The sequence below is a fragment of the Triticum urartu genome, chromosome 2 (genome assembly GCF_003073215.2).
Source record: "Triticum urartu cultivar G1812 chromosome 2, Tu2.1, whole genome shotgun sequence".
Classification (NCBI taxonomy): Eukaryota; Viridiplantae; Streptophyta; class Magnoliopsida; order Poales; family Poaceae; genus Triticum; species Triticum urartu.
Genome location: NC_053023.1, coordinates 649,500,120 through 649,565,611, shown reverse-complemented (window position 1 = coordinate 649,565,611; position 65,492 = coordinate 649,500,120). Strand labels below are relative to the sequence as shown.

The 65,492-nt window shown below is 45.4% G+C and overlaps 3 protein-coding genes and 1 long non-coding RNA gene across 11 annotated transcripts; 1 reads left to right on the top strand and 3 right to left on the bottom strand.

The window, feature by feature from the left end:
• Window positions 1-6,279: 6,279 nt before the first annotated feature.
• Window positions 6,280-7,151, bottom strand: LOC125533886 (oleosin 16 kDa-like). The gene has a single exon (XM_048697215.1). It carries the CDS (start codon window positions 7,077-7,079, stop codon window positions 6,594-6,596), a length of 486 nt encoding a protein of 161 aa, XP_048553172.1. The 5' UTR covers window positions 7,080-7,151; the 3' UTR covers window positions 6,280-6,593.
• A 1,571-nt stretch (window positions 7,152-8,722) lies between these two features.
• LOC125539437 lies at window positions 8,723-16,314 on the top strand. 8 transcript variants are annotated; one of them, XR_007296866.1, is made up of 9 exons: window positions 8,723-9,179; window positions 9,590-9,732; window positions 9,822-9,895; window positions 10,489-10,614; window positions 10,941-11,040; window positions 11,209-11,272; window positions 11,369-11,557; window positions 12,187-12,295; window positions 15,908-16,314. It is a non-coding gene; the product is annotated as an uncharacterized LOC125539437 (long non-coding RNA). The 8 variants fall into 8 exon arrangements; XR_007296864.1 differs by lacking the exon at window positions 10,941-11,040 and adding exons at window positions 12,697-13,006; window positions 13,113-15,803 and having other exon boundaries at window positions 9,822-10,614; XR_007296862.1 differs by lacking the exon at window positions 10,941-11,040.
• A 12,832-nt stretch (window positions 16,315-29,146) lies between these two features.
• Window positions 29,147-30,647, bottom strand: LOC125533885. The gene has a single exon (XM_048697214.1). The coding sequence runs from the start codon at window positions 30,487-30,489 to the stop codon at window positions 29,233-29,235; it is 1,257 nt and encodes a 418-aa protein (XP_048553171.1). The 5' UTR covers window positions 30,490-30,647; the 3' UTR covers window positions 29,147-29,232.
• An 18,451-nt stretch (window positions 30,648-49,098) lies between these two features.
• On the bottom strand, window positions 49,099-50,658 carry LOC125539436 (ethylene-responsive transcription factor 2-like). The gene has a single exon (XM_048702889.1). The coding sequence runs from the start codon at window positions 50,439-50,441 to the stop codon at window positions 49,545-49,547; it is 897 nt and encodes a 298-aa protein (XP_048558846.1). The 5' UTR covers window positions 50,442-50,658; the 3' UTR covers window positions 49,099-49,544.
• Window positions 50,659-65,492: the final 14,834 nt, after the last annotated feature.

Below are 65,492 nucleotides of genomic sequence, written 5' to 3'. Positions count from 1 at the left end.
GATGTCGCCAAATTGCAATGATGAAGCACCTCAACATGCCGGTTCAGAGTGGCTCTGAGAAGAGCATCACCCCGGAGGAGCGTTGGATATCTACCCATAGCACCTGGACTGATGATGAAGCCCCTCCCCAGCCATCCTCCTCGTTTGCAGCAGCTGACAATGCCATGGAAGAATCTGATCACGACGACGATGACGACTCTGATGATGAGGATCCAGATGCGACCGAGGAGTCAGAGGAGGACGCCTGAGCTTTGGGACGCTAGCTTCGCTCTTTTCCTTTTTGGTGTCTTGATGCCAAAGGGGGAGAGGGTTCTATAGGTCTCGGGGATGGGTTTTTCTTTTTCTCGTTTTCTCATGTTGGTCTTTGTTCGTGGACTTGTTTCGTTCCTTGATGTTTGTGAGACTTGTTACTCCTGTTACCTTTCCGTTCATCGGTCATTATCGTTATTATTGCACTCTAAGAATTATATTGTCAGAGTGGTTAGTCTACAAAATCTAGGGGGAGTCTAGTCTTGAAAGTGTGCCCATGCTTTCTAACAGCTAGTTCCTATTGGGGCACATATCCAGGGGGAGTTCCGTGTAGATTTCATTGACTTATCTCTTGCAAATCGTGTTGTTGTCATCATCCACCAAAAAAGGGGAGATTGAAAGGGCATTTCCCTACTTTATGTTTTGGATAATGATGACAACCCTTTGTTGGTCTAATCGTGTGTTATATGTTTGAGGTTCTCGATGCTTAGGCTTACATCGGATTGCTATTGCCTCTCGTAGGAAAAGATCGAAGATGTGTCCTCTACGCTTTTATTCTCTTTGGTCGTAGGGAACCCGTACTATCAAGAGGGAATCCTCATTAGAAAGCACTGGGGGAATCTTTTCACGTACACGTTCATCACCCCTCCTTTGTCTTCCTCAGGTGTGAGAGAGTTTTTCCTTGTCTCTTCCCCTATCCTTCCTGCTCACTGTTTCTGCCCAGCGGTTGTACTGCTCTCTGGAGTGGTTGTACCGCTGGGTCTTGTCGCTCACCAGCTTTGCTCGAGCGGTTGTACCACTGCCTCCGGGCGGTGGTACCGCCACCATGCTCAGCAAATGCTGGGGCAGTGGTTCCGTCCATGCACCGCTCAAGTACCGCTCACGCTTCTGTTTTGATGCGGTTCTTGGGCGGTAGTGGCCCGGTTGGTCCGGTCGTTCCATGATGACCGGTACCACCGGTGGTCCGAGCGGTTCTTCCGCTTAGAACTTAGCCGCCCAAGAGATCAAGGCCATGCAGTTGTTCCGGCCAGGCACCGCCCAAGTACCGGTCAAGCTCCTGTTTTGATGCGGTGGTTGTGCGGTGGCCAGGCGGTTAGTCCGGTTATTTTTCTTAGCCGGTACTACCGCCCGCCTGTCTAGTTGTACCGCTTGGTAGGGATCTGCAGATACACCGTGAGTCTCGGTTGTACCGGGACGAGGACCGGTTGTACCGCTGCAGTGCAAAAAACGCAGTAACGGTTGGAATTGAGGGTTACTATATAAATGAGCTTCTCCCACCTACCACTCTCACCTTTGACCTCTCTCACTCCACCATTGATGCACTTCAAGCTCTCTTGCCCGATCTCTCTCTCTATCCACTCAAACTTATTGATTTGCTAGGGATTGAAGGAGGAGACCTAGATCTACACTGATATTTGCTTCCCCCATACTTTCTTGTGTGGATTTTGTTACTCTTGGGTGTTTGAGCACCCTAGACGGTTGAGGTCACCTCGGAGCCATATTCCATTGTGGTGAAGCTTCGTGGTTTCGTTGGGAGCCTCCAATTAAGTTATGGAGAGAGCCCCAACCTTGTTTGTAAAGGTTCGGTCGCCGCCTTCAAGGGCACCAATAGTGGAATCACGACATCTCGCATTGTGTGAGGGCGTGAGGAGAATACGGTGGCCCTAGTGGCTTCTTGGGGAGCATTGTGCCTCCACACCGCTCCAATGGAGACGTACTTCCTCTCAAAGGGAAGGAATTTCGGCAACACATCCTCGTCTCCACCGTCTCCACTCTTGGTTATCTCGTGCCTTTACTTGAGCAAGCTTATTTGTTTCATATCACTTGCTTGCTTGTGTTCCTATCCTTGTTGCATCATATAGGTTGCTCACCTAGTTGCATATCTAGACAACCTACTTTGATGCAAAGTTTAAATTGTTAAAGAAAAGCTAAAAATTGCTAGTTGCCTATTCACCCCCCTCTAGTCAACCATATCAATCCATTCACCTGCGTTTACAAGAAAGTGAGTGGGAGCTCGGTAGCATCTCTCATATTGTATGTGGATGACATACTATTGATGGGAAATGATATAGAATTCTTGGAAAGCATAAAGGCCTAATTGAACAAGTGTTTTTCATTGAAGGACCTTGGAGAAGCTGCTTATATATTAGGCATCAAGGTCTATAGAGATAGATCGAGACGCTTCATTGGTCTTTCACAAAGTACATACCTTGACAAGATATTGAAGAAGTTCAATATGGATCAGTCCAAGAAGGGGTTCTTGCCTGTATTACAAGGTATGAGATTGAGCACAGCTCAATGCCCGACCACGGCAGAAGATAGAGAAAAGATGAGTGTCGTCCCCTATGCCTCGGCCATAGGGTCTATCATGTATGCCATGCTGTGTACCAGGCCTGATGTAAACCTTGCTGTAAGTTTGGTAGGAAGGTACAAAGTAATCCTGGCATGGAACACTGAACAGCGGTCAAGAATATCCTGAAGTACCTGAAAAGGACTAAGGATATGTTTCTCGTCTATGGAGGTGACGAAGAGCTCATCGTAAAGGGTTACGTCGATGCTAGCTTCGACACAGATCTGGATGACTCTAAGTCACAAACCGGATACGTGTATATTTTGAATGGTGGGGCAGTCAGCTGGTGCAGTTGCAAGCAAAGCGTCGTGGCGGGATCTACATGTGAAGCGGAGTACATGGCAGCCTCGGAGGCAGCACAAGAAGCAATCTGAGTGAAGGAGTTCATTACCGACCTAGGAGTTATTCCCAATGCGTCGGGCCCGATGACTCTCTTCTGTGACACACTGGAGTTATTGCCCTTGCCAAGGAGCCCAGGTTTCACAGGAAGACCAGGCATATCAAGCGTTCTTCAACTCCATTCGTGAAAATGTTCAAAATGGAGACATAGATATTTGTAAAGTGCATACGGACCTGAATGTCGCAGATCCGTTGACTAAGCCTCTTCCTCGAGCAAAACATGATCAACACCAGAACTCTATGTGTGTTCGATTCATCACAATGTAACTAGATTATTGACTCTAGTGCAAGTGGGAGACTGTTGGAAATATGCCCTAGAGGCAATAATAAAATGGTTATTATTATATTTCCTTGTTCATGATAATTGTCTATTGTTCATGCTATAATTGTGTTATCCAGAAATCGTAATACATGTGTGAATATATAGACCACAACATGTCCCTAGTAAGCCTCTAGTTGACTAGCTCGTTGATCAACATATAGTCATGATTTCCTGACTATGGACATTAGATGTCATTGATAACGGGATCACATCATTAGAAGAATGATGTGATGGACAAGACCAATCTTAAGCATAGCACAAGATCGTGTAGTTCGTCTGCTAGAGCTTTTCTAATGTCAAGTATCTTTTCCTTACACCATGAGATTGTGCAACTCCCAGATACTGTAGGAATACTTTGGGTGTGCCAAATGTCACAACGTAACTGGGTGACTATAAAGGTGCACTATGGGTATATCCGAAAGTGTCTGTTGGGTTGGCACGAATCGAGACTGGGATTTGTCACTCCGCATGACGGAGAGGTATCTCTGGGGCCACTCGGTAAAACATCATCGTAATGAGCTCAATGTGACTAAGGGTTGGTCACGGGATGATGTGTTACGGAACGAGTAAAGTGACTTGCCGGTAATGAGATTGAACGAGGTATTGGAATACCGACGATCGAATCTCAGGCAAGTAACGTACCGATTGACAAAGGGAATTGAATACGAGATTGATTGAATCCTCGACATCGTGGTTCATCCGATGAGATCATCATGGAATATGTGGGAGCCAACATGGGTATCCAGATCCCGCTGTTGGCTATTGGCCGGATAGTCGTCTCGGTCATGTCTGCATGGTTCCCGAACCCGTAGGGTCTACACACTTAAGGTTCGGTGACGCTAGGGTTGTAGAGATATTAGTATGCGGTAACACGAAAGTTGTTCGGAGTCCCGGATGAGATCCTGGGCGTCACGAGGAGTTCTGGAATGGTCAGGAGGTAAAGATTTGTATATAGGAAGTCCAGTTTCGGCCACCAGGAAAGTTTCGGGGGTCACCGATATTGTAGCGGGACCACCGGAAGGACCCCGGGGGTCCACCGAGTGGGGCCACCTATCTCAGAGGGCCCCATGGGCTGAAGTGGGAAGGGAATCAGCCCCTGGTGGGCTGGTGCGCCCCCCATGGGCCTCCTCCTGCGCCTAGAAACCCTAGGGGTGGGGGACGCCTCCACCTGGCTTGGGGGCCAAGCCACCCCCTTAGCCGCCGCCCCCCATCTAGATGGGATCTAGAGGGGCCGGCGCCCCGCCCTGGCCCCTATATATAGTGGAGGGGAGGGAGGGCAGTCGCAACCAAGTCCCTGGCGCCTCCCTCTTCCCCCCGTGACATCTCTCCCTCTTGTTGGTGCTTGGCGAAGCCCTGCCGAGATCCCGCTACTTCCACCACCACGCCGTCGTGCTGCTGGATCTCCATCAACCTCTCCTCTCTCCTTGCTGGATCAAGAAGAAGGAGACGTCTCTCCCAACCGTACGTGTGTTGAACGCGGAGGTGCCGTTCGTTCGTTGCTCGGTCATCGGTGATTTGGATCACGACGAGTACGACTCCATCAACCCCGTTCTCTTGAACGCTTCCGCTCGCGATCTACAAGGGTATGTAGATGCACTCTCCTCGCCCTCGTTGCTAGACGACTCAATAGATTGATCTTGGTGACGCGTAGAAAATTTTAAAATTCTGCTACGTTTCCCAACATCCCAAGCCACTACTGCGACTACAAAGGAGAGCCCACACCCACTACCGAGCGCCGAACCGTTGACACAAGTAGAGCTGCAATAAAAGCTCAAGGTTCGTGAGCCACTTGGAATTGACTTGTTTTTTGGCTTGAGCGGCGCAAGATCGACTCATATTTTGGCTTGACCGAGACCGACTTTGAAAAAAAGAGTCGAGTATGAACACTTTAAGTAGCTTGATGGAGAAATGAGTTGATCTTGATTCAACCGACTCATATTTTGGCTTGACCGAGACCGACTCTGAAAAAAGAGCCGAGTATGAACACTTTAATTAGCTTGATGGAGAAATGAGTTGATCTTGATTCAACCGCTCGCTTGATTTTAGCTCGATATCATATAATTATATCAAATAATCTTGATATGTATTAAAAAGATAAGATACTTTATTGCCATGTATGTCGTGTACAATTTTTTCTCTATTTTACCAACTAGAAAACACGAGAGCTTAATTAGAGATAATTAAGCCTCAATCTTATAGAGCCTTGAACTAGAAAGAGAAGAAAAATAAGGTGCATTTGCTCTCGAACTTTGGCCCATCTTTTGCTCTGTGCCACAGGCTCCTTGCTATTTGTGTCACAGGCTCCACCTTCGTCTTTCTTTTCTGAAGATCTTTGAGCAATCTCCTTGACAAGAGATCTCTTTGAACAATCTCCCCATCCACAAAGCGCTCGTGTGTAAATCACAACAAACCCCACTCGTGTTTTACGTATATCACTACAGAACAGAGCAGCAGTATTCGTAAATCACAACAAACCGCTCGTGTGGTATATCGCATCAGAACAGGGCAGCAGAGTATTCAGTCGTCGCCTGAAACACCTTTGTTTTCCTTTCTAGAGACGGATCTTTGAACAATCTCCCCATCTACAAACCGCTCGTCCGTAAATCACAACAGAGCATTCAGTCACTCCGAATGCGATACAAGTACTAGAAACATCGACAAGCATTTCCTTCATGGAAAAAAAGAAGGAAAAGCATTGCTCTGTGTGTTCACTTCAAACGTTTCATAAACACTATGTTGCACTACATTATTGTTCATCTCTACGAGATCAGATCTCTTGTTAAACAAATTAACCGTATGCTTGCACAGGGAATTAATGCTAGTACCATACCCACTTGGTAAGTTGGTATTAAGTTGATTTTAGAGTCATGTAGAAACAAACAGAAGGACCTTGTCTCTTCTGCACATCCTTTTTTTTTGTGAAAAGAGATAAGAGGCATCCACAAGCACAGTTGCACACTTGCCCAAACTCGGCAATTTATTCATCATAAACTCGGACATCCACAAGCACACACCATAGTACACCCAGCATCCAGACCCTCTCCAAACTTCGACCACGGAAACATACTGCTAGAGCACTACTAGGACAACTAGTTCGCAACAGAAGTCTAAACACGCACTCGGTCGGATAGCACAAACAGGTGGTAAACGTCGTCGACTTGCTCGCGCGGCGGGCGCGGCGGCGATCAAACGCGCGCACGGATCAGCAACCGTGCGCTATGTCGTTTATCATCATCCACGCATCGGCCGCGCGCCGGAGCACGAACCTCCTCCTCAAGCCCCCTGCGCCTGGTCGATGCGGGTCTGCGCGGCGTCCTTGATGTCGCGGGCCTTGGACGCGAGCCGCGCCTTGGCGTGGTCCAGCTGGTCGGCGCCCGGCGGGTGCTTGCCGGTGAGGTACTTGTACATCCACGAGAACACGGACAGCGCCGCCACGCCCAGCCCGCCGGACGTCACGAACCCCGCGGACATGAGCGCCAGCGCGATGGCCGCCGGCACCAGCACCGGGCTGAAGATGACCAGCACGGGCGTCGCCACGGTGAGCGCGATGACGGTGCCGGCCAGGATCAGCCCGGACAGCACCAGCAGTGACCCGGCTGCCGTGGCCGCCGTCGCGGCCTTCAGAGCGCACATCATCGCGGGCTGCTTCTGCTGCTGCTGCTCGTGGTGGTCGCCGCCGTAGCCGCCGTGGCCACTGCGGTCGCCGAAGGCGCCGCCGCCGCCTAGGACGCCCCTGTCTCTGTGGTGGTCAGCCGCCATGGGAACGAAGGTGCGTGTGGAGGGAGGGGAAGTACCGGAGCACGCTCGCTGTGAGTGAAGGGAGCGAGGGGAAGGGGAGTGAGGTTATAGAGGAGCGCGGTGCATGGGTTTACGTGGAGGAGGCCGGAGCTGGAGCGGCCGCGTGGGACGCATGCGAGCACTCGTGTCGGGCGCGCCGCGACACCTGTGCTGGTGCGGCGGGCGCGGTGTCGCCGTCCCCGGCTGGCGATATGTACGAGGTCCTGGCCGTGGTTCGATTTGCCGCTGGTTGAAAGGTCCCGTGGGCTCGGTGCACCGGGCTAAGTCCGTCCATGCGTTGATTGAAATGTGCGGGCCTAATACTTCATTTCTTAGCTCAGATAAATGGAAATATTTTCTAATAAAAAAGATAAACAGATAATCTTCTAGAGGTTCCAGCCAGCCTTTTCCGCATTTGGGAACCTTCTAGGAGGTTCCTGAACCGTTTTTTTTCTGTTTCTGTTTCTTATTTGATTTTATAATTCCCTGTTTCTTTTTTTGCTTTTCTCTCCTTTCTTATCTTTTAATGTTTTTTATTTTAAATTATGTTTTATTTTTTATATTTTTTCCAATTGTTTGTCTATGTGGTCATGTTTTTCAAAAAATGTTCATGATTCCAAAAATCATTCATGTTTTCAAATGTATTTGGGAGTTTCAAAAAATTCATGTTTGCAAAAATTATTCTAGTTTCAAAAATTGTTTGCCAGTTTCAAAAAATGTTTGCGTCTTCAATTTTTATTCAAGGCAGTTTAAAAAAATGTGTGTGTTTCCTAAAATTGCTCACGTTTTTTAAATTATGTTAATAATTTCAAACAATGTTCTAGTTTTTTTTGAAATATTTAAGTTTATTAAAAATTTGTTCACAAAATTAGAAAAGTGTATGTGTTGCGTTAAACATTCTTTTTTTGGAAAATAATCTGGATTTTTATAAGCATGAATAAAAAATGTTCGTATTTCCCAAAAAAAAATCGCATGCTCGAATTTGTTTGGGAGATTTAAAAAACGTTCATGTTTGCAAAAAAGTTTCACATTTTTGAAAATTTGTTCACAAATTCAAACAATGTTCGGAATTTTCAAAAACATTCCTGTTAAAATTTATGCATAAATGTCCAAAATGTTCATGTTTTGAAATTATTTTTGCAAATTCGAAAAATTTGTTCACAAATTTATAAATTTGTTCACAAATTTACAAATTTGTTCGTATTTTAAAATTTTCTTTATGAGTTTAAAAAACTTTCCTTTTTTAAAAACAATGTTAGTGTTTTCAAAAAATGTTCACGTTTTCAAATTTTTGTTCAGAATTTCAACCTTGCTCACAGATTGAAAACAGTTCACTGTTTTCAGAAAATATGAGTTTACTAAAAATAATTCACGAATTTCAAAAGTGGTTGAGTTTTTAAAATATTGCCATTTTGAAAAACTATTCTAGTTCGCAATTTAAAATGTTTCTGATTTGCCGCTACCTTTTAGTTCTTATAGTTTCGTGCTGATATCTTATCTCTACTCCTAATGAAGCAGTTGGTGAATAGTCTGCGCAGTTTATTTTCGCTGGTTTTTTTTCATCATTCTTCCACCTTCGGTTTTTTTTCATCATCCTCCCACCTCCGTTAACTCGCACCCTCCCGCGAAAAAAAACCCCACCAGAGGAAAACCCGCTCCTCTCGATTCCTATCCCCATGACGTACGACATCCTTCGCCGCAGCCCCATCTCCGATCTCCCTTCGCCGCCGCCCTCGCACTCGCATCAAGTCGCCGCCGATCCCTGCGCTACCTCCGCCCTGCGCCACCACTCCTATGACGCCGCCTCCCGCCAGTCTCCACCAGCACCGCGACGTGCGTGGCCTCCACACGCGCCGTCACTGCCCCTCGAGGTCCGGCCGTCGTCGAGGGCGTATCCATCCAGCAGTGCGCCGTCACCTCCCTTCCAGATCCGGCCGTCGTCAAGGTCGTATCCATCCAGCAGCACGCTGGCATCCCAATCATCACCTTCCGCGGTGTCATCGCCCAGGCCCAGTATGGGGCCGGCAAGACGTCCATGATCTCCCTCTTCGTCTGCCAGGTTATCGAGACCAACGTCCACAAGTAAGATGCCCGGCCCTCCCCTCCTTCTACCATCGCTGGATTTGTCAAATTGATTGTTTGGGCAAAGAATTTGATTTTAGGGTTAACTTGTTCATCTTGGATTGCCATCACCCGCTAGAACATGTCTCATTCGCGGAGATTCATTCATGTGTCGGACCGCATGTGCTCAGCATATATTTTGTGGCTGGATGTGTGATTTCAGCATACACACTTGACAGTATACGTTGGACGCTGTTTCACCATCATTTAACAATGTAATGCATCAGCTTTCTATGATGCATATGCACTTGATTCAAAATAAATTTGTGGAACCTGTTAAAACAATACACTAGCTTTGATAATGTATACATAGCACTTGCTCTGAAAGAGTGAAGCTGAAGTTAATATCGGGTACACCGTTGATTATGTAGGGTGCAGGCATTAGCGACGACATGGACAGGGGCTTCACTGACAGGAAGAACTTGCTCATGGACCGCAGGACCATGGCTCCCAAGATCGACGACCTCAGGTCTCAGCCGTGCCTTTAGGGTTCCTCTCAAGAATTACACACAAGGTCCTGTTCCCAGTTCTGTTAACCTGACTGACGGCTGATTCTGCATGATTCCCTTGATTTGTGCATGACACATCTTCGTTCATTTGCAGTTTCTTACTCGAGGTACCGACCCTGAGGTCCTTCTTGGTGCCACATGTGGTTGGTGGGCTGCATTTTTAAGTTGGTATGATGAACTGGACTTTGTAAATGAGCACATATATACACTGAATCCTGGTAAATGGCAGCTGAATTTCAAGTACAGGGGACTCTTCTGCCCGATCACAGTTTTCACACATTAATAACTATATGGCTCCATCAGCGTGAACGCAAAGATGTGAACGTCCATATCGGTCTTGTTTGATATTCTTTGAGTTGGTTTAGATAGAGAGAAGTGACCTCTTTCATGTCAAGTGCATGTGCCATTTACTACAGCCAAAGTGTAGACTGATGTACGCTCATAACTTGTTCTTTTGCTTTTTCTTGGCTGCATGCTTGCATCCAATTCAGATTTTCCATGTGCACTTCAGAACTAATCATGCTTGTACAGATGAGGAATTGAGCATGTTTTTTAGTCTTTGATGGAAACTGAACAAGTTTCTCATGAGTTTTTTTATATACTTCAAGCCTACTGCTCATCCAGCTCTATGTGCAGTTTGGAGATATGCTTTATTGATCATGCAACCTCCTTCTTTTCTCATCCCTTTTATGTTTTTATTTCAAATACTCTGTGTTAGCAAAATCCTGTTGCATGACTAGACCAACTATCTGGTGATTCAGGCACTACATTAGTGATTGGGGCAATGGTCAGACCTGCTTGCATGAAAAAAAGGGCAATTTTGATGTGCTTGCAGGAGCTCAGAACTCACCTATTGATGACTCACCTTGGAAACTGGTTTTTTAAAGGTTGGTGACTCTGACTGGACACTTGATTCTGCACTTGGTCGTGATAGATTTTTTTACATGTGACACTATACTTGTAGTAAAATTAGATCTGCACTTGGTCGTGATAGATTTTTTTACATGTCACACTATACTTGTAGTAAAATTAGATTTGAAATGAAGACTGCAACTTAAACCTATATATATATATATATATTAATTAGACAACATGTATGATACTTGGAAAGGTATGTTATGTTGTTCAATGTTCACATATTTCCTCCCAGCGTAAACAACTATTTTTAACCCTATGCGAGTGTCCTACATCTTCTTTTTTTCTGTTGCCATAGGTCTTGGAGATCACCTTTGGTAACAAACACTCAGGACTGCTCTAACTTATTATTGAAATAATGTTCGGCCATAGTATATTTTTTCTACACTTGATGTTAGGTAACTCTGAACCATGAAGCCCAAATTGTGTTGATATTTTTATGGAATTTTATGATCAAATACTAATTTATAGTTTTTACTTAGTTTCTGCTTTTGCCATTTATAAAAAGCAAACATTCATGGCGTTCTTCAATTGCTTCATCACTAATTTATTGTCTCTTTTTCCAGGCTGACAAGGCGACATATGCGGGGCCTTCTTCAGTTTCAAGTCACACATGCCATCGTCGTCCAGGTCAGTGGTGCCCCGTGCCCATCGACGACCTCATGCAGCTGTTCGCCAACGCCTGAATGAATCACTTCAAGACATTATTCCTTGACCATAATGTAGTGCCGCCCTGGACTAGCAGCTTGTCGCCTACACCTCAATACAATACCCAGAAGTGCATCCGCGCCGGCAGCAAGCACAACGACCTTGACGCCATGGGAAACAATACTCCTTGATGGGAACTAGACCTTCAGGTATGATGGGAGCTTCGAAGAGGAAGCCAGCGGATATTCATGGGAGCTCCTCGTCAAAGTATGATTCTTCCCTTCATTCGCCTTCTCGATCACTTGCCTTTTAGTTTACCCAAAAAATGAGTTTACGTATAATACTGTGTATTGTACGAATCAAATGTATGGTGCTTTGCTCTTTTCCAAATAGATGGTTGGCTGTTATTCCTTTGATCATTAGATTGTTATTACTTAAATGTTCTAATATACTGTACAAAGCTTTCATTTATGTCTTCATAAAAATCACTCTGAAAGTTCATCCAAAAAAGCACTCTGAATATATATTTTTATTTGAAATCCATATACATATATTTCTGTGCAAGCTGAGCTCGTCAATACAAATGTTATTTTGTACAACAATTTTGGTCCCATTGGTGTTGATCCCTTTGATCTCTGGCCATATGACTTCCCATTCAAGATATGATGGGGCATGGATGTGATACACCCACATACAGAGATGTTTAGATGTGAAGTTGGCAAGAGCAGGCTTGTTTGTAGATGAAGTTTTTATACATATGACTGACTACTCTAGCCTTGCCACCATTAGTGTAGTGTTCTTATCTTCCTTCCCATGTTTTGTTGAAAGATCTTCTAGATTCATGACCCGCCTTAAATTTTTCTGTATAATGCAACTACAACCATTTATCATTACAGGTGAGGGATTTAGTATAGAAAGCTACTTTACAAGTAGTCTCAAGCTGGAGGATAACAGATTGGTCGCGACGTTAAGGATCCCCATCAATGTTATACTATTTGTCTCCAGGTATATACTCACTCCAAATTCTAGATATTCTAGCGAGTAGATGAGGTGAAAGCATGTGCAACATAGTTCTTTTTTTGTTTTGCTCTAATTTCTGCGGGAGTGTTGTTAAATCCCATGTAGCACGATGGTGGAATTAAAGGCACATGTTGATTAAAAGAATGGGTATAAGTAAGGAGTGGCTGGTGACTAATATTGTCGAGTAATTTCTTGATGAAAAAAGTCCATTTTACTCCCCTGAACAAAGTGGGTGGTTCACTTTACCCCCTGATCTATATTTTGGTTCCTTCTACACCCCAAACAAAACCAAACCGGACGAAACCCCCCGGCTGGTTTGTCTTCATTGGATGCTGATGTGGCATAGTCAATGGGTGGTTTTGACCACGGTGGGGCCTACTCGTCAGGTTGGACTGTTACACGCTGCTGTTCCCCGTTGCGTTCTGGATCAGAAAGAGATCGAAATCCCTTTCTTCTTCTCCCCCATGTCGCCGTCGATGGCTCCCTTGGGGCAGCGCTGAACTCCGACCAGCAACGGTGGTCAGAGTCTTGGTGGTGGTGGCGGCGGCGGCGGTGCAACCCGTCAATCTTCCCCGACCTGTTCCTTCTCCCACGGCCGCTCTCTCCCCCGTCCTCAAACCCTAGGTCGACGGCTCTGTCGATGCGGCGGCGGCTGCTGCGGTCTGTCTGATTTCGCGGCGGCGCAGACGAACTGAGGTGAGTCCCATCCCTCCAATCCCCTTCCCTTGGTGTACTTACTCTGCTCTAGTTAGCTGCTGTATGTAGGTTCTAATTGAAGATTGAACGTTGTTTTAATCTGTAGGTTAAGCAATGGATCAACTAGATTGGTTAGGCATCCGTTTCTTTTACAATGGCCAATTTGAGAATTCAAACAAGCAATTGTCATATGTTGGTGGTAATATACAACTCACATCTGTTGAGAGGTACAATATATCCTTAGCTACTGTCAGGGAGCAGTTAGCAGATATAAAGATGGCCTACCATGGTGAAGAGATAACAGAGAAGCATAGGCTTTACTGGTTGTTTCTTGGAAAAAAATGTTAGAGATGGGTTGAGACGACTGGACACTGATAGAAATGTGTTCTTCATGGATAGGTGTATTACAGATTGTGGGGTTGTGGATGTGTATGTGAATTATGAAGATGATGTTGATGAAGATGGACAGAACAGTGTGTCTGATATTGGAGAGAAAGAGGAAGAGGAAACTAATGCTGCAATTGAAGAAGACAAGACAGAAGAGAAGAGTGGCAGTGATTGGGAAGATGAGCATGACAATTGCTCTGCTGAGGATGACCTGGAGCACAGTTCAGAGGAAGATGTGGATGAGCCTGACAAGACTGAGTATGCTGTACAAGATGAATTGCAACCTGAAACTGGAAATGTTCCTGAAGTAGATGTTGCACCTGATGAAATAAGGGATGAATATGCAGATCTTGATTGGTGCCCTAAAGATGAAGACAGTTCAGGTGAAGATGATGAGGCAGAGGAGCTCAGAAAGCATGCTAAGGAAGTGCTCAGAAAGATCGGAATGGGGTTGCCACTTGATGAAGAGAAGGAAGTGAAAGAAAGTACAACACAATTAATTCCTTTTGATGAAATGGACGAAGGAAATGACACTCCATACATGGATTCCAGTGAGGAATACAGTTATGATGAGGATGAGCATGGGAATTCATTTAGGATGAAATCAAGATTTCCAAGATTTGATAGCAAGGCTGCAATTCCAATATTCAGTTTGGGCATGACATTTAGAGGAAGAAGTCGTTCAAGAGGGCACTCGTGAAGTATGGCCTGGCTATGAAGAGGCATATTTGCTTTGTAAAAGATGAGGCTGGTAGGATTAGGGCAAAATGTTCTTGGCCTAAGTGTCCTTGGTTGATTTATGGTGCAAAGAGGAGCTCAAATGATTGGTTTCAAGTCATAACACTTGTTGACAACCACATATGCCCAAAGAGGAGAGACAACAGATTGGTTACTGCACCTAGAATTGCAGACAAGTATGAGAGAATTATGAAGGCAAATCCAGGATGGAAAGTGAAATCTATTAAGGCCACTGTCATATTAGAGATGTTTGCAGATGTGCATGTTTCCAAAATAAAGAAAGCAAAAGCAATAGTCAGAAAGAGAGTTAGAGAAGCAATGCATGAAGAATATGCCAGGGTGTTTGATTATCAGCTAGAAATATTGAGGAGCAATCCAGGAAGCACTGTGGCAGTTGTGCTTAATCCAAAAGAAACTGCACCAGTTTTTCAGAGATTGTATGTGTGCTTTCAGGCTTGCAAGAGAGGTTTCATAGAAGGGTGCAGGAAAGTAGTGGGTTTGGATGGCTGCTTCTTTAAGGGGGCTCAAAGTGGAGAGCTACTATGTGCTCTTGGAAGAGATGCAAATGGGCAAATGTATCCCATTGCTTGGGCGGCAGTTGAGGTGGAAAATAAGGACTCCTGGTTTTGGTTTATGGCATTGTTAAATAAAGACTTGGAGATTTCAAATCAAGGTGAAGGCTGGGTGTTTATATCAGATTAGCAGAAAGGTCTAATCAATGCAATTTCAAAGGTTGTACCGAGAGCTGAACACAGAAATTGTGCTAGGCACATTTATGCTAACTGGAAGAAAAAACATAGGGACCAGAAATACCAGAAGAGATTTTGGGCTTGTGCAAAGTCTTCTAACAGAGTTCAGTTTAATTTGAACAGGGCAAAGCTTGCTCAGCTCACACCAGAAGGAGCAAGAGACATGATGCAGGCTGGGCCTGAACATTGGTGTAGAGCATGGTTCAAAGAAGGATCATTCTGTGATTCAGTCGACAACAATATGTGTGAAAGTTTTAACAATTGGATAGTGGAATATAGAGGTCTTCCTATAATCAGTATGTTTGAAGCAATCAGAGTAAAGGTGACAGTTAGGATTCAAGTTAATAGAGCTATGCCAGCCAATTGGAATGGAACAATTTGTCCCAAAATCCTCAAAAAGGTGAACAAGTTTATACAACTTACTGAGAAGTGTGAGACAATATGGAATGGAAAAGATGGATATGAGGTGAAGTTAGGATAGCATGGATTCAAAGTTGACTTGCAAGCAGGAACATGTTCTTGTAGATACTGGCAATTGTCAGGAATTCCATGTGTTCATGCTCTAGCAGTTTCACAGTGTGGCCCTAATGACATAGATTCACTTATTGCACCTTGCTACAGAATTGAAGCTTACAACAAGACATATGAACATGTCATGATGCCAATGGAGGGCATGCCTAGCTGGCCAATATCTGACAGACCTAGACCATTAGTTCCAAGCTATGTGCAAATGCCTGGGAGGCCCAGGACAGAGAGAATAAGAGGTGGAGATGAGCCTCCTAAGCATGCACACAAACTCTCCAAGATTGGAACTAAGATCAAGTGTAGTTTACGATGGAAATCCTGGGCACAACATGAGGAAATGCAATACTAACCCCAACAAGGGAAAGTACAAGAATAGGAAGAGGAAAAAAGAAACAAAAGTGTGTAATGATTTTTACATATGTTTAATTTCTATATGTTTTGTACTTGTGAAATTGCAGCAATGTGAAACCCCTAACAACTGTTACTTTTCTGTGTTGTGTAGGAAAATCCTCCAAGGACATCTCAAAGAGTAGCATATGAAACTGCTACAGCCCAGTCTTCACAGCATGCAGCTCAAACATCACATCAAGCTGCAGGAGGAAGAGCCCAGTCTTCACAGCAAGCTACAGGAGGGAGAGGCCAGTCTTCACAGCAAGCTACAGGAGGGACAGCACAGCCTAGAAGGGGAAGGCCTCCAAAGCAAGCAAACAGAACAGCTGGTGCTAGTTCTAGTCAGAGAAGGAGGAAATCTACCAGGGTTAGCATGTTTGATGAACTGAGAGGTTAAACAGGAAAAATTTCTGTTGTTTAGAGCCTTCAAATTGTGTTTGTTGTTGTTTGATGAACTTGTGTTTGTTGCTGTTAAACTGCACAATTTCTTTTTAAGGAACTAGTGTTTGTTACTGCTAAGCTACAGAATTTGTGTTTAGTTGAATGCTACTGTTTACTATGTTCTCTTTTGAAAGAAATTTCCTTTCGATAGAAGCTCGGCAAAATATGTTCACTTTTGGCACAAACAAATAAGCTCACAATTGTACCATTTCACAAGACAACATAGTACCAGCACATTACACAAATATTTGGGACAATTTTGGCAGTACAGTTGCTTCACCACAACAACGAGCATAAAATAGAACTGAACACACAGTACAACACTACAGATTGTTAACACAGTACAACAAACCAAGTGGAAAGCCAAAGTGCCAAATATAACAGGACACAAACTCAAACTCCTTCATCACCGTCAGTGCCGTCGATCTTGCCCAGCACAGTCTTGAAGATATGCTTGCGAGTCAGGTCCTCGCCTTCTCCTGGCAGCCACTCATCAGGCAGTCCTTCAGCAAGCAGAGGACCACGATCAACAACCTCCTTCATGTGGCAAATGACAGGATACAGTAAGCTGTTCTTCTTCCTCGGCGACGACGGTCCGTATTCACCCAATTCGAATTGCATTGCTTCATACTCATCCATGGACTCGGGTGGCTTGTTTGTCAGCTTCGGCTCAGGTATCTCCACTGTCACCACCTTGCCAACAAAGGAAGGGTCACGAAGCCACGCCATGACCTCAAGCTCGCGGCGACAGGATCTCGATCAGCTCGCCACCCAGCTGCTTGAGAACATCTTTCACGGACGCCGTCGTCCAGGCCTGGTTTGGGAGGCCTTCAAAGCCGAGCTTGCTCTTGTACTTCAGAGCACCTGGCTGAGATCGAACCATTCTGCACCAACGCGAAAACTGAATCCAACGCCGGCAACACTTGATCTTCATTGATGAAAGGAGCACCTCACAGCACTTCTCCTCTGTCGAGAAGGTCAGCCACAGGTCGTGTGGTGGGCACGCGAACTCGACGACACTGCTGCAAGATCGCCAGCATGGCTGCCGGCGTCACTGTCTGCTCGCCGTCTCCGACTGCAGTTGCCAGAAGCACGTGCCGCCCGAAGCGCAGCTCCAGCGCATCCATGGTCGGAGTGCGGGAGATCAGGACATGGCTCGCCTCTCGACGGAGCTCCGGCTCTCCCCGCCGCCACACCTCCTGCGGGAACCGGCGTTCCAGCAAGCTACGGCTCGCCTGGGCTACTGCGACGACCGGGGCCGCGCCTCCATCGCCGGCGGCGCTCACGGCGTCCGGCGACACGGTGGTGGAGCTCACGCTGCCGCCGCCCATGGAGAATAGGGTTAGGGATTTGGACTGGGAAGGGGGGATTTCAGATCCAGATCGCAACAGGGAACGACAGCTCTATAACAGTCAAACCTGACAAGTAGGCCCCACCGCGGTCAAAACCGCCCTTTGACTGTGCCACATCAGCATCCAATGGAGACAAACCAGCCGGGGTTTTTTTTCGTCCGGTTTGGTTTTGTTTGGGGCGTAGAAGGAACCAAAATATAGATCAGGGGGTAAAGTGAACCACCCACTTTGTTCAGGGAAGTAAAATGGACTTTTTTCTTTCTTGATATGCTCATGATTAATTAGTACCCCAATTTGTTTTCTCAAAAAGGTACAATATTGTTATGGTAAAAGTTACATTTTGTGGCCTCAAATAGCATTCAGATTTATAGATTGATTTCTCTTAGAAAAAATATAGATTTATTCGTGATTCTGTGAGCTCACTAATTATGAAGCTAACACAAGTCTAATTACCTAATACTTACCTCCACCTCATCGTTGACATCGTGCAATACCATGGGAGAAGTTTCTTTTGTGCATGGATTTCCAAGCGCTCCGGCCGTCATTGGCAGAAGCGTGGGTTTTAATTGGCCAACATTCATTTTTTAGGCGCTGTGTTTATGTAGAGAATTTTACTTAACAGGCCTGGATGGCATCTTTTGTCAAAACAAAATCACGTTTGTTTTTATATATTTTCTGCCTGACGCGTAAAGTGTTCCATTATTGTTTTCTTTTGGGGAAATAATTATGCTTTAGGATGAACTGGTTTAGTTCCTTTTTATGTTGCTAAAACACCATAGCTTGCTTTTATGTAGAAGTCCCTGGATGAACTTACTACAATCTTTATTGTCAGGCCACATTGGTACTGAGCTTTCTTGCAAAGGTGCTATGTTCTAACTGTGGTGTATATAGTTGTATAGTTTATAGTGAAAGTTGCGTTCTAGTCAGGCCACAGTAGTTGTATAGTTTAGATTATACCTTGAGTTAATTTTGTGCTTGTGGAAGTGCAGCGGCGATTGCAAGACGGCTGGGTTCAGCTTTATTAATATAGCACCATCTTTACAATACTGTACATTATATTCTTAGAATATTTTTTGCACTCTAATAGTTGGCCTTTGAAGTAAAATACGCTTAGTAGTTTTAAATTTCAAGTGGCATGGCTTACAATATGTAAGTCGGTTTTCCACACTTGTAACATGAGAGAATCTGCATAGATCTCAAGGTTGTCATTCGTGGCTGAGACAATGTTTCTAAATCAAGGGACCCGCACTTCGTCATTATCTAAATTGCGCTTGATTATTTTCCTAAAGGGACCTGCACTTCGTCATTACCTAAGCGCATCAGTTAGAAGAGAAGTTAGAGCTGACGGGAGTGGTGCCAACAGTTTCCACAATAATCGTCTGACAGATAAATATATATCTTCTCATTTTTTAGATTTTGTTGTTCAATTCAGTTAAATCTATTAGCTTACTGGTTGTGGTATAACTATTTCTAGATTTTACAATGTGGTTTCCGTGCCTATTGATTTAACTTGATGAGAGAAAACTGACTTCTTGGGTTCACTGTTCACTCTACATTCTGAGTGGTTGTAACTTTTTTGCTTCTGAAGTGTCAAAGGATACAAAAATCAGGATGATATATTAGGCTGAGACAATGTTTCTAAATCAAGAGACCTGCACTTCGTCATTATCTAAATTGCGCTTGATTATTCCCCCCAGCAATATCAAGATGAGGATACAAGCAGATCAAGTGTACAAGACGTGTAGTCTCCTCGTGAAGGTGGTTGAGCTATGAATTTGCTCTTGGTATATTTACCTATGCTGGATATGGGGTCAGATCTTTGGTATGTAGGTGAATGTATATGGAACAATGATTGCACATATGTAAGCTATATTCTCTTCACATTTATGCATATTCTTGTTGGGACAAAAAAAGTGGTTATAATAAGCAGATTCTTGTTGGGACCAAAAAAGTGGTTATAATAAGCAGATATATTTCTTCCCATTTATGCATATTCTTACTGGGAGAGAAAAACAAAGCAGTGATAATATGCAGTTTTACATAAGCTTATGTCTTGCAAACTAGCTAGAACCGTAAACTAATGATTATTGCTTGTTTTCTGACTTCTGTTGTAGAATGTGAAAGCTTATTACCCACATAAAACAAGTAGGTGTTACGAAGTCCTTGTATGCCTAATTATTGTTGTTGTAGTTGTCATACACGCGTAACAACCTGTGACATACACACGCATACCCGTGATCTCTTTCCTACAAATACCCTTGACTAATTCCTCAGAAGTATATGTAAAAACAGAAACAAATGCTTCATGCCCGCTCACTTGGAAACAAATGCTTCGATGGCCAATGCGCAACTAATTGCATGCACACTTACAAAATATTTCTAACAACCAATCAGGACATTTCACTTACGAGGATCAATCAAAAAGTTAGCACGTACCAGAAAGAGACCCGACCGTGATTTGTGTACTATAGAGGAACGGAGGGAGGGAGTAATTTCTTTATTTGGTAGTGAAATAAAGCAAATAAGTCAGGAAAAAATAGGTGATGTGAGAAAACTAGATAGAGAATAGATTTGTGTGGAAAATTAATCTGCAACAATTATTATGGTCATCCCAAACAAATTGAGAGAAGATTTTTCCCTTTAATAATTATTGTGCGACCACCTTCCTAACCAAGCTTCGATTGTCCTGTTGGTACATACATGAAGAACATTGTCTATAGAGCGATACTGATATCATAGGTGAGAAATTTGGCACTTAGGTGGTGCGAAGACTTGAGGAAGAAGGTAGTGTTATTGAGCTTACAAGTTACATTTTTTTGTGTGTAACATAGTTCTTTTATAGTAAAATTGGATCTCTCTATTGGGTATGGCTTTCTACATGGCATTCAGTGTAACCTGCCAAATCTCTCCCCTATGATTTTTTTTAAAGTATAGCACCCAAATGATTCACCCATGACATGTTCTTAAAATTGATTTGCACTGCTGATTATTCAAAACATGAGTGTTAGATTTTGTAGTCTGAAAATATGATAATGATGCCGAGAGAAGAGAGCATGCGTACGATCCATGAACTTGATGTGCGAGATGGTATGACTTCTTCAGAGAACCATCTTGATCCTTCCTTTTTCTTCATAATATTGTCAACCATTGAGATTGTGGTGCGGGAGGTCGCGGGTGCTAAAGATTGTGGCACGGTTTAGAGGGTTGGCCGGCGGCGGAGGCGGCGATAAGCAAAATATTTCAAAAGTCCGTGGCAACGCACGGGCTTTCTACTAGTATAGAAAAGAACCCACATTCGCTCCTTTGGCTAGCAACACTCCCACATGTACATGAGATCCAATATTCGAATCCAAGTAAACGCATTATTTAAAACGCATCTAATAGGAGATCGTTAAAATGCACTGCTTGGTTACGATTCGAACCAGCGCCCCCCTCATTGATACTTGCTCGTGTAACCACCCCGCCTACGATTAGGTTCTTATAACTTGCAACCTTTTGTATCTTTTATTATTCTTCCCTTTTCCTTTTTCCTTTCCTCCTTTTTCTTTTTCCCTTTTTTCCCTGTTTTCTTTTTTCTTTTTCTTGTTTCTTTTTTTTTCAACCTGGTTTGACGAATTGTTTGCAAATAGGTGATTTTTTTATAAAATTGATGAACTTTTTGAAATTTGATGAAAATTTTCAAATTCGATGCACTTTTTTATTCTTTCATGGATCATTTAGTTTTTATTTTCTTTTTTACTGGAACAGTTTTGTTCCTTTTTTCTTTCGGCTAAATGCGTGAACTTTTTCTTTAAATTCATGAAATTTTTTTTCAAAATTGATGAACTATTTTTAAATTCGATGAAATTTTTTCAAATACAATGATTTTTTTTCAAATTTAATGAACTTTTTCCATTTTTGCGATCTATTGTTTTCACTTCATGGTTTTTGTTAATCGAAAGAAATTTTGAATCTCTCATTCACCCCTCTCTAGTCTATATACTCTCGATCCTACAATTGGTATCGACAAGGTCTCCTTGTTTCAATATAATGAGGGGAGCGAGGATGATGTAGAAGGGGGCGACCACCAAGGCAAGGCATAGTTTACTTGTGTAGGTGGTGGTGCGGACCTCATCGGAAGCGGACGTGACTGTTTGCAACCGGTGGCCCGATCTCATGGGACCGGGTACTAGAGTGGGAAACTGTGAGGTGGCATCCCAATCCTCAACCCAAAGAAAGTAGTGGCAGGATTTTGGGAAGCTACCACACTTGTGGTCTCCATTCTTCTCAGTGCCCTTGCCTGCAACCCGGGTGCCATTCTTCCTCTCGAATTTTAGATTGATTTGTCAGTGCTGCCCACCATGATCCCCGTGGAAACTGAAGTGTGGGAGCAACGCTCACTGGGTACCAGAAAAGGAGGAGGTAGTACTAGCAGGAATGGTGTTGCTTCACGGGAACTCAGATTTAGCAAAGAGACGGTAACGTCACTATTAAGCTGTGGATTCTCTGAGAAATTCGACGATTATTCCTCAGATCAGCTGTCTGGGGTTCTCATCCGCCTTGAGGCAATCCGAACGGTGCTTTTTGATAGACATGGAAAGATCATGGATGCGAGATGCCTTGTTGAAGGAGAGAGGATGTCAATTAGTCAGAATTCTCATTTCCCAGCCATGCCGTGTTTGGCCGGGCAAAGAATGCGATTGGTATAGAGTAAAATCAGGGGTGAGAGATACCATTCCATACAAGGCAGTGTTATTGCAGTCGACAAGAAGGAAGTCAGGGAGGTCAAGATCGATCAGGAGGAAGATGTCTAGGCACAGCGCAAGAGGAGGGGTAAGTGATACTTCGACGAGTGCATGCACATGTGTAACGCCTCAGATACAACTTTCCATATTTGTAACTCCGACCCGTGCCTTTTCCGGAGATGCGATAGGAGATTTCCTTCGTGGTTGGGTTTTGTCTTTGTTTTGTCTTTTGTTCGTGTCATGCAATTCATATCATGTCATCATGTGCATCGCATTTACATTCATATTCGTCTCATGCATCCGAGCGCTTTCCCCGTTGTCCGTTTCGCAATCCGACACTCCCACATGCACGGGCGCACCCTTTTGTCTCTTTTCGTGAGCAGGTGTTAAACGTTCTCGGAATGGACAGAGATTTGCCAAGTGGCCTTGGTACACCACCGATAGACCGCCTGTCAAATTTTGTTCCATTTGGAGTCTGTTTGAGGCTCCAACGGTTAACCGGCTAACCGCGAAGGCCTCTTGTGTGTTGCAATCCAACACCCCTCCAAAACGGCCCAATAACCCATCCAAACCCCTTCCATGTTCTCCGTCGTCGGATCACGATCGTGTGGGCAAAAACTACACTTCATTTGGACACTCCTACCTCCTCCTACCTATAAATATGTGTCTCCCTCTGAATTTTCGCGGATGAAACCCTAATCTCCTTCCACCTCGCGCCGCCGGACAAATCTCCCTCCGCCCGGTCATGTCTACAGTCGCCTCTCGTCCAACCACAACGCGCCACGTCACCACCCCCGCGCCCACTTCGCCGCCTCCCGCGCCCGCCCGCCACGGGCCCAGGTCCGGCCCCCGCCGGGCCCGAACCGAGCCGCGCCCGTGCGCCGCCGCCGTTCGCCCGCCTCCCGCTCCATCTCCTCCGCGCCACCGCTGCGCTAGCTCGCCGCGCCGCACCCCGCGTCGCCGGATGCCGCCTCCGCCGCCGCCCCTCGTCGCCAGAGCCCGTGACGCCTCGCCGGAGTTCAAGTCCGGCCAGATCTGGGCCGGGTTGGATGAGATCCACCAGGCCCCGTTCCAAACAGCCCCAGATCTCCTCGTCCCGATCCGTCTCGTCCAGTTTCCCGCGAGGTCTAAATTTCGGCGAAGTCCCTTAATTATTGCATTCTGGTGCCTTGTTCAACATGCCATAACTTCTTACATACTGCTTCGTTTTGCGTGTATGAGATATCAAAATGTTCATTGAGAGATGCTCTTCATTTCATTCCATTGTGGCATGCTTGTTTGAGTTCATCTTGATACCCAAATCATTGATGCAAGAGTGCTATAAAATGTTTACTCATGTTACTTATCAGTTTAGGGTGATTTGTCATTTTTGTCACATTTGATGTGTGCATCATTTGGGCATGAGCTCTACATGTGTTTTGATCTATGCCATGCTATCTTTACAGGGGTGCTTGCCATATATTTTTGTGATCTATGTGGTGACTAGCACAAGCATGCAAAGCAGCCTTCGTGATATTGCTGATTTCAGGGTCTTAGGATTTTGCTGTCCTTGTTCTGCTGTTATTTTTATGCCATATAAATATGATGCTACAGTGAGATCCATGCTTGTTTTGAGTTGCTTCAGTAAGGATGTTTTGAACATATGGTTATGCTCTATCCATCTATGCCCCTTTTTGCAATTATGGAGTGCCCTAGCATGTCTTATTATTGCTCTACTTTTGCTATAAAATGTTTCTGATAGGTTGTTTACATGTTAATCAATTTTGCCTTGGTTGTTGTTAGTGATCCTTGCATGCTATGAACTTGGTCTTGTCATGTTTAGCTTCATCAACATATCTTCTTGCTGTTAGTATACTTATATTGTCATGAAATGCCTTGTGGTGAGTGATTTGAGCTCGCAAAGATGCCCTCATAATTCTGTTTATGCCATGCTCTATTTTCTGCTAAGTCTGAAACTGTTAATAAAACTTGCTATGTTTACATGAGCGCCATCATACCTTCTGCGCCTTTTTGGCTCATGATCAGTATGGGACTTTTGTTCTATGCATTTAGTAGATTCATGCCATGCCTTTTTTTACTATGATATGTTCCTATAGCATGTTGTTTGCTTGCTCTAAACATTGCTTCCTGATATTATTTCTGGCATGTTAGTATTTTCACTAAGTCTGTGAAGCTGATATCTTTTGCACTTTTGCCATGCTTGTTTGAACCTGCTCTTGTGTGATTTAACTGTAGCTCAGCGTTCATGTTTTGTCAAGCATCTTGAGTACATCACTGCCATATGCCTTGTTGATATGTTGGGGTGCATTAGCTTAGTTTCTTGTTGCATTCTAGTGGCATTGTGCTGTTAATCGCAGTTTAGCATCAACCTTGTTTTGCTTGCCATTTGCAAACCGTGCATCCCATTCCAGTGATCTTTATATCGATTTCACCCGAAATCTTCTCATCTTTCCAGCGGCACACTTGCTTTGCCAAGTTGATGCCTTGTTCATTATTTTCCTTCTGGAGCACGCATATGCATTGCATATCACATTTCGCATGTCATGCCATGTATTGCATCATGTGGCTTGTGCATTGCACCGTGATTGATTGTTGGTCATTTGCTTGTGTTCTTTCTTTGGGTAGAGCCAGGAGACGAGTACGTGATCGAGGAACCTGTTGAGTACGCTAACGAGGATCAAGCTTTCGACAACTCTGAGAACTTTGCAGGCAAGATGACCATACCCTCGAAATCACTTCTATCTTTGCTTGCTAGTTGTTCGCTCTATTGCTATGCCGCGCTACCTACCACTTGCTATATCATGCCTCCCATATTGCCATGTCAAGCCTCTAACCCACCTTCCTAGCAAATCCTTGTGTGGCTATGTTACCGCTTTTGCTCAGCCCCTCTTGTAGCGTTGCTAGTTGCAGGTGAAGATGAAGTTTGTTCCTTGTTGGAACATGGATTTTGTTGGGATATCGTTATTATCTCTTATTTAATTAATGCATCTATATACTTGGTAAAGGATGGAAGGCTCGGCCTTATGCCTGGTGTTCTGTTTCACTCTTGCCGCCCTAGTTTCAGTCATACCGGTATTATGTTCCTTGATTTTGCGTTCCTTACGCGGTTGGGTGTTATGGGAACCCCTTGACAATTCGCTTTGAATAAAACTCCTCCAGCAAGGCCCAACCTTGGTTTTACCATTTGCCTCACCACCACCTACTTTTCCCTTGGGAGTCGCGCTCTCGAGGGTCATCTTTATTTTAACCCCCCCCCCACCCCGGGCCAGTGCTTCTCTAAGTGTTGGTCCAACCTAAGCGATGTCCGGCACCCCCTGGGCAACCAGGGTCTATGCCAACCCGACGTCTGGCTCATCCAGTGTGCCCTGAGAATGAGATATGTGCAGGTCCTATCGAGATTTGTCGGCACATTCGGGCGGCTTTGCTGGTCTTGTTTTACCATTGTCGAAATGTCTTGTAACTGGGATTTCGAGTCTGATCGGGTCTTCCTGGGAGAAGGAATATCCTTCGTTGACCATGAGAGTTTGTGATGGGCTAAGTTGGGACACCCCTATAGGGTTTGAACTTTCGAAAGCCGTGCCCGCGGTTATGGACAGATGGGAATTTGTTAATATCCGGTTGTAGAGAACTTGACACTTAACTTTAACTAAAATGAATCAACCGCGTGTGTGGCCGTGATGGTCTCTTCTCGGCGGAGTCCGGGAAGTGAATACGGTTCTTGTGTTATGCTTGAATGTAAGTAGTTTCAGGATCACTTCTTGATCACTTCTAGTTCACGACCGTTGCGTTGCTTCTCTTCTCGCTCTTATTTACGTATGTTAGCCACCATATATGCTAGTGCTTGCTGCAGCTCCACCTCACTACCCTTTCTTACCCATAAGCTTAAATAGTCTTGATCTCGCGGGTGTGAGATTGCTGAGTCCTCGTGACTTACAGATACTTTCAAACAGTTGTAGGTGCCGATGATTTCAGTGCAGATGACGCAACCGAGCTTAAGTGGGAGCTCGATGAAGATCGTGTTCGTTGTGTTGTTTCATTTCCTGTTGATCAGTAGTGGAGCCCAGTTGGGACGATCGGGGATCTAGCATTTGGGGTTGTCTTCTTTTATTTTGGTTTCGTAGTCGGACCTTAATTGTATTCTAGATGATGTATGTTTAACTTGTATTTGTGTGAAGTGGCGATTGTAAGCCATCTCTTTATCCCTTTCTTATTCAGTACATGGGATTGTGTGAAGATTACCCCTCTTGCGACAAACCTACTATGCGACTATGCCTCTAAGTCGTGCCCGACACGTGGGAGATATAGCCGCATTGTGGGTGTTACAACATGGCCACCCTCCACTAAGTGCATGAATTGTGGTGATGAGTATTCTTGGTGTCACGCTTTGCTAGAGTGCACAATGGCAAGATGCACATGGGTGCTTGCCGATCTTCCTAAGTTCACCGAGCCATGCGCGAGGAATTGATCATTCAACACTACTGACAAGCTACCCAGAAGTGACAAAGATCATGTGACTTAGTTGGTCATGTGGGGTGCAAGGAGGAAGGCATTACATGAAGACATAGCTCAAAGTCTGATGGCAACACAATGTTTTATCGGGATATTCCTGTCGAATCTCGTTTGTCTCAGCCGGAGAAGAAGGATTTTGACACGCGGGTTGTGGCCAAAATGGATACCGCCTCCACATGGTTTCACCAAAATCAATCAAGATTCTAGTGTGAGCAAGAACTCTCACAGATGCACCATTGTTCTTGTTGCCCACGATGACTGGGGGCGGTTCTTGGGGTCCTCAACATTGGTTGTATCAATATGATGACCTGGAGACCTTGGGGGCCCTAGCTTGCCGAGAAGCACTAGCTCTAGTCGACGACATAGCTCACTCTCCTCTAACGGACCGGACAATCCTACTGTAGTAATGAAGGAAAGCAAGGAAAGCAGTAAAGCATATGAATAGATTCGCTTTCGCCATGAAAGTAGAAAGTTGAACATGTAGGCACACATACTCTTTCGAAGTTTTAATTTCTCCCATATGTACTTGGGCATTACATATGGCTTGTTAATCCGCAAATCTTGTTAAACTCGATTATAAAAGGGTGAGGTTTTCCCTCGAAAAAAATGAAAAATGAAAATCCATCGAATGGTAAGTAGCATTATTGTTATGTCATTTTTATCCAAGGCACAAATGGTCATAACTTTACAAAAAAATGACATCAGTACGTTTTTACTCAAGATATATGTACGTGACTTTTTTAAACATGTAAATATGTCCTTGCTAAAGGTTTCGAAATTGGGTACACCGGAACCCAGGTTCTATTATTTTGCCAAACAATACCGTGGAATGCATTTTTTGATCAAAAGGAAGAAACTAAGTAATCATTACAACAAAAACGCTACCACCACCAACAGGAAACAATTTTACCAAGGAACAAAAGCCTGACACCTTCACCAAACCCCTACTGATCATCAGACTAGGAAAACATCAACAACCAACACACTCAAACTAAAACATAGCAACATAATCCAGGTTTTGCATAAGCACTACTCAACGCACTCCAGACTCAAGACCCATCTTCCAGCCCGGGGAATACTGGAATGCTATAATTGAGTACTTTATATTTGTAATAATTGTTATCTAGCCATCAACATCAATGATTTTATACTTTATGATCAATAAAATGGTAACGGAACACTTTGTTAGTAGTTTTAAGTTTTAACACAAGAATCTCGGGGTGAGTCCAATGGGTGTCGCTTCCATGAGTTGGTGGTGTCCATGTTTTGTCCATATATAGCCTGGTGCGACGAGCAATCTAGAAGAGGTAGTACCTAGCAGTATATGAAGGTAGAATAATTTATTAAATGAGAAAACGTCCTTGTCAAAGCAATGAGAACATAAGAAAAAAAATTACTCAAACCATGTCAACAAATAAGACTCATCTCCTTTCCGTGATGGTAACAATGGAGAGGAAAGTCAGTGAGGCAGCGACTACCATTGTGGTGTGGAATCATTTATGCCTGCGAAAAGAGAACATGTCAAAAAGCGAACCAATCTGAGTAACTGCAAAAGAAGAAGAAAACATGCAAAAAGAAGCAGTATCTAGATAGATAATTGATGAGCTTCTAAATCTGCGCCGGGAAAATATGTGTAAAACTAAGAAATCATCTAATTGCGTTGGTGGAAATACTACTGTTTTGATACAACATCTGGTATTGAGTGAACGGGATATTCAAGCTCAAATGCCGTAAAAAAAAGCTCAAATGCATTTCCCTGTGAAGAGAAAAAACAATAAATTTCTTGAGAAATGATACATTTCAAAGATAAATTTTGCACTGTACATTTATATATAAGAATGAAGTTGCCTGGACCAAAATTAATTGCATAAGTGCACCACAAAGGTTGATTGCAGAGCATAAGTTACCGAAATAATGATTGTAACTAACAACCACACGAATCTTTTTCAGCATTTGTCAAGAAAACTATGTACATATAAGAACTATCTGGTCCAGAAATGTTTGTGAATTTGAATGGCAATATGTCACACATCTCAAAATCTGATGATAACGAAAGGTCAAAGATAAGGCTGGCTCTCTGATTATTATTTTTGAACAATCTCTAATTTTGGATTGTAGCCGATTTTATTACTTCCATGTAAGCTAAGACATTGGCTAGCCAGATTGCTATATTAAGGCTGGGTAGTGGATCTTCAGCAGAAGTGGAAAGAGAAAGGTCACTAGAATAAAGGTATTGCAGGTCAGACTTACCCCCTGGCGCCACTTTCTCTTCACCTTCCAATTGTTATGATTCTTATACTGATACAGAATTGTGCCTTTGTTCCTGTAGGCATATTTGGTAAAATAATTAGCTCACCAAGTAACACAAAGGACTCTGGTTACAGAACAACAAATTAGGGAGAATAGTTAGCTCACCAAGAAGCACGGTGGCAACAAGAGAAGATATGATAAATGAGGCTGTAAGGCCTCGATAAATCACATCTTGCGATACGTCCATCCGCTGCCTGTAACCATGTGTCAGTATTGAGGCGGCATTCCGCCAAATATACTTCGCGGGGATGAACGATTACAATGGAGTCACCAGCAAGGTTCGGCAAGGCACTACGGCTCACACTCAGAATCCTTTCAGCAATGAACAGAACATTGCCTTCGATACTAGTTACTGGGACGATCCTGTCAAGGATAAGGTCGGAGAGTCTGTAAACCAAGGGGTGCGTGAAGAATCCGTCCCTATACCCGATCACCAGGATCTCCGAGTCACATTGTGCCAGGTACTGAGGGGTGGGCATTTTGCCGGCCGGGCATGTGGCAATCAACTTCTTTGATGGCATCGGAGACGAACCTGATGCCATCCCCTCGTGCTCAGGTGGGCTGATCTGGAAAATCTGAGTGTCACCATGAAGAACGGTGTCAAATGTGGGGTTATCCATCATGTATAGCTTGCCTTGGGATGATATCAGCCTCCCAATTGGTGAGAGCCTCCAGCTCGGGACATTCCACCGATGGTCCTTGGAGGTAGCAAAGCCTAACACAGATATGTTATAAAACACGATCATGACAGTGATGACTGCTCCATCTGCACTGACGCTAACGGAGGTGGCACCGATGTTTCTAAAATACCCCCAGGCTATTCCATTGATGGTCGGGTTGGATCCGGGAGGAGGCACGAGGGTCGCGAGCGGCGGGAGGTCCACAATGTCGCCGGTGAAGGGGTTTAGGAGACGGACGGCCGTGTCCTCGTCCCGTTGCAGGAGGAGGAGGCCGTCGACCGAGTCGAGGACGCAGTGGTTCTTGAAAAGCGGGAGCAGGCAGCGCACGATGGCGCCGGTGGAGAGGTTGAAGAAGCGGATGTACCCGCGCAGCCTGCCGTGGCCAGGGTACAGGCCGTGGCCCTCCGGCAGCATCATCCACCTGCGCGGGTAGAACCGCGGGTCGACAACGCCGCGGCCGCGCGGGCAGACGGAGCATGCCCGCCAGTGGGGGCAGACGGCGCGGAACCGGACGTAGTCCCGGATGTCGCCGGCCAGCGCCCTCCACCCGACCAGACGAACTAAATCCGCGTGCAGGGACGCCCACCCAGAGGCGTCCGAGGCGGGGACGGCGTCGGCTGTGCGTCGAGGGCGCTTGCTGCCGCGCGCACGCGCGGCCGAGGGGCGCTTCCGGTCCATCGGCGATGACGACGCTGGCGCCCAGCAGCCAACCTGCCGGCGATCCAAACTCCAAAGACGTCGTACCGGCGATCTTCGTATCGGCTAACGGCCACGTGAATCGCCGCGGATCCAGCGGGAGACGCAAAAAAAAGGAATGAAAGGATTTTCTCTGTTTTTTCAGGGGAGCTGAAGCGATTGTTAGGCCGACATCGCGGTCGTGCACCAGGCCCGCGGAAAGGCGGCCCGCGCGCTGGAAGAGCCACAAGGATAAGGTAGAAAGCCCGCGAAAACGTTCTGCCTTTGGCACACCCAAAAGTCCAGGAAAAGTGTTCGCAAGAAAAAGAATGTCCGGGAAAATACAGAATCAAAATCACCTTTCGTCACAGCCATTCAGAAAGGTGTCCAAGCCCTCAACGGAAAAAAATCAGAAAGGTGTCCAACTGCAGCCAATCAGGCATTTTTTCCCCCTAAAAACTTCAAAGTGCACGCGCACCATCTGGGCGAAACGAGCGGCCGAACGCGAGCCGCTCGATCAGCCTAGATCGCGCGGTCATCGGCGTCAGGCGGTATCTGGTCGGGAGCGACCGAACACGCGTGGGGTTGGGCCCTCCCACAAGCGCCGCTCTCCTCGTCCAGCCGGTTCGCATCGCGCGGGACGCATCCGTGGCGCGGGCCCCACTTGTCATGGAGAAAGTAGAAAGCACGAAGGGTGAGCCACGCCTCTGTCTCCTTCCCTCATCCATTTTCCTTTCTTCTCAGTTCTCGCCCCATTCGTTCCATTTCTCCCCCAAATCCGGCGGACAGAGGCAACCATTGCTGCGGCTGCATCCGAACGAGAAGGGCAAGACCGCGGTGGGGATCCGCTTCTCGTCGGCGGCGCAGGTACGGGCCGCGGCTGCAGCCGAACGCGAAGGGCAGGACCGCGGTGGGATCCGCTTCTCGTCGTCGGCGCAGGTACGGGCCGCGGCTGCAGCCGAAGGTGAAGGGCAGGACCGCAGTGGGGATCCGCTTCTCGTCGTCGGCGCAGGTACGGTCGCCCCACCATTTTTGCCTCACATCTCCTGTTTCCCTATTTTTACCCTGCCGTGGTTGGGGCCCCCTGTTATTCGCTCGCCGGAGAGGGGTTCTGGGGTTTCCAGTGGATGTACGACGAGTACGAGGTAGCTTTTACGGAAGGCGTCGCCCGCGACTATCTGGTCACCTCCGGTGGATTTTGGGAGTTCTGTTTCGTCAGGGTGAGTCGAGCGTGCGTGTTCTAGCGGATACAGATTTCATGGCGATTCACCGTGGCGGACCAAGCTATCTGGCTAGCTTTGGCGTCCGCCACACCTAACTTGCCGCATTGACTAAGGTAGTACCGTATATACTAGTACATCTTTGAAAATTTGAGCAAACGCACTACTCTAGATCGATGGATATCTGCTTGTGTGCCAGGATCTGGTTGCTGGTTAATATAGATGATGAGTTGATGACCGTTATCCTCATTCAATTGCAAATGCTAACACAAAGTAATATGTCCTTATTGTTGGAAATATGCCCTAGAGGCAATAATAAAAGGATTATTATTATATTTCCTTGTTCATGATAATTGTCTTTTATTCATGCTATAATTGTGTTATCCGGAAATCGTAATACATGTGTGAATACATAGACACCAACATGTCCCTAGTAAGCCTCTAGTTGACTAGCTCATTGATCAATAGATAGTCATGGTTTCCTGACTATGGACATTAGATGTCATGATAATGAGATCACATCATTAGGAGAATGATGTGATGGACAAGACCCAATCCTAAACATAGCACAAGATCGTATAGTTCGTTTGCTAGAGTTTTTCCAATGTCAAGTATCTTTTCCTTAGACCATGAGATCGTGTAACTCCCGGATACCGTAGGAGTGCTTTGGGTGTACCAAACGTCACAACGTAACTGGGTGACTATAAAGGTATACTACGGGTATCTCCGAAAGTGTCTGTTGGGTTGACACGGATCAAGACTGGGATTTGTCACTCCGTATGACGGAGAGGTATCTCTGGGCCCACTCGGTAATGCATCATCATAATGAGCTCAAAGTGACCAAGTGTCTGGTCACGGGATCATGCATTACGGTACGAGTAAAGTGACTTGCCGGTAACGAGATTGAACGAGGTATTGGGATACCGACGATCGAATCTCGGGCAAGTAACGTACCGATTGACAAAGGGAATTGTATACGGGGTTGCTTGAATCCTCGACATCGTGGTTCATCGGATGAGATCATCGAGGAGCATGTGGGAGCCAACATGGGTATCCAGATCCCGCTGTTGGTTATTGACCGGAGAGCCATCTCGGTCATGTCTACATGTCTCCCGAACCCGTAGGGTCTACACACTTAAGGTTCAGTGACGCTAGGGTTGTAGAGATATGAATATGCAGTAACCCGAAAGTTGTTCGGAGTCCCGGATGAGATCCCGGACGTCATGAGGAGTTCCGGAATGGTCCGGAGGTGAAGAATTATATATAGGAAGTGCTATTTCGGCAATCGGGAGAGTTTCGGGGGTCACCGGTATTGTACCGGGACCACCGGATGGGTCCCGGGGGTCCACCGGGTGGGACCACCCATCCCGGAGGGCCCCATGGGCTGAAGTGGGGAGGGGAACCAGCCCATAGTGGGCTGGTGCGCCCCCCTTGGCCCACCCCCTGCGCCTAGGGTTGGAAACCCTAGGGTGGGGGGCGCCCCACTTGCCTTGGGGGCCACTCCACCCTTGGCCGCCGCCCCCCCCCTTTGGGGAGCCTATATAAAGGGGGGAGGGAGGGGCAGCCGCACCCTTGACTCTTGGCGCCTCCCTCTCCCCTGCTACACCTCTCCCTCTCGCAGAAGAACGGCGAAGCCCTGCTACGGTGACTGCTGCATCCACCACCACGCCGTCGTGCTGCTGGATCATCATCAACCTCTCCTTCCCCCTTGCTGGATCAAGAAGGAGGAGACATCACGCTGACCGTACGTGTGTTGAACACGGAGGTGTCGTCCGTTCGGCGCTAGGATCTCCGGTGATTTGGATCACGTCGAGTACGACTTCCTCATCCCCGTTCTTTGAACGCTTCCGCGCGTGATCTACAAAGGTATGTAGATGCAATCTGATCACTCGTTGCTAGATGAACTCATAGATGGATCTTGGTGAAACCGTAGGAAATTTTTTGTTTTCTGCAATGTTCCCCAACAGTGACATCATGAGCTAGGTCTATGCGTAGTTCTTTTTGCATGAGTAGAACACAATTTGTTGTGGGCGTAGATGTTGTCAACTTTCTTGCCGCTACTAGTCTTATTTTGCTTCAACGGTATTGTGGGATGAAGTGGTCCGGACCAACCTTACACGTACGCTTACGTGAGACCGGTTCCACCGACTGACATGCACTAGTTGCATAAGGTGGCTGGCGGGTGTCTGTCTCTCCCACTTTAGTTGGAGTGGATTTGATGAAAAGAGTCCTTATGAAGGGTAAATAGAAGTTGAAAAATCACGTTGTGGCTTTAACGTAGGTAAGAAAACGTTCATGCTAGAACCCTCTTGCAGCCACGTAAAACTTGCAACAAGAATTAGAGGACGTCTAACTTGTTTTTGCAGCAAGTATTTTGTGATGTGATATGGCCAAAGTTGTGATGAATGATGAATGATATATATGTGATGTATGAGATGTTCATGCTATTGTAATAGGAATCACGACTTGCATGTCGATGAGTATGACAACCGGCAGGAGCCATAGGAGTTGTCTTTATTTTTGTATGACCTGCGTGTCATTGAGAAACGCCATGTAAATTACTTTACTTTATTGCTAAACGTGTTAGCCATAGTAGTAGAAGTAATAGTTGGCGAGCAACTTCATGGAGACACGGTGATGGAGATCATGATGATGGAGATCATGGTGTCAAGCCGGTGACAAGATGATCATGGAGCCCCAAGATGGAGATCAAAGGAGCTATGTGATATTGGCCATATCATGTCACTATTATTATTTGATTGCATGTGATGTTTATCATGTTTTTGCATCTTGTTTACTAAGAACGACGGTAGTAAATAAGATGATCCCTTATAATAATTTCAAGAAAGTGTTCCCCCTAACTGTGCACCGTTGCTACAGTTCGTTGTTTCGAAGCACCACGTGATGATCGGGTGTGATAGATTCCAACGTTCACATACAACGGGTGTAAGACAGATTTACACATGCAAACACTTAGGTTGACTTGACGAGCCTAGCATGTACAGACATGGACTCGGAACACAGAAGACCGAAAGGTCGAGCATGAGTCGTATAGAAGATACGATCAACATGAAGATGTTTACCGATGTTGACTAGTCCGTCTCACGTGATAATCGGACACGGCCTAGTTAACTCGGATCATGTTATACTTAGATGACTGGAGGGATGTCTATCTAAGTGGGAGTTCATTGAATAATTTGATTAGATGAACTTAATTATCATGAACTTAGTCTAAAATCTTTACAACATGTATTGTAGATCAAATGGCCAACGTTGTCCTCAACTTCAACGCGTTCCTAGAGAAAACCAAGCTGAAAGACGATGGCAGCAACTATACGGACTGGGTCCGGAACCTGAGGATCATCCTCATAGCTGCCAAGAAAGACTATGTCCTACAAGCACCGCTAGGTGAAGCACCTGCTCTCCCTGCAGAACAAGACGTTATGAACGCTTGGCAGACACGTACCGATGATTACTCCCTCGTTTAGTGCGGCATGCTTTACAGCTTAGAGACGGGGCTCCAAAAGCGTTTTGAGAGACACGGAGCATATGAGATGTTCGAAGAGCTGAAAATGGTTTTTCAAGCTCATGCCCGGGTCAAGAGATATGAAGTCTCCGACAAGTTCTTCAGCTGTAAGATGGAGGAAAACAGTTTTGTCAGTGAGCACATACTCACTATGTCTAGGTTACATAACCGCTTGACTCAGCTGGGAGTTAATCTCCCGGATGACGCGGTCATTGACAAAATCCTTCAGTCGCTTCCACCGAGCTACAAGAGCTTTGTGATGAACTTCAATATGCAGGGGATGGAAAAGACCATTCCTGAAGTATTTGCAATGCTGAAATCAGCAGAGGTTGAAGTCAAAAAGGAACATCAAGTGTTGATGGTGAATAAAACCACTAAGTTCAAGAAAGGCAAGGGTAAGAAGAACTTTAAGAAGGACGGCAAGGGAGTTGCCGCGCCCGGCAAGCAAGCTGCCGGGAAGAAGCCAAAGAATGGACCCAAGCCCGAGACTGAGTGCTTTTATTGCAAGGAAAGTGGTCACTGGAAGCGGAACTGCCCCAAATACTTAGCGGACAAGAAGGCCGGCAAAATGAAAGGTATATGTGATATACATGTAATTGATGTGTACCTTACCAGTACTCGTAGTAGCTCCTGGGTATTTGATACCGGTGCAGTTGCTCACATTTGTAACTCAAAGCAGGAGCTGCGGAATAAGCGGAGACTGGCGAAGAACGAGGTGACGATGCGCGTCGGGAATGGTTCCAAGGTCGATGTGATCGCCGTCGGCACGCTACCTCTACATTTACCTACGGGATTAGTTTTGAACCTCAATAATTGCTATTTAGTGCCAAGTTTGAGCATGAATATTGTGTCAGGATCTCGTTTAATACGAGATGGCTACTCATTTAAATCCGAGAATAATGGTTGTTCTATTTATATGAGAGATATGTTTTATGGTCATGCTCCGATGGTGAATGGTTTATTCTTAATGAATCTCGAGTGTAATGCTACACATATTCATAGTGTGAGTACCAAAAGATGTAAGGTTGATAATGATAGTCCCACATACTTGTGGCACAGCCGCCTTGGTCATATAGGTGTCAAACGCATGAAGAAGCTCCATGCAGATGGACTTTTAGAGTCTCTTGATTACAAATCATTTGACACATGTGAACCATGCCTCATGGGCAAAATGACCAAGACTCCGTTCTCAGGAACAATGGAGCGAGCAACCAACTTATTGGAAATCATACATACTCATGTGTGCGGTCCAATGAGTGTTGAGGCTCGCGGTGGTTATCGTTATGTTCTCACCCTCACTGATGACTTGAGTAGATATGGGTATGTCTTCTTAATGAAACACAAGTCTGAGACCTTTGAAAGGTTTAAGGAATTTCAGAGTGAGGTTGAGAATCAACGTGACAGGAAAATCAAGTTCCTGCGATCAGATCGTGGAGGAGAATACTTGAGTCACGAATTTGGCACACACTTAAGAAAATGTGGAATAGTTTCACAACTCACGCCGCCTGGAACACCTCAGCGTAATGGTGTGTCCGAACGTCATAATCGCACTCTATTAGATATGGTGCGATCTATGATGTCTCTTACCGATTTACCGCTATCATTTTGGGGCTATGCTTTAGAGACTGCCGCATTCACTTTAAATAGGGCTCCGTCGAAATCCGTTGAGACGACACCGTATGAATTATGGTTTGGGAAGAAACCTAAGCTGTCATTTCTAAAAGTTTGGGGATGCGATGCTTATGTCAAGAAACTTCAACCTGAAAAGCTCGAACCCAAGTCGGAAAAATGCGTCTTCATAGGATACCCTAAAGAAACTATTGGGTATACCTTCTACCTCAGATCCGAAGGCAAGATCTTTGTTGCCAAGAATGGATCCTTTCTAGAGAAAGAGTTTCTCTCGAAAGAAGTAAGTGGGAGGAAAGTAGAACTTGATGAAGTATTACCTCTTGAACCGGAAAGTGGTGCAACTCAAGAAAATGTTCCTGAGGTGCCTGCACCGACTAGAGAGGAAGTTAATGATGATGATCATGAAACTCCAGATCAAGTTGCTACTGAACTTCGTAGGTCCACAAGGACACGTTCCGCACCAGAGTGGTACGGCAACCCTGTCTTGGAAATCATGTTGTTAGACAACGGTGAACCTTCGAACTATGAAGAAGCGATGGCGGGCCCAGATTCCAACAAATGGCTTGAAGCCATGTAATCCGAGATAGGATCCATGTATGAAAACAAAGTATGGACTTTGACAGACTTGCCCGATGATCGGCGAGCGATAGAAAACAAATGGATCTTTAAGAAGAAGACGGACGCGGATGGTAATGTTACCATCTATAAAGCTCGACTTGTCGCTAAGGGTTATCGGCAAGTTCAAGGGGTTGACTACGATGAGACTTTCTCTCCCATAGCGAAGCTGAAGTCCGTCCGAATTATGTTAGCAATTGCCGCATACTATGATTATGAGATATGGCAAATGGACGTCAAAACGGCATTCCTTAATGGTTTTCTTAAGGAAGAATTGTATATGATGCAGCCGGAAGGTTTTATCGATCCTAAGAATGCTGACAAGGTGTGCAAGCTCCAACGCTCGATTTATGGGCTGGTGCAAGTATCTCGGAGTTGGAACATTCGCTTTGATGAGATGATCAAAGCATTTGGGTTTATGCAGACTTATGGAGAATCCTGCGTTTACAAGAAAGTGAGTGGGAGCTCTGTAGCATTTCTCATATTATATGTAGATGACATACTTTTGATGGGAAATGATATAGAACTTTTGGACAGCATTAAGGCCTACTTGAATAAGAGTTTTTCAATGAAGGACCTTGGAGAAGCTGCTTATATATTAGGCATCAAGATCTATAGAGATAGATCAAGACGCCTCATAGGTCTTTCACAAAGCACATACCTTGATAAGATATTGAAGAAGTTCAATATGGATCAATCTAAGAAGGGGTTCTTGCCTGTGTTGCAAGGTGTGAAATTGAGCTCAGCTCAATGTCCGACCACGGCAGAAGATATAGAAGAGATGAATGTTTTTTTTGACTGAACACTGTGAGGCAACAGCCCCATAGCCTTTTATTAAAACTTGGCCAAACAAAACAAATACAAGGAGTTTAAAAGGTAAGGCTAACTAGGAGACAGGGGAACCTACCTATATCTGTACAAATATACAAATATACAAATATACAACAGCATATGCCACAAGATTAAGGCAAAGCATGAATCCAGTCTAGGAGAGGTTGCTTGATAGAGGCCTTCATCCTATAGGAGTGCAGAGTAATGTCATGGATGAATTTGGCTTTCCATCTGCCAAAGCTTGGCCTAATATGCCTGAAGATCCTGTCATTCCTTGTGGTCCAAATGCTCCAGGCAGCAAGGTAGACTACTTCAAAAAAGAAAGGATGGTTGAAACTTCTCTTGCCAGAATGCATTCACGAGGAGTTAGCCCAGCATACCAGTTAATTTGCAGATAATTCCAAACCCTGGTGCTGAAAGAGCAGTGGAAAAAAAGATGATTTCTGTCTTCATGCAAGTGGGCTATGCACAGTGGACATGAGTTATCATCCTCCTGTGATCTCCAATGTCTTCGTAGCAACATATCCCTCGTATTGAGTCTATCATTCAGCATGAGCCAGGCAAAAACTTTTATTTTCATAACACACTTACTCTTCCATATCCATTTACAGGGATCATCATCAGGTAAGTGAGCATGGGCCATAATGTAAAAACTCTTGGCAGAGTATTGACCATTACCAGGTGTCCATGACCAAGTGTCAGGTTCAAGGGGCCTCCTTTGCAGTGTGGATAGATGAGATGTTAGAGACATCAGTTCATCCATTGCTTCCTGGGACAATGGCAGTTGGAAGTAGGTTGAAATATCAAAATCCTCAATGAAATCTCTGACTGAAATCTTATCATCCAGTGTGAATGAAAACAACCTAGGAAATCTCTCTTTAATTGGTTGGTGGCTTCCACCTAAGATCCATGTATCATGCCAAAAGAGAGAGCTATTTCCATCATTGATTGTAATAATACAGTGATTTCTGTAGGTGTCATGTAGTTTCATGATGTCTCTCCACCAAAAGTATCCACATTGAACTGTTGCATGAGGAACCACTCCATCATAGTAGGTGTCCCAGATCAAGGAAACCCATGGTATATCAGCCCTATTGTAAAACTTGTGTAGGTGTTTGGTAAGAAGGGCCTTGTTCTGGATTGCAAGGTTTATTATGCCCATGCCTCCCTTATCTTTTGGTTTACAAACCATTGGCCAGGCAGCTAATGACTGTTTAGGTGTATCAGAGTTTCCCCTCCATAAGCATTGCCTCATAATTCTCTCAAGCTGTTTAATGATAGTAGCTGGCAAGCTAAGACTGCAAAGGAAATATATTGGCAAGGAGGTAAGAACAGACACTAGCAGTTGTAGTCTAGCCCCCTGGGAGAGGAGGGAGGAGCTAGCAGAGAGTCTTCTTTCCACTCTATCTACCACAGGCACTAGGTCTTGAACTCTTGGTTTTGTGGTGCCCACAGGTAGGCCTAGGTAGGTAAAAGGAAGGGACCCAACCTGACATCCAAAAATTGCTGCCAATCTATTAGTTTCTTCCCCTATGCCTCAACCATAGGGTCTATTATGTATGCCATGCTGTGTACCAGACCTGATGTAAACCTTGCCGTAAGTTTGGTAGGTAGGTACCAAAGTAATCCCGGCAAGGAACACTGGACAGCGGTCAAGAATATCCTGAAGTACCTGAAAAGGACTAAGGAAATGTTTCTCGTTTATGGAGGTGACGAAGAGCTCGTCGTAAAGGGTTACGTCGATGCTAGCTTCGACACAGATCTGGATGACTCTATGTCACAAACCGGATACGTCTATATTTTGAATGGTGGGGCAGTAAGCTGGTGTAGTTGCAAGCAGAGCGTCGTGGCGGGATCTACATGTGAAGCGGAGTACATGGCGGCCTCGGAGGCAGCACATGAAGCAATCTGGGTGAAGGAGTTCATCACCGACCTAGGAGTTATACCCAATGCGTCGGGGCCGATCAAGCTCTTCTGCGACAACACTGAAGCTATTGCAGTTGCCAAGGAGCCCAGGTTTCACAAGAAGACTAGGCACATCAAGCGTCGCTTCAACTCCATCCGTGAAAATTTTCAAGATGGAGACATAGAAATTTGTAAAGTACATACGGATCTGAATGTCGCAGATCCGTTGACTAAACCTCTTCCTAGGGCAAAACATGATCAACACCAGAACTCTATGGGTGTTCGATTCATCACAATGTAACTAGATTATTGACTCTAGTGCAAGTGGGAGACTGTAAGTGCATCTAGTGCCACCCCTAGTTGGTTTTGGAGTATTGACGACAAACCTAGTTGAGGGACTAATGTGTTTGTGAGAATTGCAGGATAACACAGGTAGAAGTCCCTCATTGATTCGGTTTTACTACCAGAGATGACCCCTAAAAATGTACGAAGACTTTGAAGCCAATCGTGGTATATGAAGATATTCACATTGAAGACTATGACAAGAGAAGACACCACGTGAAGCCTATGGAACACGAAGACTTAGATCCTTCGTAGTTCTTTTTCATTTGTGTCGAGTCATAGGAACCACCGTACTGTTAAGTGGGGTCCAAGAGAACCAGTCAGAATGACTGAAGTGATGCCTAATTCAAAACCTATGTCTTCGAGCGAAGACTATGAGAGCAAATCTTGTCCAGAGTCGGACAAGTCAGCTTTACTTGTAGCCCAAGTAAAGTTGCCGTGTGAGTTCGAAATCTGACCGTTGGAACACGTGTCAGTTCCTTAGTGACCCAGGGTCATTTCAGACAAATCAGGTCGGGTTGCCCAGTGGCTATAAATAGCCCACCCCCTACAACCATAAACGGTTGGCTGCTCAGATTTCAGTGCACGGCTTTTGTCGTTTGAGAGCAACCCACCTCGAAGCCTTTGAGAGAAAATTCCTAGCGAGGAGAAAAGCCCTAACCACCCAGAGCCAGAGAGAATTGGGCATCACTTAAGTCTTCTTGTCTGAGTGATCTGAAGACTTATTACACTTGAGGACTGTGCATCCTCCAGCCGGTTAGGCGTCGCGTTCTGAGCATCCAAGAGACATTGTGGATTGCCGGTGAACGAAGTCTGTGAAGGTTTGGGAGTCTACCTTGAAGACTTACCTAAGTGATTGGGCGAGGTCTGTGTGACCTTAGCTCAAGGAGAATACGGTGAGGACTGGGTGTCCTGAGCTGCGTGTTCAGGACTGGGTGTCCGGGACTGTGTGTCCTTTGGTTTAAATACCTAGCTGCTCCAACCAGACGTACAGTTGTCACAGCAACTGGAACTGCTCCAACAAATCATTGTCTTCAACGAGTCACTGGTTTCATCTTCACTTCCTTTTACTTACTGTCACTCAGTGTGAAGCCATTGCATGCTTGCTCTATCTTTTGTCTTCACAACGTAACTGTATGATTTGTTTGGCTTCATAACTTCTTCCTACCTGATCCTTATTACACTGCAGCTACCTGTCATTGTGCTTTCACTCTATTGAATACTTGACCATGGTTTGCCTAGTGTAATCTAACTTTCGCTGCATAGTGATAGGCATATCTCTACTGTTTGTCTTCATAACCTTCACGTTCTGAAGACTTTCATAAAAATCGCCTATTCACCCCCCCTCTAGTCGATATAACGCACTTTCAGAGACTGTTGGAAATATGCCCTAGAGGCAATAATAAAAGGATTATTATTATATTTCCTTGTTCATGATAATTGTCTTTTATTCATGCTATAATTGTGTTATCCGGAAATCGTAATACATGTGTGAATACATAGACACCAACATGTCCCTAGTAAGCCTCTAGTTGACTAGCTCGTTGATCAATAGATAGTCATGGTTTCCTGACTATGGACATTGGATGTCATTGATAACGAGATCACATCATTAGGAGAATGATGTGATGGACAAGACCCAATCCTAAACATAGCACAAGATCGTATAGTTCGTTTGCTAGAGTTTTTTCAATGTCAAGTATCTTTTCCTTAGATCATGAGATCGTGTAACTCCCGGATACCGTAGGAGTGCTTTGGGTGTACCAAACGTCACAACGTAACTGGTGACTATAAAGGTATACTACGGGTATCTCCGAAAGTGTCTGTTGGGTTGACATGGATCAAGACTGGGATTTGTCACTCCGTATGACAGAGAGGTATCTCTGGGCCCACTCGGTAATGCATCATCATAATGAGCTCAAAGTGACCAAGTGTCTGGTCACGGGATCATGCATTACGGTATGAGTAAAGTGACTTGCCGGTAACAAGATTGAACGAGGTATTGGGATACCAACGATCGAATCTCGGGCAAGTAACGTACTGATTAACAAAGGGAATTGTATACGGGGTTGCTTGAATCCTCGACATCGTGGTTCATCGGATGAGATCATCGAGGAGCATGTGGGAGCCAACATGGGTATCCAGATCCCGCTGTTGGTTATTGATCGGAGAGCCATCTCGGTCATGTCTACATGTCTCCCGAACCCGTAGGGTCTACACACTTAAGGTTCAGTGACGCTAGGGTTGTAGAGATATGAATATGCAGTAACCCGAAAGTTGTTCGGAGTCCCGGATGAGATCCCGGACGTCACGAGGAGTTCCGTAATGGTCCGGAGGTGAAGAATTATATATAGGAAGTGCAGTTTCGGCCATCGGGAGAGTTTCGGGGGTCACCGGTATTGTACCGGGACCACCGGATGGGTCCCGGGGGTCCACCGGGTGGGACCACCCATCCCGGAGGGCCCCATGGGCTGAAGTGGGGAGGGGAACCAGCCCATAGTGGACTGGTGCGCCCCCCTTGGCCCACCCCCTGCGCCTAGGGTTGGAAACCCTAGGGTGGGGGCGCCCCACTTGCCTTGGGGGCCACTCCACCCTTGGCCGCCACCCCCCTAGGAGATCCCATCTCCTAGGGCCGGCGCCCCCCTTTGGGGAGCCTATATAAAGGGGGGAGGGAGGGGCAGCCGCACCCTTGACTCTTGGCGCCTCCCTCTCCCCTGCTACACCTCTCCCTCTCGCAGAAGAACGGCGAAGCCCTGCTACGGTGACTGCTGCATCCACCACCACGCCGTCGTGCTGCTGGATCTTCATCAACCTCTCCTTCCCCCTTGCTGGATCAAGAAGGAGGAGACGTCACGCTGACCGTACGTGTGTTGAACACGGAGGTGCCGTCCGTTCGGCGCTAGGATCTCCGGTGATTTGGATCACGTCGAGTACGACTTCCTCATCCCCGTTCTTTGAACGCTTCCGCGCGTGATCTACAAAGGTATGTAGATGCAATCCGATCACTCGTTGCTAGATGAACTCATAGATGGATCTTGGTGAAACCGTAGAAAATTTTTTGTTTTCTGCAGCGTTCCCCAACACTTATATAGTATCTAGCTTTTGTTTTATACATAGTTTTTCTCTCGTAAGCTCCGTCACACCTACAAATTGTTCCTACCTTCGCCACTGTCCGTATCACGCAGATTCGGCAAGGTATTCCGACGTATCCCCCCCCCCCCCGGCCAAACCATCTGATCCGGCATGGCGATTTTTTGATTTTTTTGGTGGCGATTTGAGTTGGAATAGAAGGAGGGAAGTACATAAGAGTACCGAGAGGATAGTTCTAATGTTATTGCTCAACCCTCTCAAGATGCATCTGTGTGATTTCTCTCTTTTCTCATAATAAGTTGCATGCATATAAGTAACCAGTTGGCTAGTTTGTTGCCATAGTTGCACAGAAATGCAGATGTAGTTGGATTACGCATATACAAATCTCAGTTGGCTAGTCAACTTATGAAGTTGCACAGTGAGGCTAACCAGTTGCACAAACGATGGTATCCAGATGGATTCACTGTGTAAACCATGTTCAAGCAGTATGTGTGTTTTTTTGTTGCATACTCATGTGTGCTCCGTTGTCACAAGTGTATGCATTCATACATGAGTTTGCAAATCAAAGCAGTACATATCCTAGCTGGCTTAGTCACACTTATGCAGTTGTACGGGGAAGGGCTATATAGTTGTAGAGGAGAGGTGTGTTTGCTTTTTCATCATTTTTCATTTATCCTTGTAGCAGTTTTGTTTTGCAATTATAATAACTATTTTTGGGGGGTTTTCCTGACCATGTTCTGTGTTTTGTTTGTTCTATGCAGGGGCCTGTAAACAATTATTCTCGGCGGAACTCGAAACAACCCGCCAAGCGGCAGCCGCGTCATGCTGATATCAATGGGGAGGAAGAGGATGATGAGGTAAGTATCGTGCAAGGTTTTTGATTCAACGAGTTGTTCTGGGGTAGCGACTCTTGACGAGTCATGTTGTGCCGATCGACTAGTCTTGACTAGTCGAGGTGTTTGAGTCGACTTCTAGTTATGACTCATTGACTAGTCGTGACTATTCGTTCGACTCGAAAACAGGGGTATCCAGCAAGCAGTGTCGGTGCATTTCCTTTTTTTGCACACACACAAGTAACTTTTTCCATGCATCCTTTAGGTTGGTGACCCATTCTGCTTCGTGAAACGGCGGAAACGAAAGGCGACCATGTAGGTTGGAGTTGTAGCTGGAGTTGGCACACCGTCTGCAGCATGCTGAGGTAACATGAAATGGCATTAGGATTTTTTTTCTACACAAAGAAACCTGGGATATTATTTTTTACACAGTTGCACAAGAACCAGCTAGGTGTTGGCATCCTGAACTTTTATAGTTGCACAAGAATCAATTAGGAGTTGGTATCCTCAACTTTTCAAATAGTTGCACAATAGTATCATACGAGTTGGCATCCTCGACTTTCATAGTTGCACCAGAACCATTTGGGAGTTGGCAGTCTCAACTTTTTGTATAGTATCATAACAATATCACATGACTTGGCATCCGCAACTATTTTAGTTGCACAAGAACCAATCAGGAGTTGGCATCCCCAATTTTCTTAATAGTTGCACAACAGTGCCACATGAGTTGGCAACTTCAACTTCTTTAGTTGCACAAGAACCATTCAGTAGTTGACGTCCTCATGTGTTCACATCCATATGATTTTCTAGGTTTGCAGATGCACTTGAATATAGTTACACTACTTATTTGGAAGATTATAATATGTTTTCTTGTGTTTAGATAGGCTAAATTCATCATGTTCCTCGGTTCAAAATTCATTACATAGGTGCACAAACATGCAACATGATTTGCATGCAAGAGTACATGCAGTTGCACAAAATAGATGATGTAGTTGCACAACAGCCGACATAAAGTTTATTTTTGGAATTTTGCATACAGATTTTTAGCTAAAACGAAAATGAATCTGAAATTATCTGAGTTGTCATCTTCTACTTTTATATGAGTTGAAGATGCCAACTACTAAAATTCAAACCCCACAACTGATGGATATGGGAGTGTTGTCAGTTGCACACTTGTATTGGTTAAGTTGCACAAATACAAGCCAGAGTTGGTTCATTTTTTCTCAAGCTTCTTTTTTTGTTGCATCATGTGCAAGTTTTATAGGTTATGGGGGTGTATGAACTGATATAGATTTGTGCACACAATTCTAAGCTACAAAGTCACATATACTACTGTGTGGAAAGATCAAAGGAAAAAAACACATATACTTCTTGTCTAGTTGGTAGTTATATTTTCATAGTACCTACCATATGCTTTTTTCTTCTTCTTTTGCTACAGTGGCACTGGTTATTCTGCATTATGTGTGAAATAAGACTATATGTGCTCTCATATATATATTTTGCATATTTTCTGCGTTTTGTTGCACACATTGCTGTAAAAGTTGGCTTGTCTTATGATCTAGTTGCACAAAAATTAGTTAATGTTGCACAGGTACCGGATCTCCCCATTTTTTAACCTGTTTGTGTTGTCTTCAAGTATGGAGAAACTACTTTTCAAAGAGAAAATTGGCGTGGGGGTGAAAGGGAAAGTCAAGGAGGGAGGATCTGGATAGGAGGAGAAAAGGATCAACCTCTTTTTTCACCCTTGTTGGTGTTGCTTGGTACTTTCCAATCTGTCCTCCCTCTTTCTTCTTTTTATCGCAGCAAATTGTTCCAGACCATTGTTATTTCACCTTGATTCATCTGCCATGCCAGCTCTGGCGATGGAGATTTAGAACTGGGAGCCCCATGTTTCATGGGGAAGAAGGTGAGGGCAGGAAGGGGCATGGGGAGAAGAGGTTGGTGGCCAGGAGGGCGTGAGAGCTTCAGGATGGGAGGAAAGGGCACGTGATGGCCTAGGGACCGCTTCTAGTATGTGGTTTGTTGGATTGGCACGGGTCTGTAGCTACTGGTGAAGGGCTTTCCTTTTCTGGGACGAGGGGACCGAATCTTTTATTTTCTGGTGGGCGCTCGAAAACGCTAGGGAGCAGTCGGCCGCTCCCTAGACGCTTTCTTTTTTTTTCCCGCTTCGGCTCGACCGATCAGATAATGGATGCCGTGAACATTCCCGAGCGCCCGTATCCAGTGCGCGTACCAGTACCAGATTCATCAACACATTCGCAAAAAAGAAAAGAAAAAAGGGGAAACAGATTCATCAAGTCCAGCGCATGAAAGCACGTCGCAGGGCTCCTATGATTATCCGGTGATGTAGTATTCATCAACCATTTGTCTGTTCTTATCCTAAAAAAACATCTGTCGTGTTCTCTTCTTTTGAACTGGAGTACCGACTGAAATATGCGTAAGTGAATTATTTCGCAAAGAAAAAAAATGCACAGGTGGTGGTGGTGGTACGTACTTTGGCCGCTGCCTGAGCTGGATTCATCGAATCAGGCGCTGCGACAGATTGCGGGAGAGTATTTAGTCCCCTTTCCACCCAGACGGAACATGCGTCACCGATGACCCTCCATCGAACTGTCTGGTGCAGCGTAGTAGCCAGCTGTGAAGCAACACGGCAGTATTCTACTGCGTCTTTCTCTGTAATCAGTTCAATCAGCACACACTAGCCACTACTACACATATCTAATATCTAAGCAGTTCAATCAGCACACACTGCTAGATATTTCTAATCAGTTCGATCAGCGCACCCTACTGGATATCCTTTTTGCAGAAAAATCACACTGCGCTGCTGGATATTTTGCCTGGAAGCAGGGCAACTCTACAGTGCACCGTCGTCGGCGGTTATCATCCATCGCTGCTTAACTTAACTACGTCGTGGATAAGCACGAGTACAAGATTTATTTTATTTTATTTTCGTTAGTTGAAGATCGACGAGGATTGCTTCCCGTTCTCGCCCTCTCGATCGCCTCCAGCGTAGTTGCAAAAGCAGAAGGCGACACCCCTTCGCGCCCCGCCTCGCCCACTTGCTCCAGACCAAACGGAGCAGCTATCATCATGGGGCCTCGCCCTGACTTTCCCCCCCTCGAATTATGGGGGATTGATTGGTTCATGTTGCCGCTCCACCTGGGAAACGGAAAATCCCCGTGTTTGTTTAATGGCGCGGTTTTGGAGTCTCGAGGGCCGGCTCTTTCTGCCATTGTTTCTTTCTTGACTCATGTTTCGGTTAGGCTACTTCTTGGAGAAGTAGTATACATTGATCAAAGAGGTGTACATTTTGAGTTTCACAACTTCCATTATGCTCAATCACAAGGGTGTAATTTTTTTTAGAGTGAATTCTGGTTTTTACCCTCTATTTTGATGTTTTTGACACTAATTACTCTATTTAGCAGGATTTCATCCATTTTACCCTATTTAGCAAAAGTTTTGCCACAATTTACCCATTTTAAAATTTTGCGAGCATTCTGATGAGCAGGTCCCAATTGTTAGGTCCACCTAGCATGCCCCATCAACAGTTTTTACCTACCTATTTTTCTCCACGTTGAACCAGTCCTCGCAGCTTCGCTTGATTGGGCTGGCCTGATATGATCGCCAGAGCAAGTCGCTCGCGTCCAATGCACAAGGCGTAAGTTGGGCCGCACCACTCTGGCCTCCAATATTCATAGCACACATTGTTCGCCTTCCTTCGAATCACACACACACTGCAAACAAAGAAAAAAAAAGAATTTCAACAATATTCAAAATGGTGAAAAAACATTAAATCAATGTACGTCAGTTATAGATGGGTAATATGTATACACATGATCTTCTAATAAGCATTTTAATTCTGTCTGAATCAAACGCCTCACCGGCCAATGCATGAGTCAGGAAAACTTCATAATACACATATGATGGAGATGGTCAAAATCATGTGGAATGGGGTACGACGTGAGGGCTTGCTTGTTCACCAACCTCGCTGATTTGTTGGACGAGCGGCCCCCATAGATCTGCAACCGAGCACAACCTGATGGGGGCTTGTACATGGACGCGCCCACGCCGACGTCGGCGAGCTTGATGGAGCCGGATTACATGGGGTCATTTCTTGCCTTGATGTCGCGTCCAGACGTCGGCGAGATTGACGGAGCCGGATTCCACGGGGTCATTTCTTGCCTTGATGTCACGACCATATATAACGCCGCTCGAGGAGGTATGAAATCACGCCGCTGCCGTTGCCTGACAATCCCTAACCATAAGTTCGAGCGAGCCTGATGGGTACGTGTGGGCAGAAGCCTGGACGGGCGATGCAATCTATTAGGCGTGAGTAAGGAGCGTGGTCGACTCAGGCATTATGCGTTGGACGAGACGCAAGTGACCTCCATCGGACCGGTCCGGTCGGGAGAAGCCGTGAGGACTGGTTCACGAGAGAGAAAAATAAGCAGGAAAAAATCATCGATGTGGCATGCCAGCTAGACTTCATAATTGGGACCTGTCTGCCAGAACACTCATAAAATTTTAAACAGGGTAAATCGTGGCAGAACTTTTGTTAAATGGGGTAAAATTGATGAAATTTCGCTAAATGGGGTAAGTAGTGTCAAAAATGTCAAAATAGGGGGTAAAAACCGGAATTCACTCTTTTTTTTACCACACGCACTCTGACAGTGACAAAATATAACCCTACGACTCAGAACGAACCACGACGACCCGATACTAGCACGGTTCCGCTTTGATCCACTAGGGCGAGTTGCACCGAGCAGAGGAGGAAGGGACTATCTATCATTCCAGGCCAAATTGCAGCGCCCAGTTGCTCCGAGCTTATCTTCCTCTCTCGGCCCATCCAAATATCTATCCAATTGGAGCCGTCGCCGAGGTTTGCTTTGCCTGATTGCTCGCTCGCACGCTCGATAGGCATCGCACTCCATTGCCATCACCACCTTGCACCGTGCACCAGTGAAAGGCGGGCTCCTGTTGCTGTCGCGTCCATGCACTTGCTGGCCAATCCATTGCACTTGCGCATTGTCTTCCACGATCGTGCGCCCGGGGGCTGGCGGGCGGGGCCTAGCTGACCAGCTGCTGCGCGCGCGGCGCCATGGCCACCTGCTCCACCGGCGCGGCGGGGTACCACGCGTGGGCCGGCCGGCTCAGCTGCGAGGGCGGCGGCACCAGCGCCATGGCCATCGACGCGGCCGCGGCCTCGCCCCTCTTCCTCCTTTTCGGGGACCCGGAGGAGGAGGACGAGGATGACGAGTCCGAGGTCGCGGGCTCGGGCGACGGCCGCTTGTCCCCGGCGGCCGCGGCCGCGGCGTGCGCGGCGGCGATCTCGGAGCCGATGCGGAGCGGGAAGTTGAGGAGCGCGCGGGAGCCGCGCATGCGGTACGCGGCGCGGTCGTAGGCCACGGCGGCGTCCTCGGCGGTGTCGTAGGTGCCGAGCCACACGCGCGCGCCGTTCTTGGCCGGGTCCCGGATCTCCGCCGCGAACTTGCCCCACGGCCGCTGCCGCACCCCGCGGTAGTGCTTGCCCCTCGCCACCGCGGCGGCCGCCTCGCCCATGAACGCCGCGCCCTCCTCCTCGCCCTCGCCCGGGGACGTGGCGGGGGGCGTCTCCGGCTCGAGGAAACCGAAGCAGGACGGGCCGTCGCACGCGTAGGCAGAGTCCGGGGAAGGCAGGAGGGGCTCCGGCTTGACGGCGGCGAAGGAGCCGTCGGGGAGCCAGCCGCAGGAGAAGGCGTCGCGGAGGGCGCCGTAGACGACCATGTCGTCGGAGTCGTCGGCGCGGAACGGGAGCGACTCGCTCCACTGGTCCGCCACCAGGCTCCCGAAGCTGGCGCTGCGGCAGTAGGCCGGCCGCTGCCGCCTCGCCTCCGCCACCGGCGCCGCCGCGGCCGCCGTGTCCTCCATGAGGTGCTGCCGGATGCTGTCGAGCACCAGCGCCTCCGAGGCCGGGTTCAGCAGCATCCTCGCCGTGGCCTGTTGTCTCCCGGGGTTGGGTTGGGTCTGTACTCCGTAGGCTGTAGCTGAGCCGATCAGTGTGTGTGAACCGGGGGCGCCGAGTCGAATGGTGTGATCGGGCCGGGGTGGCGGGTTATATAGTGGGGAGGCCGGTCCTGGTTCGTTGAACTTTCCCGCCCCGGATTCACGTGACGGAATGGGTTTCCATCCACGAGTAAAATAATCTAGAAGAGGGCCAGATAGGTTTCGCCAAAATTTAGTTAAGTGGGAGGAGTATTTTACGGGGAGGCTGCCGCTGCCCTCGCCTTTTGCGCTCTCTCCTGCCGCTGGCTCATCATGTCTCGTTTTTGTTGGGTAGCCCCGTGCAGGTAGGGGGTGACGTCAGTGCTGAGCTCGCCGCCCCGCCGGGCCGCTACTGTTGGGGGCGATGGTGAGGCGGGGGCATGCGCAGGCGCGATTTTCATATTCCCGTGCCTTCTGGATCGCTCGCTGCTCGGGCGGTGCAAGTGCAACCTCTGCGTTGCTTTGGCCTTTGGACATATTCTCGGATTATCGTTGTTATTATTCAGATGATGAGCTTGTTCTTTGATACTCCTCCTATATCATTGCTTGGTCCGCAGAATCGCTTCTCTTGTCAACTGCATTTCCCATCCGAAATCCAATCTTTTATTCCCCTGTGTATATGTACTTCACTTCTCTTGTCGCCTTGCTATCCGAAGGCTGCTTGCACCGCGAGCGTGCACTTTGTTCACCCTTCACCGTGTCCTTCTCGATTGCTGCCCGGCCGGTGCAACCTCTGCATTACTTTGTGCCGAGGGAATTGTACAAACCACCCACCATTTTATTGAGGCTAATGTTGCATAAAACAACTATTACATAGGTTTGTTGTGAAAGACACCATATAATGGTGTAATATATTGTAAATATGTCTAATCTAGTGTTTAGATACATTGATGTAATTTCAGACAAATAGGTCACACATGTAAGGGCAGTTTCAACCGGCCGATGCAAATGAACGTGATTTTTGTTTGCTCTTTATCCGTTTGGTCAGCCAAACAGATGTGCGTGTTTGGTTTTAGATTTGGGTCGGTCGGTGCACCCACCATAGCCGACACATTTGTCCAATAAAACAAAATTAAACATTAAAACCGCCGACCAAAGTCCACTTCAAACATAACGTAAAACACAAGGTCAAAAAAAAACATAACATAAAACATAATAAAAACAAAAAAGCCTCACAGTCATCCTCGCCCACACCACTAAGTGTTGTCATCATCGTTGGAGCGGGTGAGGTCGAAGAACTCCGACGGCTATGTCCAGGGGAACGCCGTCTGGTAGGCCGCCAACGCGGCCTCCTCCGACGGGGCTGCCTCGCGCCGCGCACGCCTCTTCCTCCTGCTCCCGCTGCTCCACCCCCTCACGCGCCCAGTGCTGCTCATCGGCCCGCTCCTCCTCTAGCACGCGGTGACGCCACTGCTCACTCACCACCTCCTCCTCCGACGCACCGAGACACACCGGCGGCGTGCTGACTCTCCTGCACGACGAGCTGCCATCGCGTATGTCTCGGTGGCTGCGGGCGGTGCCGCCACGAGCGCATGTGGTGCCGGTGGCGATGGCAATAGCGGGCAGACGCAATCGCCGGCCGCGGATGGAGCGCTTCCTCCAGACCATGTGTGTGAGACTAGTGGTGGTTGTGTTGGCCATACGACAACTACTTTGCTGTGGTGGCCACATAGCAACTACATGGATGCTAAAATCTAATGGCAACAATATCTACCATGTGTTTTGGTGCCGGTGATCACATGCCGAACTTCGTTCATTCAATTTTGGTTCAAAATTTAGCAATTTCAAAAGATGTGAAAAAATTGTAGTAAATTTCACATGTCTACACTACCATTCTGGGAAAGTTTTACCCCATTTGGACCAATGGTTTGCTAGATGGTGGAAGTGTTAGTTAGCTCATACTATTTTTTGGTTTAAATTTTGACATTTTCAGAAAAATGCGAAACAATTCCAGTAAATACTACATGTATTCAATATTAATTTGGGAAAGTTTCAACTCAATTTGACCACGGGCTTGGGAGATAATGACGGTCTAATATGTCTGCTGATGTGGCCTGTTTTTACTGCCACATGTGCACTTACGAGGGGGACTCATTTATCTGGAATTATGTCAATGTATCCAAATAGTAAATTAATCCTAACTGCAATGTATTACATCAATATGAGATGTTTTCTGCAATAAATCCGTATAGTACTCCCTCAATTCTAAAATATAGTGCGTTCGCGCTTTCCGAGGTCCAACTTTGACCATAAATTTAACTAACGAGACCAACTGCGGCGAGAGAAAAAATTATATAATTAAAATCTTTTTTCGAATACGAATTCACTGATATAATTTTTGCTCCCGCCGCAATCGGTCTTGGTAGTTAAATTTACGGTCAAAGTTGAAGCACCTAGATAGAGAAAGCACTATATTGTGGAATGGAGGGAGTAGATGTTTTGTGCATACTAGACCCAATATAGTGATGGCTGTGCAATTCCCACTTACTTTGGCCTTTGGGCATAATTCTCGGATATTATTCGGATGAACTCGTTCTTTTATCTGTCATTGTTTTGTCGAGAGCTCTGCAGAATCGCTTCTCTTGTCAACTGCATTTCACGTCAGAAATCCCTTACTTTATTCCCTCGTGTACTGCAATTTTCACTTCTCTTGTCACCTTTCTATCTCAAAGAGTGCTACTACGTGATTGTTTATTGTAATCGTTTCCAAATCGCCATGCCTTTCCAAATTGCAGGAAGAAAAACCCAGGAAAAAAGGAGACAAGTCTGAACCCTGACAAGACGATGGATCCGTATTGAATGCAAGTGGACCTCAAGCTTGCCGTCAGAGGAAGAAATTGCGTAGAAGTCATGCGGTGCAATGCTCCTGGACACGCCCCTTGCGCCCGCGCACATGACGATAAAGACCGTTTCGTTTCTAGGGCCCCAACCCGCGAGAAAAGCATCGTGAATTTTTATACTTGCACGAGGAGTACTTTCTTTTTCTTCAGTGCCAAGAGTAGGGTTTGCTACCACAACCAAATATCATCATGTGACCTTAAGTTCAGTGTTTTTCACGCAGATTGAACCAGAAGTCGCCCGGTTTAACTTTTAGGCCTTCTTTGATCTGAAGGAATTCATATGAATTTTAGTGGATAGGATTTTTATAGGATTTTTTTTCCTTTAGAATTTTTTGGTTCATAGGAATAGATTCCTATTCCTACATAGGATTGGTTCTTTTCCTTCACATTTCATAGGAAAATAAAAATGAGCGTAGACTCAATAGAAAAATTCCTTTGGTGTCAACCAAGTGACCTTTCATTTCCTATTCCTATTCATAGGATTTGAGATATATGCCATCTCATTTCTTACAAAAATCCTATTCCTATGATAATCCTATCCTATGAACCAAAAGAGGCCTTACCCGCCGAGACAATTATCTGCTTGTTATCACGGGAATGTGGCGAGATAAAATAAGTTGTCGTGATTTCCTTGGGACCTTGACCACGGCGGGTGAACGAGCTTGCTGCCCGTAGAAGTCATCGGAGTGAAATGAAATAGAGAAACGGCTTGGTGGCGCTCGACCGTGACGTGCCTGTCCTTGTCGTTTAGGATGCCTTCCAGTCTAGATAAGATCAGCAGCGATTGGGTTTTCAAACTTGCGTTTCTACTGCTCGAGCGGGCGGTCATGCCATTGACGGGATGTTTAGCTGCGCTGATAATGATTCGGCACCTCGTCGTGCTTATCGAAGGTCGACGCTCGTGCTTTTGTTTTCTAATGAGACGTTGATCGGTGAATATTAGGCCCGTTAACCGTGGTAATTAATTCCTGCATGCTAAATTACCTCAGTTTTTCAGTACTGCGGTTTTTTTTTTGGCAATACTTTGCTGTCGAACTTTGCCTAGCTCCCCGCACGGGGAACAGTTTGATGCCAAGATTTGCTCTGGAACCTCACGGTTTCATACTACCTTGCAGCCTCAGCTAGGCCACGGTTCAAGCTGTCGCGCACTTCCGCCATCTGCTTCCAACACAGCGTCCACAAGCCACAGGTTACCGGCTTAAGATAAAATAACATAAGGAGTTGGACTGGTCAAAGGTCAAGCCGGACTTTGACCGTGGACCGGGAGAGGATCACGGGTCCCACATGGTGGCTCGATCGGCCGATCATCGATCAGACCAGACCGGTCACGGTCGCACCACGCACGCACGGATGCAAAGGAGCCGGAAGAAAAGTCCGTCTGCCCTGCCTTGCCTTGCCTTGCGTGCGAGATATGCTTTCAAAGTCCACGTCCCGAGCAGATGCAGAGCACACCTTCTCGGCTCCTTCCTTTCTTGTTGCTTCCTTCCTTCTAGAAGCAGCAGTAGGGGTAGCACTTCGGAAGCTCCCGGCATCGACAACAATGGCACAGAGTTTCTGCAGGCTAGCAGCCTAGCACCGGGCACCGGACTGTGTCGTTCCTACTCTGGCATTTCCTGGCCAGCCCAACGCCTGCCCTGCCGTCCGATCTACTGTATAATGTAAAACAAACGGATGTAAAACCCACGTAATCGTCAGCCAAAAGAGTAGTACAACAGTTGAGCCGACGGGCAAGTTCTAAACTAAAAAAACTAAGAACGGAAATAAACGGAGAGAGGGCCGACCTTCACCGCTTCCTCGCCAACCCTTTGCCCTTTTCGGTCATTGATGTTGCCGTCTGCAGCCGTGTAGGCGTCAAAGGCAAGAGGTGAGTCGTCGGAGCCATCGGTGATGTCGGAGGCGGAGAAGGAGTCGATGAAGCCGGCCATCCTCCAAACAGTGTCGGTGGTATCGTATTTTTTAATCGGTCAATGACCGGTCCGTCCGCTCGGACGATTTGGGGCCGGTTTCAGGCGCGTGGTTGTAGATGCTGAGCGTTAGGTTGCCGGGCATGATACACTTTTTTTGGCGAGAAATTTTTTGATCTATTCATCTTCAATCATGACAGTACAACGAATATCAGAAATAATAAAAATTACATCCAGATACGTAGACCAACTAGCGACGACTACAAGCACTGAAGCGAGCCGAAGGCGCGCCGCCGTCATCGCCCCTCCAATGCGGGAGTCTGGCACAACTTGTTGCAGTAGATAGTCGGAAAATCGTCGTGCTAAGGCCCCGTAGGACCAGCGCACCAGAACATCAACCGCCGCAGATGAAGAATAACGTAGACAAGAAGGATCCAACCCGAAGACACACGAACGTAGAAGAACAACGACGAGATCCGACCACCACATTGCCACCAACGGTGCTAGACGCACCGCCGAAACAAGGGCTAGACGAGGAGACCTTTATTCCATCTTCAGAGAGCCGCCATCTCGTCTTCCTGAACAAGACACAAACCTCACCAAAACTAAAAGAAACGACGAATAACGAAGAGGAGGCGGATCTATCTTCGGCCCTTGCCGAGATCCACCGCGCCTCCATGACCCTAAAGCCATCAGAGAGGAGGCAGACTTGTGGCGGCGTCGGCGGAAGGCAGAAACCTTAACATTGTTGTGGAGGAGGAGGAGGCGGTGGCTAGAAAAGCTTCAGCCGTAACTGCCGGGCATGATACTATGAAGTCACTGCTTCACTCTACTCTACGTTAGGTTTGACCTGGTGCTGAACTTTTGCGACGACTGTAACAGGAGAGCTTGAAGACAAGTCCTCAAACGTGCCAAATACTCTCTCCGCCTAGAAATATATTTGTCATCAAAATAGATAAAAGGCTAGATACATCTCTTTTTATCCATTTTGATAAAAAGTATTTTCGAACGGAAGAAGTACTACAGTGGTCGCATTTCCTTTGACCGGAACTAGCAGGTACATTCATCAGTGATTTTAAAGCCACGGAGGAAGTGTCTATCTTCCATTGGACTCCGACTACTAGTACCCAGGAGCTGCTGATGTTATGCAACAAGATAAGGCAGCATTCCGAGTTTCCAACAGTCCAGGTTGGAAACCATACACGTCGTCTCTGCTGACGCTGCGGTCTCCGAGAAAAGAGCGGCCGATGCCGAAATGAGGCTTCATGGCGCTTTCCGCGGCTCCCTTCGTCCAAAACAATATATAAAGTACACAAAATTTTCAAGGTTTGACCATGAATTTGGTCAGTATTATGTACATTGCACATCTTACAATTGGCACCTTCATATTCAAGTTTAGAAGTACTTTTTTAATCCGATGATATCAATTTTGTATCTTATCATGACTAGTGGTTGGTCAAAGCAAAATTATAGCTAACACATGCGCCTTATATGTTTCAGGGGCGGAAGAAATAATACACACAGATAGAGGCCATACATAGTGGATGCAACTGAAATGAACAACCAAAGAGGCAAAGAGAAACATTTTAAAAGCTTTTAGTTTAATGCAGCTCAAATGTTAATATCCAATGTTCATTCATGTCGGCGACCTCCTAGGTGTCCCCACTCCTCTCGGAATCCCGAGGGCGACTGCATTAACCTTCCTCCTGCTATGTTGCTCGCACTTATGGAAGCATAGGAACGACGTCGTCTTCAACTTGCTAGTGCCATCTTTTACCAGGTTGCGACGGTTATGCCTAGATGACGCACTCCTCTGGCACTGTAAACTTAAGGACTGCGACAGGAGCAACGTCGATGCGTGGTGCCTACTCCTATCTCTTTGCATGTAATATCTTTCTCTTGTTCTTGTACCCTTTTGCTGAATGCTTGGCTTAAAGGGCCCTTCTCGATGAAATATTCAAGTGGGGAGTTTCCGCAACTCCTGTGACCATTTGAAGAAGAAAATGCGTGCCTTGTACGATTTTGAGCTAAACCTAACAATGTTGAGAACAAAAACAAACAAGATGTGGGTTGAAGCTAGACTCTACCCGCCCGGGCCAGGTTGCCTTTACTGAGTGCAATAGAGCAGGTCAAGGCGGGGGGGGGGGGGGGGGGGGGGGGGGGGGGAGGGGGGGGGGACGGGACGGGACATCAAAGGTTCAAATCAAGTAAGATCATAAGTTAGAGCATCTACAGCATCTACAACCGGACGCCTCAAACCATTCCTCATACGCCCGTGGACGCGCTCGGCCAGTGACTGGACAAGAGAGAGAAGAAAAAACGTGACCCAACTGGACTCCTCATATCATCCCTATATGCCCGGGTTATCCGCGAACCCTCATATCCATCTCAAATATGGGGAGGATATGAGGGCTCTTGCAAGACTTTCAGGCTTGTCATCAAGTAGGTCAAACCGGCTCTAGTATGGGAGTGACGACAGCGATACATCGGGGGTCAGATCTGAGGGCGACTGTGGTCGTTTAGTGGTCCATAAATTTTGATGTAATTTTATTATGTTTGAGGTGCTTTATAATGTTGACGAATCTTAGAATATAGTAGATCTGGGTACTTTTAGATAGAAAAGGAGTGATGACCAATTCTCGAAAAAAAAGAAAAAAAATCAAGGACACTGGGGATAGTCCTTAATTGTTGGTCTATCACTTATATCACCAGAATGACAAAAAAATGAGCAGAAAGAAAATCAGAATATAACTATACCCTAAGGGCATCTCCAACGCCCGCCTGCAGACCAGACACCACATCCATTCACGGACAGGGGCCAGTCCACGGACACGGATACGAAAGCCGGCCATCCAATACTATCCACATACATTTTAAACTACATTTCAACTAACCGGACGAAATTCATCAAACACGACCGATTTTATTAAAGTTCGGACATCATGTACCAAAAAAGGTCGATATTGTGACTTTAACTAACTAAAGAAAAAAAAATTCCTACAACTTATACCAGGCGACCACCTCACTACTGCACTATCGTCATCGTCCGTACCACCACCGCTACCGCCGCCGTCGTCCCTCCAACGGCAGAACGACGCCGGAAGGCCGAGGCAGCCCTGTCCGGTCATCGCCTGTCGCTCGCAGATGATCCGCTCGACCCCCTCCTGCGCGGTGCGAGGGCCATCGCAGACATTCCCGACAGTGCCTGCGGAACTTTGATGGTGGCCTTGGCCCTGTCGACGTTGGCAGGGGAGTTGCTAAGCGAGTACTCCTTGCCAATTTTGGCGAGCTCGCCGTCAAGGCGGTGGCGGCACCTGACGGCCGTCTCTACAATGGTAACGGAGCGGTCGAAGGCCCACGTGGCGGCGAGATCTAGGTCATTGCGGACCCATTCCGGCGGTGCATTGGACTTGGTGAACTCGGAGCGACGGACGGCGTTGCGCCGGTCGTACCGCATCTGTTGCCTCGCCGTGCGCTTCTCCTGGAGACGACGGCCCTCGAGCCCGATGAACCACCGCCACTGCCGCCTTCGAGGCAGTGGAGTATGCGGCCGCGCGCCTTGGTGGTCGGGGGCGGCAGCTCGTCATTTGACACGAGGGAGATGCCCTAAACCCCTTGCCCACGTTTGGCGTTTGTAGCACACAGCACCTAGCAACCCCATTGTTGCCGTCAATCGCTCAAGATGCGACATGGGACCGATTCACGGATTCAGACAGCCAGAAGAATTCTGAGTGAGTTGGTCAGACGAGGGCGCAACCGTGCAACCTGATACCGACAGTCCACTGAACTTGTATAACGTTCAACGCGACCCAAGCACCAAAGGATGCCGGTCAGAAAGAGCTCAAATGTTACCATTCTCATGGGAAAGAGCTCAAAGACCAACCGGTTTCGAAACGGGAAAAGGGAGAATACGCCATCCTCCACTTGCGCGCAAAATCCACACGTGCTCAGACTAGCCACTTGGGGGTGAATCGGCATGATAACTCCGCCGCTTGTTCTGCTGCTTCTGCGTTGCTTCCTGATGTTGAAGCGCTACGGCTACGTTACGTAACAGCATGGCAGTACGTGTAAAAAGTCTTTGCTGCATGATTGATGAGACACGTTGACAGAGACACGGTCGGACGACGTTGCCTCTGAAAATTGTCGCTCGGCCACCCTCCCCTCGGATGAAGTGCTTCGAAGAAACGATCCTTGCACCATGCAACACAACGGCCTTTCTGGCAGCGGGCGGGCAGGCTGGCCTGAGGTTCGGCAATGCATTGCAGAGCCCCTGAAGCACGTACACGCTGATTGATCACCTGCGTACTAGCATTTCTTGAAGCGTTTGTCTGTAGCATCCTACTGTCGCCCGTCGGCATCTCCGAGCGTGTTGCTGTTACGAATTTGCAGCGTGAGTGACAGACAGGCACAGGCGTGTTAAGATAAGATTGTCTCCATTTGTCGTCTGACGATCCACATCAGCTGCGTCGTGGAGAATGTGGTCCTGACATGGACATGGCATCCAGGTCGGCTGTCCTCGGTGCATTGCATTTAGGCCAGAAAACCGCGGGCGCACCTGAGCTCGTAGAAAGAATATGCTGTGATCCCAAGTCACTGTCCTTCCGCATGTAGGCCACCGTCACAACGATACACACACATGTTTCTTCAGCACAGGACAAGACCAAACCTATGCTTATTTCAGAGTATACAATGTCCGTAAAAGTGACGTCGAACCAGAGAAGACATTTCAGTTCAGCTCTCGCCTCCGAGGCTGCGGTCATGGCTGGTCTGCTGGTGTAGTAGCCGTTGAAATAACACCACATGTCTTACATATACGGGAGGAAAATATCATTATCCAGTGTAGGACACCCTTTTTTTCTCCGGTGATAAACTACCTTATGTGAAAGGAAAATATCTGCTAACAACTTACACAAAGGACTGTTGCTCGAGATAAGCTTGAACCTCCACTCCACGGATGGGGCAGGAGTAGGACGGGCAACTTGCCATGGAAGCCTACTGTGTAACCCAACTTGGCAAATAATAACAGGCGCCTACGCGCAACAGCGTGGCAGCGCATCTGCATGCACACGCAGAAACGGAAAAATGGCATAATAATTGTACGTTCCACAAAGCAAATTGGGCATGCGGGGTACCCGTCAGTTCGTCTAGATGCCGTGAACCGAAGAGCAGTGCTCCAACGACAGCCACCAAAGGGAGCGGTTTCCAGCGTCCGTTTGTGCTTTTGTGGCCCCGTGTCTACTCTACATACAAGTTTTTTGTTGTTGCAAAAGTTGCTCTTTAGATTTGACAAGTTTTCTTTTTGAGAAAACTTTATACTATTTGACAAGTGGCTGCAATGGTCCCGTCTGGACTCTGGCTTGTGTGACATGGCAGCCGTTTATGCTCGTACCGAATTCTTCAGGGCTGGCAAATATTCAACGGCGAGTGGACCGTGGAATTGAATGCGCTGGTTTTGGCCGCGGGAATGCGCTAGTGCGCCAAGTTTTACCAGCAGCGGGTTTTGTCAGATAAATAACTGGACAAATACGATCACATGCCCAAAGTCCTCTTCTGAGCTCGAACCATGTGAGCTCAGGTGAACAATAAATAAAATAAAATAAAAATAGAAAAAGCCAAAAAATCTGAATTTTCCTTTGGCAAAATAACAATGATGTGTGTTTTCACATGCTGCAAATTTTGATGAAATCACATTCATTGATGTATGGAGAAAAAAGTTTATATGTACCTGTAAATTCATGAGAAGTTGAATACAAGTGCTGGGATGTCTTGTGCTGCTTGTTTGATCTATACTTATCAACTTGTTTTTATGAACTACTTCCTCCGCATCAAAATATAAGACGTTTATAATGTTTTGTCGCAATCAAAAAGTGCCTGCAGAGACCGAGCTCCATTGAGCTCTTTATTTTTTTCAGCGGAAATACATTTTCCACAATTCAAAAAAAATTCTAAAAAAGAGCATACACGTAGACATATATTTGTAGTATACATGTACAAAATTTCATGAACATGTATATTCATATGTGATGGACACAAAAAAGACATATACACATGTTAAATTGGGATTATTCTTTGTTGTATTTGGCCCAGATATTTGTCTTTTTTTGTGTAACATGCAAATAATCAAATTAGTTGATGAATTTCGTAAATACATGAAAAATATGCATATGTATTTGTATAAAAAATTGACATTTCTTGAAACTTCTAAATATATCTTGATTTTCTAAAAAATTGTCGTTCTCCTGATTTCCTCTAATTTTAAATGAATAATGATTAAAAACTTTGTTGGGCTGAAGAATTAGTGTAGTCAGGCGGATATGATAGATGGGCGTGTCTTTGTCTCGCGTGCTGTGATGCGGTAATTCGATACGCTCGCTCGCCTCAAGGTCAGCCTCTAGTGGGTTGGAGTGTTTCTTTTATTTTCTCTAGCGAGGCTTGTGTTTTTCATTTTTCTTTCCCTTTATCGTACATATATTTATACTCCTAGTGGGCTGGAGTGTTTTTTTTTGTGTGTTCTCATTTTGCTCTCACAGTTTTAGAAAAATGTTTGTAAATATCAAACAAAATCATCACATTTTAATAACGTTCTGATATTAAAAAAAATGAGGATGCAATATTAAAAATATTTCCACGACGTATAAAAAAATGTCCATGGCATTAAAAATGTTCACAACACTAAAACAATTCTTCAGGCATTTATATACATGTTCATGAAACTTTCAAAAAAGTTTAACGTTTGCTTTGAAATATCCGTCGTATGTTCACAAAATGTTTGATGTGCATTTGAGAAATGTTCAACACCTATTTGGATAAATGTTACACATGTGTCTGCAAAATGTTCAAACTACATTCGAGAAATGTTCAACGTGTATTCAATACTGAGAAATGCTCAACTGAAAAAAAAACCCTGAAGAATGGTCAAAATATTGTTGGGCTGTAAAATAGGTGCAGTTGAGCAGAACAAGTGATTCATTGTGGAGTCTAAGCAAGTTACAAAGAATTACACAGGCAGGCCACCCTCACAGCTCGACAAGCTTCATTTAGGTGGGTCACTATAGAATCAGCTCAAATTGTGTCCCTACGCTCCAGCCAGCCCATCCCTTTCGTTGTGGTACGCGTATTTCGAGGAAGTCACTAGTTAAGACTAGTCACAATGGGGAATAACTTAGAGTAGTAACATGCATATGTTACTAGTCTATATTACTATCTTTACAGTGGGTAGTAACATATGTATTGTGTCATGCATCACTTCATTTATTACATTGTAGACTCATTTTTTCTTGATATATGTGATGTTACAGTAACTAGCTATGTTACCATACGTCTCTCTTTCTTCATTAATTACATGCCACATCATCTACTTTGCCTATAAAAATGTGATGTTACCACCTATGTTACTCCCACTGTGGGTAGTCTAAGAGTTGATTAGCAAATGTCACTTCCCACCTTCACAACTTGGAAGTTTTTTACTTCGTAGATTCGTTTATTCAAAATGTTTTATCTCTTAAATCGTGCATCCAAATATCATACCATTTTCATTGCTGAATTTCCCGCATCGAGATCTTTGAAACAAGATCCCTTGTTAATAGGTTTCGACGAGCTTTTACATGAAAAAACCAAAAAAAATCCTCAAACCATAAAAAGGGATACCAACAGAAAATGAAATCTAAATGATGAAAAAATGAATACCAAATTTTTTTGGAAGAATGAAACAGGTGCTCAGAGGAATGGTTGCGGTTTTCATTTTTTTTATTTGAAAGCACATGCTGTGCATTTTTCCTTTTATCAAGGGAGGTATAGGTTGTGCACCTCGTGGAAGCACAACTATGATTCTCATATAAGTACAAGTTGTGCTTCCCGTGAAAGTACAGATTATGCTTCTGGCGGAAGCACTGATGGTACCTCTCGTGGAAGTAAATATGTACTTCCATAAAAAGTACAATTTTTTTTCAAGCAGCACAATTGTGCTCGCAAAAAAAAAACAATTCTCACCAAAATCTAAGAAAAACCAGGCAAAAGCAAAAGCAAAAAAAAGTGCATGTAGAAAATGAAATAAAACTGGTGCTTTCGTGGGGTGCGCCCAACACGTGACATGTGGCGGCAGCTGTGCGTACGCCCCGCACTACCCACTGGGGGACAGATACAGGGGTTAACCGCTAGCTAGTTAGTCCCACATTCCGACAAACTTATTCGATGCTCATTACATTCCCCTCCAAAAAAGTTGACGCTCATTACATGAGAACAACCATGATCCTGTTTAGCACTTAAGGCACTACTTATAGCGTTAAGCGTCCAAGCACACTCTCAGATAGCAATGGGCTGGCCCATCTAAGTCGGTATCTGCGAGATGCTCATTCGGTCTTGGGAAGCTTTATGGCACCTTTTTCCCTTTTTCGTTCCTTGTTTTTTGGATTAGTTTCTTGTTCGGTTTTGTTGGGATTTTTAATTTTCCTTCTTCTTTTTTTCAATTGCTTTAACATTTTTCAATGTTGCAAACATTTTTGAATTGGTAAAATTTTATTTATGTTTGTCAAAAAATCAATTTTGTGAAATCCCTTCAAATTTAAAATTTAGAAAAATGTCACCCTTTTAAATTTGCAATTTTTTTCTAAATTAATAATTATTTATTTTTCAAATCTATGAACTTTATCTCTATTTTTTAAATTCCAGAATTATTCCCAGATTTGTGGACTTCTAAATTGTTTTGATTTTTTAAATCTGTATTTTTCTAATGTATATGATTTTTTGAATTTTTGGGCAGTGTTTTAGGATTGGCGATGTTTTTAATCATGATTTTCCGAAAAGTGAGTGAGTGCTGAGCGGAACGAGTTTTTCTTGGTGGGCCAGTTCACTGGAGTGGCGCATGAGCGCTGGGTGGATAGCGAGCGTAACTGGCGCTGAATAGGACCTCTGTGAAGACAAGTCCTCCCCAGATAGGAAATCCGAGCCCTCCTATTTCATTGAATATATTTTCACATAATATGTATTTTTTATTATAGATGTTCATATTATATTTAATAATTTTTGTCAAACTTTATATAGAGAAATCATCGATAAAAACTTTCATTATATCCTCACCAAAATCTGTGAAGTATCAGTAGTGCATCTTTGAAAAGTAGCAGGTACATTACAAAAGCGAAATGCTATTTATTTTAAAATTTTACTAGAAGGCTAGAAATGCCACGAAATGATAGGAAAATCAAAATAATTTTTTTAAGTGTTTTCATTTTTCTACAAGTGTTGTTATCTTTCTTGACTATTTTTTTCATGTGTTAATAAATTAAATGTTAAATATGAAAACTTATTTTTTTACTTATCTTTAATATGTGCCTATATATACTTTAACACATAAATATTATGAAATTAGATATTTTTTCATAGTTGCATATCCTCAGCGAGGAATTGGATGAGAAGAAACTATCATATCCAGTTTTCAGTAGAGATGGAAAAAAGAAAGAACAAACTATTTTTTAAAAATGTATGTGAATGTTTTTTCAGAATATACTTTTTCCTCTTTTTAAGGACATTTTGATAGCATTTAGAAAAAAATTCAAAATTAATAATGCCAATGATTCAGCAGGCCGCACCGGTGCCGGCCCATTATTGCGGGCGTGCTTGCTCGCAGTCCCAATCTTCCATCGCGAAAGCTATATGTCGCTTATATTGAGGACTAGCTTCTCTCACCTGATAAGATTTCCATTTTCTCTACATTACTCACCCGACTCGTTTCTTGGCGCTCGCTGATTCGCACAGTTTGGCGCGCTCACTACATTTTGCTCGTGCTTTTTTTCCTTTCTGTTTCTTATTCACATTTCTTCCTTTTTTTCCGTCTGCATGGTTTTCTTTGTTTTTCCTTTGGTTTCACCATTTTTGTTGTTTTATTTCATTTTTATAGGTTTATTTATTTTTTTGTTTTGTTATTTTCTTTTTTTCTTTTCTCTGGTAATATTGGGTTTTCTTTGTTTCTTGGTTTTCATCGGTTTTTCTTCGGGTTTGTTTTGTTTTTCGTGGGTTTTCTTCATTTCCTCACGGCATTCACGGTTTTCTTTGTGTTTTCTGGTTTTCTTTGTTTTTGAGGTGTTTCTTTTGTTTGTTTCAGTCGTTTCTTCGATTTTCACTGTTTTCTTAATATTCTTTCGTCAACACATGTGTATATTTGTTTACACATTTTTACATTTTACGTATACATTAGTTACAATTTTTTATACATGTTTAGCACTTTTTTATATGATTAATATTTTTTAAAATTAATA

Bases quoted from the DNA above. Each gene is read 5' to 3' on its own strand.
- LOC125533886 (XM_048697215.1), bottom strand. From the start codon at position 7,079: ATGGCGGCTGACCACCACAGAGACAGGGGCGTCCTAGGCGGCGGCGGC.
- LOC125533885 (XM_048697214.1), bottom strand. From the start codon at position 30,489: ATGGACCGGAAGCGCCCCTCGGCCGCGCGTGCGCGCGGCAGCAAGCGC.
- LOC125539436 (XM_048702889.1), bottom strand. From the start codon at position 50,441: ATGCTGCTGAACCCGGCCTCGGAGGCGCTGGTGCTCGACAGCATCCGG.